Source organism: Centropristis striata, chromosome 2, assembly GCF_030273125.1.
Source record: "Centropristis striata isolate RG_2023a ecotype Rhode Island chromosome 2, C.striata_1.0, whole genome shotgun sequence".
NCBI classification, from domain to species: domain Eukaryota; kingdom Metazoa; phylum Chordata; class Actinopteri; order Perciformes; family Serranidae; genus Centropristis; species Centropristis striata.
In genome coordinates, this window is record NC_081518.1 from 32,346,637 (window position 1) to 32,402,814 (window position 56,178).

A 56,178-nucleotide genomic window follows, 5' to 3' on the forward strand; every position below is an offset into this window, starting at 1 on the left:
TCCCTCTAAAACTCTGCAGAGTGTCACTGTTTATCTGTGTGTGAAGCAAGCTGATTTCATAACTTCTTGGTTAATAACTAATTTTTGTTTTACACAATAAAACACAAACAGTAGTACAAATACAACACATAAACTGCCTTTCTTAAAATGAATGAACCCACGCCATTTTGATTAATTTTCCCTTGATTGCTTTTTTTTTTTTTAAGTTTTTTTGATGTATCTTACTTAAATAAACCAACAGCAATTTGATAGATATTCCCCAGAGTGCACCACAAATAAAATATTTTGTAAAATGAATCAAAGTGATAGAAAAAACAGAAAATAACTACATTTCGGTGCATTCATCATATTGCTGTCATGTGCTAGCAGTTGACCCAACTGTGTGGTGACAGTGATGTCAGACAGGCCTTAAGCAGCAGTCCAGCAACGGGGACCCTCTCAGATTTCCTCCCAAGTACTCCATTCCCAGAACACACTTGCTGATAAATTTAGTCTAAAACATTAACTGTGTGTCACACGTTCATCAGCTACTCAGATTTTAGAGTCCGAGGACTCACCCAGAACCACCGAGAAGAGCTTCCGCACCCTCTTGAAGAGATTTAATTAGAATTAAGAGAGTAGGAACTTCAAAAAGCATCTGTCACGACATGGAGCCATGGCCCACATGGAACAACAAGATGCAGACAGAGAGGATGACAACCCCAACTACAGCTGGTTCTTGGGTAACAAAACAAAAATCATTATTTATACTGTATATATAATAGTTTTGTATTTAAAGGGACAGTCCACTCTTTTTATCTATAGTGCTATTTATGAATTATGATTATTTAGTTCAGTGTTGGAGATATTTAGAGTTGAGATGTCCCTGTTCCTCCATGAAACTTCTCACGATGGATAATCTTATGTTGCTGGGTCATGATTTCTGGAAAAGGCCTTTACTGTTGAATTTTTCAGATGGTTTGTTTGGCACTTTTAGCACAACAAGCAAAGTATATAGTGTCATTATAACAATAGAAGACAGACATCTCTATGTCAAATCTCATCAACACTTAGCATCTCCCTATAAAACAATCTAAAATGATAAATAGCACTAAGGAGAACAATGTATTTTAAATTTTTGGGGGTGAACTGTTTTAATTAAGGCCCGAGAAGGCAACGACCTGCGAGGTCCCTATTGTATTTCGAATGATTTTTTTTTCTTCTTCCCAAATGATCACATTTCTCACTGTCTGAACATACCCCAAAACTCATGAAACTTTAAATATAAGTCACACCGGGTGGTCATTTTTACTTCTTTAAATTTATTTTAATTTTTTAATTTTTTAATTTTTATTTTTGTATTACTTTTATTTTTTCATTTTGTATTATTTTTATTTATTTATTTATTTATTATTATTTTTATTATTTTATTAGTTTATTATTTTTATTTTTTTTAATTTAATTTAATTTAACATTTTACATTTTTTATTTATTTTCTGCGCAATGCGCATGCGCGGCCCAACTGCGCTTCCGCGCATGCGCGGTCCAAATACGCTTCTGCGCGTGTGCGCCCCAAATACGCTTCTGCGCATGTGCAAAAAACCCGCGCATGCGCAGAAGCGCGGAAAGACCGTGCATGCGCAGAAGCGCGGAAAGACCGTGCATGCGCAGAAGCGAAGTTAAGCCGCGCATGCGTAGAAGCGTGGAAAAGCCGTGCATGCGCAGAAGCGTATTTAGGTCGCGCATGCGCAGAAGCACAGTTGGGCCGCGCATGCGCAGAAGCGAAGTTGAGCCGCACATGCGCAGTAGCGCAGTTGCACCGCGCATGCGCATTGCGCAGAAAATAAAATAATAAATAATAAATAAATAAAAATAATAATAAAAAATGAAAAAATTAAAATAATACAAAAATTAAAAAAATTAAAAAAAAAAAAATTTTTTAAAGAAGTAAAAATGACAGTGGTGGAAAAAGTATTCAGATCCTTTACTTCAGTAAAAGTACCAATACCACACTGTGAAATGACTCCACTCATTTTAACTACCTAATAAACTTTTAAGTTGATTAATTTATTAAATGGGTAATAATTTTAAATGTATCATGTTTTTCATTTTAAATCTTGACCTTAAATGTAATTCAAGCTGTCAGCTAAATGTAGAGGAGTAAAAAGTACAATATTTGCCTCAAAATGTAGTGGAGTAGAAGTATAAAGTTACATAAAATGTACATAAAAGTACCTCAAAATTGTACTTTAAGTCCAGTACTTGAGTAAATGTACATAGTTACTGTATCTGTGTTTCTACTAAATGTAGAAAAGAAATAGCTATACTGGTAAGACAGGAGGGTTTGTTGAAAAAATGCCAAATTAAACTGAGCTAATTTAGAGCTAAAAAAAAAAAAAGAGATGAAGGGAAATGGTGAAATTACCTTCTATGGAGAGGATAATTGTTCCAGGAAGTGCACTGTAACAAAAACATCTCACTAAGAATAATAATATCTTAGTAAGACTTTGGAGCATAAAGGACAAAATGGATGTGAGCAGGGAACACCTGACCTCAGAGGGTCTTCAGTTACTTTCCCAGAAAATTGTGCCGTGTCCTTAAAAACACTGTGATCCAATAACATGTTGTGTGTGTTTATATTTGTGAGAAAAAGTGCGTGTCCTTCTGCTGTACTTTACAGCCAGTTCTCAGTGTGTATGCTGGTCCATATAGTGTGTGAGCTTTTGTTCGTGTGCTGTATAACCATGTGCTAGATCAACAGCTCATATCTCCCCACATGACCTCAAGCCCACATGGCTACTTATAAAGGCATATTACACCACAGCTAGGCAAGCTATTACCTAACAGTCCCACCATGCAGAGGCCCATGAGTGGCTCTGTGGGCTCATGCAGCACCTCCACATTTCCTCCTCTGCTTTTAGATTCTATCAGCCTGGACTTAATCTTTAACTGGAGTTTGTTGTTGCCATTATTTTGTCTCCCTGGTTTTCCTCGAACTAAGACATTAGTTTATATTATATATAATAAAGACTTTTTTGGAGGGTCACATTTACTTTGGATTCCTCCATGTGCATTTGGCTACATTTTTTTATGAGCAATGCAAACAGATCATGTGAACACTCAAATGTCAAACACTTTTTAAAAAAAACCTTCCTGGTGTCAGGAAGTGCATCATATAATGAGTTTTATGCTCTAATTGGAATGATGCATGTACAATACACATATGGACACCTTTGTTGTTCACAGCATCTGGTTAAATGCAAAGCCAAAGAAAACACAATGAAATATGCACATATACAGGGTGCAGAGCTATTAAGACTCCTCTGATCATCATGGATCATGCACAAAATCAGGCTTTTATTGATGTATGATTCATGCATGAGGGTGTTCATCACTAATTAACTTTAATAAAGATACCAGCAAGCATGCTGTTCTTACAATAATTCTGCTCATCTGTATGTAATGGATGACTTTAACTGTTATTAATGTGGGCCTGATCACTGTAGGCAGACTGCCTTTTAACTGAATGCTCATACATTTGTGTTTTTATAGCCTGAGGTAAAGAGAAGTCATGCTTTATTTTGCACGCTGACTGTATGGACATGTATGTATGACTTATTTAAGAAGCTAATAAACCTTGTAATCTGACAACTGCTCCACATTATATAATAGGATTTGTTACTGCAGTTAGAACACAGACAGCATGTGCTTTTCTCTCTGTAGGTGTAAAGTAATGTTTGTTTTAAGGGTCAGTTTTTAGCAGCGAGAGAAAGACAGCTCTGTTGTTCTTTTTACTGATAAATCAGAAAGTGGATGTTTGTTCCAGTATGATTTATTTAGGGAATAACAAGATTGGTGGCAGTGGTGAGAAAGCTTTGAGCAGCCATGTCTGGCCCTGGAAACCAAGCAAATTAGGTTTTTCTAAAGCCCTGAAGCATGCCTGTTAGGACTCCACATTGGGGGCGGGTTCAGTAGTTCAGTTGTGATGTGTGTTACATGCAGCATTCTGATTGGCTCATGTAGCCCATCCCCCAAAAACACCCCCGTCTCCGTGGTGATGAAATGAATGCATTCTTGACCTCAGAGAGAGTTCCTGGGACAGATCAGGCCCCACAGTCTCAGGACACCACCTTCTTCCTCCATCTCACGTGTCTGGCAGGAGGTGACACTGCAGGGCGGTAGCTGGAGCAATAGAGATCATATCAGCCAGAACACACAAACAAACACACACACATAATGTAAACAACGGACATGCACATGAACACAGGCACATGCTCATACATGCACAGAGCAACCACAGAAACAAACAGAGCACATGGTATGAATGAAATTCCTGAAATTCCATAAAAGTCAAGTATACTTTTGTTTAATTCTGTGATATCACTTTGAGTTCAAGACAAGCAGCCCATATAATGATTAAAGAAAAATTAACATTTTGATAATATTAGGGGTGTCAGGATGTAATGGCACTGACCATAACTGTGATATTTAAAAAATAAATAAATAAATAATAAACAATGTTCTATATTTTCTATAGATATCATGATAATATTAATATTGAAATTTCTTTGGGCCCTGATAATATTGTAGCGAACATCTGATTTTGTGACAATCCTAGAATATTTACATTGTGATTTTCTTTCTCATTCTGATTTACATGAGAAGATTATAGCCAATTAGCTTAGCTTAGCAATTACTTAAACTGGAAACAGGGGGAAACAGCTAGCCTGACTTTATTTTTTATATAGATTAAATAAATAAGATCTAATTTGTGAACAATAGAGATGCTGTTATGGTAGATTCCATTACCCTTGGACAGAGCCAAGCTAGCTCTTTCCCTCAGTTTCCAGACTTTCGGCTAAGCTAAGCTAACAGCTGCAGCTTCATATGTTTAACACAAACCATACAGTATTATCCATCTCCTCATTTTTCAAAATGTCAAAAAAATTCTAAAAATGTTAATTTTTTCAAGAATGACAGAGATAAAAACAGTGAAGCAGGGGACACAAGAAAGAGATAGAAGGTTATTATGCCTATAATTACATCTCCATTTTTGTGTTATAATGAGAGGCTTTGAAAATAGTTTTTTGTTACTTTTCCTGAAAAACAGCATTTGTGCACCAAAGCCTTAGTAAAAACACCTGGCCCACTGATCACCTTGCACAATGGAGTAAATAATCCAGTTCTTCTCTCTGTCACACCTCTACAACTTTTTCTTCCTGTCACACATTCACACAAACATTAACATACTGCAAATTCTCTCCCTCGCCTACTCTCCTCCTAGCTCCATATTCTCTGGGTCTGTCCCCCCTCCTCTCCCTCTCCCTCTCCTCTCCTCTTCTAGTTGGCTACTTGTTGCTCCCAGATGAATGAGTCAGTTCTTAGAAAACCCCACACGTGTTTCCTTGTTCCCTCTCCGGCTGCCTGGTGCTGAGTGTGTGTGTGTGTGTGTGTGTGTGTACATCAGCGACTCTGACAAGGTGAATAGTCACATGTTCAACTTTACACACAGTACAAATGTGTATATACTGTGTGCTGGATGAAAGCAGAAATTGAGCCAGTTGTGAACTGCATTACATGTTTGGACTGGACTTTCATGCACACACACACACACACACACACACACACACACACACCAAACCTATTCTCTCGCATTCCTCGAAAGTTGTTCCACCCACTTCTCTTGTAGTTTACACACGTTGAGAAAGTTACTGTGCGGTGTGTGTGTGTGTAAAATGTTGTAACACCACTTTCTAGAATAACAAAGCAAGAAAGGCGGGAGAAGTTGGATGTGTGTGTAATTCAGTTGCTTGGCAGGGGCTGGACTGGTTCTCAGAATGATTGAGCAACAACAGAAAAGCACCATGAGACTCAGCCAGTGGAGACAAACTTTTGTGTTTGTTTCTCTAAACTCGACTGTGAGGTCCGAGAAAAGTACCTTACGTAACCTTCCTATTTGATTACTAAAGTCAGAAACGTACTGTATATAATAGCAATTAAAAAGAGCACTAAAATAGATATCATTTAATACACTTTCCTGTCAGCATCTAGTTGTGTTTTTGTGTGTGTTGTGTTTCTTTAACGTTAATGTGATCCTGAAAGAACTTTAGCTTGAAGCCATGCATTAAACCTGTACCTGGAGCGTATTTTGTTCTTAGCTACATAGCTGTTAAATGAACATGTGCATGTTTATTGGAACAGATTGAAGCATGTCTGGAAGTGCATGCCTGCTGTTATCACCATCTCAATCTGCTGCACTCTGTTAAATCAGCTTCTGTCTCTACATCTGTCTTTTTTCTTTACCCAAACACACATATTCATTATCTCTCTTTTTTTAACCTCTATTATCATCTGTCAGTCTGCTGCCTTCTTCTGCAAAGGCTATACCTGCTTCTTGCATTGGCTTCTCATCCATACATTTTGAATCAGTCTGCACAATGAGAAGACTTAACTACTGACTGAGTAAACAGGGGGAAAATCACATACATTACATATGATAGGTCAGGGTCCCTCATCTTTATTTGCAAACATTAATTATTAGGGCAGCACAATTGAAAAAGAAAATTGCAATCAAATTACAATTATTTTGACAGATATTGCATTATGACTCATGATATTGAAGGTAATGTTAAATTATGCATCATTATTAATACTTTTGTTGAAAAATATATTAAGATGTTTATGGTGAGAGGATCAGTACCAAACAAAGATTTTTTTCTTTGCCTGTAGAATATGATTTGTAGTCCGGAACATCTCTGTAGCGCTACAGTACTTCATTCAGAACGGTATTTTGACACAATTAACAAATATTTAAAGGTGATTTGCTTATTACCTATTAGCCCTATTAATTTATCAGGTAAATTAATTAAGGCCTATACTGCAGTGCTCCACAGCTCAGGGGTATTTTCAAGCTCTATTTTGTTACTTTTTATTAAGTCTGGCACATTATTTACATTCAAAAATGGTGTATGTGTATACAAGCATATCCATACAAGCACATCTGATGTCAAATAACATTGATTTATCTGCCTTTATTTCAATCTGCCAGCCAGGTTACTGGCCTTTACAGTGAGGTCATCATTGCATGCTAACCTCACTGTAAAGACTGTAAAAAGCATCAATAAATAGTCCCACACATAAAAATAAAAAACTGGCATTTTTACACTCAACACAAAATCAAACAAGCATGAATCCCAAAATATTGAAATTTTATTTTTAATGGTGGCTAATAAAACCTTTTTCCAGACAACTGTATTCTCACTTTGAAAATATTAGAGCCTTCATAATATTGTAAATAAACTGGAACTTCCTGAAAGAGCATATTATTCCATAATGATAGCTTACAATGTTGCAGTTGCAGAGCTGTGGTTAATGTGTTTTCTAAATGAGAATGGTTAAAACAAGTCTAACCTAGTACATCTGTCACATTTAGTTGTGTGTATGCTTTACAGTACAATCTTAATTTGCTGAAATCTTGGTCTGGCCTCAATGTGCCGAGGAAGGTGGGTAGATTTTGAAAACTGAGACACAGTGTGTTGCACAACTTCAGATGCCTGCAAGTCTTCTGAATGTCACTGCTATTCTTGTCTCTTTTGCTCCACATACTACACTTGTATTTCTTTAAAATAAAAACAAGATACTGTTTTCTATTGCTCTTCTCCCCTACTGACACACAGGAAGAAATGTTTACCTAAACATACACTGTTCTGCATGTGCTTTGTAACATGTATTCTTATATTTGTCTTATGTAGGGTCATTAAAGAGACAGTTTACACTCAAACACATATTTTCCTCTTACCCGTGATGCTATTTATCATATAGAACTGTTGGAGATATCAGCTGTAGACATGTCTGCCTTCTCTACAACAACAATGTATTTTTTCAGAAATCATGATGCAGGTAATCAAGATTATCCACAGATCTTGTTGTGAGCACTTTCATAGGAACTTTTTTCTTTCTACTGAAATACACTCACTCATGGACAAGAGGCTTGTGCTCATGACAGCATGAAGTTTAATGGTATCCTCCTTGGCTAAGCAGTAATGTTAGCAAGAACAGTGCTAGGTCAGTTAGAGTATTGGTAGGCTATACACTAATCTCCACTAAGTAGCCTCGCATACATGACTAGATGCTATGGGTGTGTTGGAGAACTGATATTTTACCAGTGGCCACTCATGGTATGGCAGCTAAAAATACCCCTGTGGTCCAAAAAGCATTTTCACCATCAGAAAAGAGATGACTGTAGAGCTGTTGACTCTTTGTATTATGAATTTTGAATCCATGAAAACCAAGAAAGTCCAGTATCCAGTTCTTATAATGTATAGATGGTAGATGGGTGGGTGGTGGGTGTAGTTTGGTAGAAATAAAATAGTTCCTACATTAAATGCTCACAAGAAGATCTGTGGATTATCTTGATTTAGTTTCACTTTATTGTCCGCTGCATGAAATAGACATTTGTCTTCAGAAGGCATACAAAGCAACACACACAACACGCAACAACTACAACAAAACAAACTATTCATTACATCACAACAGTTGTGCATCCTAAAGAAGTGACAGTAGTAAAATTTATGAGTGGATTTTTTCCCCACTCTCATGTGAGTACATCCAAAATCGCACAATGCATGAGACTTTGCAGTTTTTAACAAGACATATATACATTTAAAAAAGTGTCTTGAGTGCAAAATGTCTTAAAAAGTAGTGTTGGTGCCTGGGAGGGGGGCTAGATGTCTTTTTTGGTGATTTGAGTACCACAAGCACAATCTAGAGTAATAAACCTGAACTACAGATAAGAGGAATAATGTGTACTTTTGATTTTGGGGTAAACTGTTTGAACCCTTTGAATAAGTAGAAACCAAGTGTGACAGTTAAATACAGAAATACTATAAAATCACATTTTATCATAATGAATCCCAATATCATAATAGCAGTAATTAATTTTAAGAGGAAAATTTCGTCACACTGTTAAAATAATCGCCAAAGTCATTTTTTTTCAAAATTTTTTTTTTTTTGCCTAAATCATCTCCTCATGACGCCGGCCACCTATGGTAAAAATCGTCTACATCCTCAGTTGATCAGATCATTTGATTTTACCCCTTTAAGATAATCACTTCTTTGACAGTTTGCCACATTCATAGGCATCAAATAAGAACCCAGCAAAGAACAGCTAGAGGGAGAGTGTTTAGTTATCAGTTTAGTTTATCAGTGTTTTTATTGTTGACACTAATATTGGTAACACTTTACTCTAAGGTGTCTACATAAGAGTGACATGAGCGTGTCATAAACATGACATGGGATGTGTCATGAACATTAATGACACTTTGAAGTAACATTAATGCTCATGTTTCTGACAAGCTTGTGTGACTCTTATGTAGACACCTTCAAAATAAAGTGTTACCATATCTTGTTTAAGTCACAAAGGCATGTTCAAAAAATTGCCTAAGTAATTTATTTATCTTAAGTTACATAATTTACACATTGTGTTATTACTATGCCAATAGCCATCCTTTGTTACATCCTTTTTTAGTGAAATTATCAATAAATGTCTCACGTTCTCTTTTGGTGAAGTTTTTTGTGTTTCCAGCAAAACTTGAAAAAAAAAATGAGTTAGGCGATTGTTTTAACCATAGACTGTATATAAAAATATAAAAAAAATAAAAATAACAATTTTTTAACAGGGTGACAATTTTTAAGTCAACATTGTGTGACGTCAGCGCTGCCTCAGCCAATCGGATCGCTGTTCTTTTGCACTCCGGTGGCGGGGGGAGGAATATTTTAACTGCGGTTTAAATAGCGAAGCAGCTTCGAGCAGAGAAGTCAAGATCAGATATCAGGAACGCGTTACAAACCATGTCTGATCTAAGGACTAACACGTAGCGGACTCACACTGTAGAGGAGACGTTTTTAGTTCACTATTTGGATGGCGGATAAAGATTCCGGAGCGTAGAGCGACATCAATAAATAATGTAAGTAGGATTGCTGCAGGACTGTACAGTAACCTTTCGTTCGGGGAATATAAAACATCATATCAGCCTTTTTTATTTACTATGTGCTCAGTGGAGGCTTGATGGTCGGTTTTGCGTGTTATAATGTGTAATCTGTTTGAATGAAGCTCCGGTGTGGACCACAGAGCCTCACCCCGTGTGCAGATGTTTACATGTCGCCTCACAGGCCACACATGATACTACAATCACAGTATGAGCTCATGTTTATGGCGTTTATTCAGCTGCAAAATGCTCGTGGCAGCAGTTATTGCCTATTTATAGAGTAGGACAGACATGATTTAAAATATATACAATGGTAATATAATACAGTGATCTCTGTTTGTCCTTGAGGTCACTAGGTTGTAACGGTCAGTAATCCAGACTGCATCTCCAGTCACATTAAATGATGTAATTGGATAATCCTTCATATCATCATCTGTCTGTAAATCCCTCAGCCTCTCTGTCACCTCTGATGGCCCCTCTGTGCTGTAGTGAGAGTCGCACTGAGTTTCATATTAACTATTAACTATACAAGTCTTGTTGTCAGAAATAATAGCAGTTATTTAGAGGTTCCTTTACTGTTGTGTTCTTTCTTTAGTAAAAACAATACAGAAATTGCATTGCATATTATAGCATTAAATGAGCTTGTCTCGTGATTGGCTATTACATAATGGAGAAGCATTGTGATTGGCTGTTTAAGAGAGGTTTCCCAGAAGAGTGGGCAAGGCTTTGTGTGTGTGTGTGTGTGTGTGTGTGTGTGTGTGTGTGTGTGGAATAATGGCCCCATCTGTATGCACGTGGTGTATGTTGACAGTGATATCAGGTCTGTGGCATGTGAGTGAATGAGTGCATGTGCATGTGTGTGTTTGTGAGACAAACAAATTATAGGCGGAGGGGTCAAATAATTATGTAATCACTGTCAAACAGTCCAACTCCCATTGCATGAGCAATAAGTCACACTAAGAGATTAAAGGACCATTCACACAAATGACAAAAATCATACACATAGACATATTCACTCGTGGTTATTAGACATGACTGTAGTTTTGCCTTTTTGCATTCACAGAATAAAAAAAAACTTTGATTTTAAAAAATAGTGTCTTGTTACTGTTGATTGTTTGTCTGGCCTGCCAAAAACATATTCAGGAGGTACCACTGTTATTTGTAAATTACATTGGATTATTTTTAAGTATGAATACGGCTACATTTAAGTTGAAGTGATTTAAGCAGAAGTGCCATCAGGCTTAATTGGTTTAATAACAGTGTTGTAGCGGGCTGGTCGGAACAAGTCTATGATGAGTGTGTGATGTACAACAGAATAATGTTGGGTCATCAGAGCAGAAGAGCCTCATTCTGGGAGACACGGTAATTGATGGGTGTTAACAAACCGTGCTTGTCATAAAAAGGTTCTCACACGGTCTGCCAAGATATTGAGCCATCTGTCCAATAGGCACGCTGTAATAATGTGTGAATGTATGTGTGTGTGTGCCAGAGAGATAGAGGATGCCAGTATCTGAGTCAGCACAAGCAGGTGGGACACTTTGTTATCCATATAAGACAGTGATGTCACATACTGTATATGTGTGTGTGTGTGTGTGTGTGTGTGTGTGTGTTTCTGTGTTTGGTTTTATTTTTCTTAACCTAATTTCTTCTTTACATTCACGTTACCTGTTTCTCGAGAGTCTTCCTTCTTCCTCTCCTTTTCCTTTGAATGGGTTTCTATCCAAGTCATTTAAAATGATTCATTCATTCATAATCCTTAATCAAAACTTGGGGCCTGGAGCCAATCCCAGCAACAGGTACACCCTGGACAGGTCTCCAGACTATCACAGGGCTTACACATAGAGACAGACAACCCCTCACGCTCTCATTCACTCCTACGGGCATTCTAGAGTCACTAATTAAACCTGAGCTGCATGTTTTTAAACTGTGGGAGGAAGCCGGAGGACCCGGAGAGAACCCAGGCTGACATGGGAAAAACATGCAAACTCCGCCTCATTTAAAATCAGATATGTCAAATTATGCCTTCACACCTAGTGACAGCTAAAGTTAGGCTAAAGAAAGACTGTTTGCTGAATAAATAATGATAATGTGTGGTGTGACCAGGCAATAATTGATTATATTGCATTGCTCACAGATGAAAAGTGGCATCAGACAATTTGCAATGCACTCTATCAAATCTGTTAACCACATACTCTCATTTCGGTTACTGGCATTTGTTCCCATAGTACCATTAGCTGGTGTATCAATTGAAAATACACTGATGATTCATTTTTAGGTGGTTCTATAAAAGCTTGATATATATTTTTTATATATTATATATATATTTATTTTTAAGTATAAAGGCTGCTATTGTTTTTGAATGTACTGTCTTGCGCTTCTATTCTTCTCTCTTTATCGGCCTCTCTGCCCTCCAAATCAACAACCACCCATCTCACTGCCAAGTGAATGCATTTTCCTGTCTGTGTCTCTCTGCAGAGCCTTGTTTGGCATTCTACACAGAGAGCATTAGAGGCTGTGGATCAGAGAGACTGGCACAACAACCTGATTACTCTGCTCCCTCTTTGTGTATTTGCATTAAAAAAAGAAAAAGTCAGATTTGGATTTTTATCATTTTTTGATTCAACTGACAAAAAAAAAACTTTTTTTTTTTTTTAAAGCTGAATGTTTTCACATCGATGCACCCACACATACCAACACCAGTCACAACCACAAACATACCCCATGCTCAGAATCACCACGAGAATACTGTCATTGTTTATGGTTTCAACAGAGACAGTGAGGTTGTCTGACGTGTGTGGGCAGCAATTGGACTCAGGGTATTAATAATGTATTCTAATGTGGCATGGAAGCCTTGTGGTTACACAGACCATCTCATCTGGTTAGTGTTTGTTCCCCGGCAGCCAGACTAGGTCCATTAAAGGTCATTTGTCCTGCCAGTGTGTGATGCTATGCATATGCTAAAGCCCTCAAATGTAAACAAAACCTCATTTAATGGACAAAAAGAGTCTGAAGTAGGGACATCTTTGTGAGAAAGTAATAAACAAGAACTCTCCCCCTCTATCTTTCCCTCCCTGTCTGTCTCCAGTTACAGACCATGAACTATGTGGGTCAGTTGGCGGGCCAGGTGTTTGTGCAGGTCAAGGAGCTGTACAGGGGACTCAACCCTGCAACACTGTCTGGATGTATCGATGTCATCGTGGTCCGGCAGCCCGATGGGTCCTTGCAGTGCTCCCCCTTCCACGTCCGCTTCGGCAAGATGGGTGTGCTGCGGTCCCGTGAGAAAGTGGTGAGATTATAGGCTGCTGTCTCCCTCACGCTTTCACTCTCTCTTTCTTTCTTTTTTATCTGCATGTGCAGTGTAGTTTTGTGTATGGGTTATTTGAGAGTTCGGAGACTGTTGCTCACAATTATATTCTGACAACAGTTTCACAAGTTTTTATCGGTGTTGAAATAAGTATTCGGGCCTTTTGCTGAAGTAAGAAATACCTTCTCACCTTACAAAATTAAAATACATTCAAAATCAGAGTTGCTTTTCATGATAAATTCACACTTTACTACAAAATTCTGGTAACATTTTCTGCATAATGCAGTCATGTATTTCAGCACACCAGACACCATATTGCACTCACTGAAAATCAAACAATATAGTGCATTGCATTACTGCATTAAAATACAACACTGTGTGTATACATTTCTCTTGTGGGTGAAATTAAAAGTGACGGATCAAACACACAAAAATACAATATTGATATCTGTAAGATGACATATGTAGATATTTATTTACAAAACTAACAGCTACTGAATATGTCTACACAAAATCCCAATCCTCTTAACACATTATTACTGTGTCTTGCAGGTGGACATAGAAATTAATGGAGAGCCTGTGAGTTTGCACATGAAGCTGGGAGAGAATGGAGAGGCCTTCTTCGTTAAAGAGACTGAGAACACAATGGTGAGTAATGATTGACAGAGTAGGAACAACACACATAAATATAGTACAGAACATAACTTACTGGCGTGAAGGTCACACAGGCTGAACCAAAATAAACTAAATAAATACTTGAGTTGCACTCATAAAGGATACATTTGACTATTGCACATTTGCATTGTGGAACTTAACTAATTTTACCACCTGATGAAGAATTTTTAAACGCATGTTGCTGTCATTGAAATAATCTGATTTAGATTGCTAGTTACAGTAAACTGCTCAGATGAGATCATTGTCCTCTCCAGTAGTCTGAGATGCAACATGACACTGAGTTCTGGCAGCCAGCTGGTGGAGGCTTCAAAATCTTTTAATAGTGACCGGCCTATCATCATCATACATTACCAGCGTGAAAAAATCCAAACAGAATGGTTTAAAGTTCATTGTTCTGTGACCTCAATCATTTCAAAAGTGTGTCCTGGCATTGATAACACAAAATATGCGACTAAATCAGACTTAAAATGCAGTATTATGATTGTGAAAGATGTTTATAATACATTTCTTTTTAATTTTTCATAGTAAAAAAAGTGTATATTTAAAATTACTTAATTAAAACCTCTTATCATATGGCCCCCTTTTATAGAGAATTGGGGGTTGGGGGCAGTGGATTTTTAGGGAGAGATAGCAGGTCAGCAATAAATGCCACATAAAAGTGGTGTAAGATGGTGAAAGATGAGGATTAATTTGAGATGCGGTTTAGCTCTGTGTGTCATGTTGTTCTGGTCAAAAATATCTAATAAACATGACTAAATCATCTAATTAATGAATGAAACATATTAAGGTGTATAAGGGTTCATAACATTAATATACTGTATGTCCCTTTGAAGTCCATTTTCATGTTCAACTATGTCCCATAAGTTGTTGCAGCATTTTTTGGGTTGATACCATTTGTTATACACATTTGGTGCAGAATTATGCAATTTTTCATTTTCTCATCCTCTGAATACTCTAGGTCTATTGTTTATGGTTATGAAGTTTCATGAGGCTGTGATTATCCTAGAGGTCACAACAGCTCATTTTATACAGTGAGGTCGAGAGTCAAGAAATGCCCTCACTGCTGGGGTGGTCGGTAGCGTAGTGGGTTACGCAGGCGCCCCATGTGTAGAGGCTACAGTCCTCGCTGCAGCTGGCTCCGGTTCGAGTCCCGCATCGGACGGCCCTTTACTGCATGTCATTCCCCTCTCTCTGCCCCCTGTTTCCTGTCTCTCTTCAACTATCCTGTCCATTAAAGGCATGAAAAAGCCCAAAAAAATACATTTAAAAAAAAAGAAATGCCCTCACTGCAATGAACTGGCTACTACTGATGACTAACATCATCCCACTTGAAGAAAAACTGGGCTCATCCAGTCTCTCTACATATCCATTTTTTCATGCATTTTTGTTGAATAAACTTACACAGATAAAGTGGTTGTGCCTACTGAATGAGATGCAATATAAACAAGCAAGTCCCGTTTGAAGTATGATGTCTCTAATAGACCACACATCTGTTTATACGGCTACGAGTCTGGATTTTACCGCTTCGGAAAGTCGGTCAAGGCAGCACTAATATTTTACTTCATCAAGATGCCACAAGGTTCATGCATTCGGACTTTCCTAATGCATTTACTGTCAACTAAGCCTGATCCATTAAAACCGTGCAGTGCTAGGACAGGTTCTGATCACCAACACCATTATACTTGAAGTAATGTAGTACAGTAAGACAAACAAACAGAAGAGAACAAGAGAAGATAGGAACACATACAAAAATAGGAATAAAGGAACATAGAAAATCTGAAAGAGAAATGGATAACCTTACCAGTGAAATGATGCATGGAAAATGACATCTGTCTATCTAAATTTGGAAAATAATCTGCTGATCTGAGATTCTGTTTGTTCAAAAGCAGATATCGCTTTTAGCAAATCAGCTGAAATATAAGACGAACAACAAGAGGGAACAGGAGCTTCCGTCCTCTTGTGGCATCCTGTAGGCCAGCAGGACTTTAGTTTCCTGGAAACGTGTCAACAGGACAGACAGGACAAACAAAAACCGTTTAGTCAGCTTGTTTATACAAAGCACTGGACAGTTTGTAACATTTTGCTTCAGGATTCTGGAAAAATAAGTATGATTGCCCTTTATCGCTATCAGATAACAACTGAGCTGCACCTTGTCCTGCTGTTTCCCTATGCATTGCCAATAGTAACTCAGTAGCCACTGAGGTTATTTTTTTCAAATGCAAACCAGCTCTCCTCATCTCCTGATTTATTTATGTGTATGTGACTTGCTAGTATCAGTGCCAGAGTTCAGTCATCAATTGGGAAGCACAAACCAAAAATGTATGCACTTTCAGTACCATAATGCACTTTGAATGAAACATCCTCCATTTAGGGATATATAAGATATGAACCCAGATAACTCAGTTCTCTCTCCCTCTCTCTCTCTCTCTCTCTCTCTCTCTCTCTCTCTCTCTCTCCATTCTGGAGTCCTATGACAACGCGACAGTGTCACTGGTCATGTGAATAGACTGACAGGATTAGGAAAACAAACTTCAAAATAATTTAGCAACTGTTTTGCTATTATCTTCCTACGTAGAAATTATCTGTCAAACTACAATTGTACAGATTTTGGATAACTCTTCCAAACAATTCAAAAGTCCAGAATCTGACCTGGAAACATTTTGCTTTGACAACTGAGTATGTGAAATGGTAGGCAAGGATTAATGGGAGTTTAGAGGGTCAGGGGCATGACGGGGAGTACTCTTCTGAAGGAAACAAGGAGGAGGGGTGAGCGTGATGAGAGCTGGCTGACGTTTCCAAGTTCGTAATTACTAAGAGGAATATAATTAATCGGAAAATATCTAATTCTTAATCTAATGGATTACATTGGTCTGATTCAGCTTTCATTATTTACTCTGTCAAATATGGGGAACCTTTCTCCAAAAGTCAATTAACCTGTAGGTGCCAGGGGTGCTCTTTAGAGTAGCTCTTGCCACAATCTGAATGGATGGGAGATTAAAGTATTTGAATTTTAATGCTTTAGTTGCAGATTTTCTCTGGCCATGCACATGTCACTGTTTGGGCCTTGTGTCAGAATCTCTCCATGCCATAACTTTTCCTTCGCAGAGTGGAAAACCACCAGAGGGCTATTTATAGCATTCCTTCTCCCATAGTCGGGTGCACACAGACTGCTCTCAGGAACTGGCTGTCACTGATCTGTGTGCTGTCCAGCAAGACAAGACAACAGACAGGCAGATAGTGAAAAAGGACACATACTGTACAGTATTAAAGCACAGATAAACATGCATAAAAGTCAGATAAGTCAGCATAAGCACTGCCAGTGTGGTCTTTGTCAGTTTCAAATGACCTATTTTCCAAGTGTTTTTGTTCTGTGTGCCATTAAGTTATTATCCTATTATTTTCAATGGAGAAAAACATCAACGACATTCTTAAGAAATGGTTTGGCATTGAGCCAGATCTTCTGTGCCTCCTCTACCCAGCCCTCCTCCGCTCTGTTCCTCAGGGGGTAAAGTTAGATTTAAGGATGTGTTCAGGCTTGTGTACGGGCAAATAGATCCAGCACTGGAAACATTAACAAAATGCTCGAACAGAAATTCATCTTCAGGCTAGAACATGAGGAACACCTGTGGTAATAAAACCCATATGGTGTCATTTATCTTGATGTGGTTAACATGAATTGCCTTGCAGTTGAAAACATTAATTAAAGGGTAATTGTTTTTGTGTTTATCTAACCTATTTACTGTATGAGAAGCTTTAATTCCATCTATACAATGCTGCATGGAGCTTTCTAATAATCTCAGTCTTGAAATGATGTCGTTTAGTTTTTGTGGCTCTGCTCTTTAGGTTTGTAATGTTTTTCCTTGAGAGAAGGTTAATAGATTACTTCATAGATTGAGAATGAAATAAAAGATAATAAATAAATAAAAACACTTAAATGATTGAACAGTGCTTAGGGCTTCATGTTTCCAGAAAGGTTGAAGCTCTTAGCAGATGAGCTGTGACCTGGCATACTGCACATTCTGAGCTTTGTCCCTTTATCTCTCCCATCGCAATGAATTGGGCTGTTTTGGACTGTGTCATGACACGTGCACTGCAAGGCATGTGTCAGTCTGCACTCTTTGGATCATCTCTTTATCCCTGTCTGTCTCTGTGTGTCTCTCTGTTTCTCTGTCTGGAATGGACAGTGTTGTGAGACTGTGATGAGCATATCTGTGTAATTTTACTAATCCTAGCTCAAACCTAAATTACCACAAGATTATTTCGACTCACTTGCATGAGGAAAAAAATCTGTCCCATCAATCAGCAACACACTTTTTAGTCAAGCTAGTTGCATGGCTCCAAGGATGGGGATATCTGTTGGTCAGTCTACCAACTATCACATGGCTAAAATAAAGATTAAGATTCAGTTTTGCACACATTCCCACATTCCCGATTCCTAACCTGTAGCCATGGACTGCCCATACTATTACATGATATTACTGTATATAAAGATGGAAAAGATGGCTGCACGTCCTACCACTGTAGAAAACTTAAGCTAAAGATATGGGGACTGCCATCTTGAGCATTAGGAGCCAGAGTTTGCACAGTGTCTGGTGGAGCCACAGTATGTCCCACACATACATAGCATCAAAGAACTAAATAAAACCAAACTTGAAAATACATCAGAATGATAAAACCAAATTAAAATTCCAGAAACCAACCTATGGGAAAATGTATTTGACATATACTTTGATTGTTTTTATTTTGGCCTATCCACTAATTTGTAGGGGGAGGGATTTATGACCTATACTGAAGCCTACCACCAGGGGGCGATCACGATTTAGCACCATCATCAGGTCAAAACTAACCAAATACCTAAAACTAATGACAGGCTCATCAGCCTCAGTTGAACATTGTGTTTAGTGGTCATTAGCAGTTAGCATGCTAATACACCTCACTAAGATGGAGAATATTGTGTCAACATTAAACATGCTTAGAATCAGGATATAAGCATTGTCGTAGGGATGTTAGCATGACATTAGCATTTAGCTCAAACTTCAGCCTTACTGAGCATGGCCATATAGACTCTTTATCTTCTATCCCTTCGCACTTACTTGCCCACATCATACCATTCTGCAGTTTGTGATTATATCCATGACCTTATTTGATAAATCCTATTTCTGTGTCGACAGGAAAGAGTTCCATCATATCTTGCAACATCACCCATAATGTCAGTGGGGGCGGAGTTAATGGAGTCCCAGCTTGGCAGGGGCAGTTCTCGTCACCATGGTAAGCCCTGTTGAAAAAAGACAGTTTGGGATAAGGTGTGTGGTTTTTCAATGGTTATAATGTTACTCTCTCACATCACATAGACACCATCCCCTGCAGCTCACTTCCTGTCCAGAGCCTGGGACTGCAGCAAAGTGATGGTGGCATAACCAAGAAGAGGAGGAAGAGGAGGAGGAAGCCAAGGTCAGAGGCAGGAGGAGGGGGGAGGAGAGAGGAGAGTGAGGAAGAGTTCTCGGAGGACCAGGACATGTTTACTATTGACCTGAGCTCTGACGAGGAGAGAGAGAGTGACAACAGGTGTGTACATGATAGATTTTTGATTTTGTGTTTCAGTTAATTCAATACTACAACAGCTACAGTTTTTTTTCTCAGTCTGTTTTGAATTGTTTTAGTTGAAGGAGTTTGAAAAGTCCTCCCTCCCTGTATATTTGTGTGATTGTGTAGAGAGTGAGAGAGAGCAAGAGAGCGAGCGAGAGGCAGAGAGAGAGAGAGAGAGAGAGGTTATTAAATGCCAGTCTGTTCCAATCCTGGGGTAAACAACCTCCGTCAGCAGTCACAATGTTGTTTGTGAAGAAGATGAACCACTGCCAACAGCATCTCTAACTTCGTTAAGGGGATAGACTGTGTATGCGTGTGTGCCATGCTTGAATGATTACGTAAGTGGTTGTTCCAGCAACCTAAAAAAAGGCCATGTGCATTTCTACCACATGAATCAGAAATAGAAAAAAAAGACCTGTAAACTGAGGACATCCTGTTAATGTTCAAATTGGAATTTGTCCATGTATAGCAGTGTGGCTCTGTGTCCAACTCTTTGGTCCAGTGGTCCAGACTGAAATGGGCTATCTCTTAGAGGGATGCCTTAAAACAATCATGTCCCCCTTAGGATGAGTTGCATTGACTTTGGGGATGACTTCAGTAATGATCTAGCACCATCATCAGGTGCAAAATGTCTGTTTATAACACATTAATGGCACCTGCGGAACTTATGTTATTCCAGCTGTAGCGTCAGCTGTACTTAGTGTTATGTGCCAATAATCAAAAGAGATTTGTAATATTATACCTGCTGAACATGTTAACATTGTACTGTAATTGTGCGCGTGCTAGCATGCTAACATCACAGTGCCAATGGCATTGCTGTAGACGATTGGTCTTGTCAGTATTTGTACCTTAATTATAATTAAAAGGTTTTAAAGCCCCATGAAACCTGGTTTTAAACAAGTGTTTCTCAGTAACATTTAATATTTACAACTGAAAAGTTATTCTTTGAACATCAACAAGTGTTTGATGCTCAAGAACTCAGCCAACCTGCTTCATTGGGACTGTGTGGGTGTGTTTTTTCAGATAATATTGACAGTGACCAAGCAACTACAACTGGTGCATGAGCCCCACCTGCCTTAAACAACTGAGGAGAACAAAAGAAATGCAGATATATCTCCTGTGATAGTCAGAAACTGATTGAGAAAATGTGTTTTCAGAGCCCTTAAATCAATTTCATGTCACTTACTGTCTTCATTCAGTAAAATCCTTTCAGTGGCTCAGATTAAATGCTCAGGATCAGTTTAGGGAGATTAAAATAAATGGGCTAGTGTGCATGAGTGGGCATGTTTGTGTTAAGATATGTGTGTGTGTGTGTGTGTGTGTGTGTGTGTGTGTGTGTGTGAAAACCAGCTCAGTTTTTGGGACACGCTCCAGGGATTTGCCCTGTTCCCACAGTGCTCTTTCTCCTCGGAATAATGTGGTTTTTTTAGGAAGTTAACCACATGTAAGGCTGCGAAAATTCCTGTCTACCTTAAAGACATGAAAGAATGTGCGTCTGCCTCATGCCATGCTTAATGCTGTACTATGTGTGGTTACAGTCAAACAATCTGCAGCAGTAGTAGTAGGGATAAGATAAACAGACTTTTATTGGTGTTTGAAAGCATTTTTATGAGCATAAACAGATCACTTGTTTTACTTTATTTGGACTTGCAGAGACACTGTGTATTCATATAAAGTTATGTGTACACAGGTTGTGAAATAGTGTGTGTGTGTGTGCGCACATGACTGACTTCTCCCTATGTGTGTGTTTTTGTTCAGAATCGTGTACGGTGATCAAAGGTCTACAGCCAACACACACACCGATTGGATCCGTTCACAGAGGTATGGCTTGGACACAAAACACACACAGATACACACTTTATGATCTCTTTTTAACCTCTACTCAGTTCTTTTTTTTGTTTATAGTGTATCAAGCCTTTTTAATGTGCTTCCTGAGTACACAATGATCATGATTCACTCTCTCATGATTCGCTCCCTCACTTTGTATTTCCCTGACTTTGTCTTCTTTTTCTATTTTTGTCTGTCTTTCTGTGTCTTGGTATCTTCCTGTAGTCATCTGATTAAAGAGACTCTCTCCATCCCTCCACCGTGTGGTCTGTCCATCTCTTGTCCTCAGCAGACTTCTCACTTTTCCTGCACTGTTAGGTATCACTCTCATATTTACCCTTGATGAATGTCAGAAATGAAATAATGCACTCAAAAATGAAAAACTCACATTTTTGCTGTATTTTATTCTAGTATTTTGAAGTTTATGATGCATTCAAAAGGTAATGTATCTTGTCAAATATGGAGCACAAACTTGAATAAGTCTTTCACTTTCCTAGCAGCCAGGATGACTCTGGGTCATCAACACCAAAGAGCGACTCGGAGCTAACCAATCAAAACAAAGACAACCCTGAGATGTTGTGGACCTGGGGCGAGCTGCCGCAGGCTGCACAAGTATGTAAACACACACGCACACACTTTAGATATGCTGGTGGGTGGATTTTGTTACTTTTGGATGGAAAACATTGCAGTTCCTCCCCATTTCCTATAGAGACAGTCTCGCCACAGGTCATACCCTACCCCTTGTGAGTTGGGAAACCATCGATGCCACAATACACAACCATGGCCTGAAACGCCAACAGGATTGTATGTTTCTAGCTAAAACTATTAGATTTAAGCATATCATATGATTATTTTAGCACTCTGTGTACCAGAAAAGGTCAAATTGGCAGTTAGCAAGTTAATGTTATCTAAGTGTTAGCAAGCTAATGTTAGCTATATGTTAGCAAGCTAATGTTAGCTATATGTTAGCAAGCTAATGTCAACTATAACATTAGCAAGCTAATGTTAGCTATATGTTAGCAAGCTAATGTCAGCTATATGTTAGCAAGCTAATGTTAGCTATATGTTAGCAAGCTATTGTCAGCTATATGTTAGCAAGCTAAGGCACTTTCTGAATTATCCACATTCTACTACAACATGAGTTACATTGTGTCAAACACTTTAGCTTAACTTACAGGAATGTATTTAGCCTAAAACTGACTTTAGATATATGACTTTGTGAAAAAAAAAGCACAGCATACAGCTTTCTCCAACTGCTGATGTCTTACGTCTGTATACGTCACTTTTGTCCTCTTAAAAGTTCAGTTTTCCGGTTCTCCAGCTTATAAAAACTAAGTTCTGGGTTCTTTACACTGTTGGTAGTGTATTGAACCACAGAGCAGCTTTAAGACTTTTTTTCTTTGCTTGCTAACAGACAGAATTGTCAAGAAAGCTCTTTCTTTCAATACAAAGACAATAATGGGGAACGATGGATTGCCTTTCTCTCCATTGGGGGCGGGGCTTAAGTGTGCTCTATCTCTATAACATTATGCTAAGCTAAGCTAACAGGCTGCTTAAAGAAAGTGAAGCAGCATAAGGTATTTTCCAAACATGGAGAAAAAATGGAAATAAAATACACAAAAATATTGTGTATAAACTTTGTTCTTTTCTCTTTCATAGCCGTCCTTCCTAACTTCCCACCAGAAGCAGGATCCTGTCACAGTGTCCATCCCAATGTCTGCCAGCACCCACTTCAGAGCCATCAATGACACGGGACCCCCCTCCCTCACTCTCTATGCTCCCCAGCCAGGGGAGAGCACTGCTCATGGTGGGGACAAGGACACTGAAGAAAGCAAAAATGTAGCCAGGCACGGACTAACCACTGGGGACATGGCTGGAGATGGACATGGTAGTTTTTTGAAAGACACAATTACTGTTGATGCAATTAAATGGAATGCATCATTCTTGTTTAGTCAGTGGAAGCAATTTGGCTTCGTATTATCAGCTGATAATTCATCCCATAAAATGTATTGGAATAATACTTAATAATAACAATATAAATTTACCATTATAAGTTCCCCTCATGTTTCAGCATACCTTTACTGTGTTGTTTTCTTTAGGGAGAGAGGTGGAAAGTGTTGGGCCGTTATGTGCAGAGATGGAGGGTTTAACAGCCTGCTCAGTGTCTCCCAGGGTTCTCCTCGATCATCTTGAAGAAGGTGGCAATAGAGGAAGTCCAATCAAAAGAACTGACTCACCATCCAAGAGGAAAGGTATCAGTGCTCTTTCTTAAACAATACAATTTAGAACTCAAAGTGTCTATATTTGTTTCATTATGATCCTACTGCTACTGATGCTGTGTGATATTGTCTCTTATTAGAAAAGAGAAGCCAACACCTTGGTGCTGATGGCATATACCTGGATGATATTACAGAGCTGGAGCCTGAAGTAGCTGCTCTCTACTTCCCTAAAAGGTTCAGTAACTAGCGTATGTCTTCATATGAGTAAAGAACATACAAACATCTACTGTACAGAGGGCTTTAATGTGGTGTAATTCACCCTCTGGTGGCCATTGTGGAGGTCTTCAGCAAGATTCAAAAGACTTACTTGTATCCTGTTTTGCAGAAATAATCAATGACCTTTTTTAATTTATAGCTATCCTTCCTTGCATTTACTTAGCTGATGCATTTATCCAAAGTGAATTACAATAGGTGCATTCAACCATATGGGTACAACCCAAAAAAGTGCAAAAATCATGCAGTCAGTTGTTTTGGCCAAAGTGCAGTCTTATACTTTGTGACTTATTGTAAATACTTGCAGAAATTAATTATTAGAGTTAAAATATTGTGGTGGCTATAGTTGGCTAACGTTTGCTGCTTACTTTAGGTTAGTGTTTATTTGACCAACACCATCACAACAATATTTTAGAGGTGTGTTAGAGCATGTGTGTTTCTCTATCTCCTCAGTGATGGAGGCAGCAGCTCAATTAGAGGCGACTCCGAGATGATGATGGGAGTGCGCAGTGACAATCAGTCCCCACAGTCAGTGGGCAGCAGCGGGATGGACAGTGGTGTAGACAGTCTGCCCGATCAAACAGCAGACCTGCCTCATGTTGCCATCTCTTTGTGTGGAGGCCTCACTGACAACAGGGAGATCACAAGAGGTAGGATGAAGGGATGTGCAAGAAGGCAGTGACAGTGTTCAGTTTAACTTATTTTCTTTTTAAATCACGTTTGTCAATCTGTGTGTGTCCTTGCCTCTGTATTTACTGTGTGTTTCATACCACAGAGCAGTTCCAGGAGAGGGCAATTTCCTATCAGCAGTTCTCTGAAAACCCAACTATCATCGATGACCCCAACCTGGTGGTCAAGATAGGCAACAAGTATGTACTGTTGTACTATGATACCAAAGCCTGATACACATTTCAACTGTGAGCTGTCTTTGAGGTGTAAAGAAGTGCTTACACGCCCTCTGTTGTCGTTGGTAGGTACTACAACTGGAACACAGCAGCTCCTGTCATGTTGGCCATGCAGGTCTATCAGAAACCACTGCCGCAGGTAAGACCACCACAATGATACTCATATGTACTGTGTGCTCTCACTTTTTTCCAGGTGACTGTATGCTTTAAGTTATGAGTGTATGGCATCATGGTGGTAAAAGAAGTATACAATTTTATGTAAGCTAAAGTACCCAGTATTATCACCAAAATGTATGGAACAGAATTGACCCTCTCAGTTTTATATTATATATTACTTAATAGTATTATATTGTAATATTATATTGTTTTATATCCATATACAGTTTGGGTTTAATCTATAAAATGTATCTTATTTGTACTGGTTTGTATGTAAGTAGTTACACCAGAAACAGTAAGTAACATTTGAAATAAGGTGGAAGATTTTATAGTCATCATGTCAGTCTGAGACAAACTGAACTCTGTAAACCAAGAGTGTTGGCCTCCCCTCAGACAAAGCTTGTAATAAGGTGCCATCCACACTTTGTTTGCTTGCTTAGTTTTTCTGGATTCGATATACTACCAGTTACTGGATACTATGGGATCATGATTTTTATTTGATCCTATAGACAGTTAGCAATGGAGCCACAATAGCCTTACATTACTGTTAGACATAACTTGACAGACTACACCCCTTAAAAGGTCACTTTGTACTAACACTTTATTAGTTACTGACTTGGAATGAACTCTGAAGTGTCTGAATCCCCCTTTTCCTATAAACATGCATGTAGGCTATTTTATGTGATCTTTTAATATTTTTTCACTTACATTCACTGAGCCTTTGCTCAAACACCTCTTTGCTCAGACCCTCTGAAGAGGCCCACCTCACACTTTGAAAACCTCATTTTATAAGTGGATGATTATTATAAACTATTTATTTTTCTTTATTTGTCATGCATAATTGAACTCTAGTCTAAAACAATGTTGTGTCACTAGGGCAAATAAGCTACTGAACCACAGCTGGGTGATGGTTTCAGCGCATAAAAAAAAAGTATAGGCCTGAAAATCAACTGTAGGCTATCAATGTCCAACAGGTAGCACTGTTAAAGTAAAGATAAAACAAGTAATTTTTTCCCATACGTTGTCATGAAAAGATCCATAAACACACCAAGGGGGGTAGTTGATGACTTTAAGCAAGTTAAATAAACATTGGAAGATAGGAATGATTCTGTCCTGATGTTCTCTAATTCATACGTGGTTGATCACTGAAATCATATAATGTTTTGAGATCGATTTAATTTGATTATATTATCGTTGTATTTGTTAGGTGGTGTTTAGTGTCTTTGAGTGTTCTGCACCTCCCTGCATCACTTTCTCTTGTGCACTCCCAGCATCTTGCAATTATTAATTATCGTTATTCCTGCCTAATCTGATGTGTCACTTCAGTGTTGCCAGTGCCATTATTTTATGAAAAAGTTCACCAAATGCTACCAGATAATGTGTGGCTCTCACAGTAATCACCTTTCAACCATTTCAGTTATTATGTGATATTTGATAATTTACACAAACTAACAAAGGACAAAGCTGGCAGCACTGATATGGACACTCAGTCTGAAATGGCAGTAATTGTTATTGGTTCATGAAGACACATGGGGAAGCTCACATCAAAGCTGCTCGTCTTATACCACAGTGACATATTGCTTTAACTGTGTTTTCCTAACACTTTAATAATGTCATGTCTTTATCCCCCTCCTTATTTTTTCCCTATTATTTACACATATTTTCCCACCATCCATCTGATGTTTGTGTGTTCTAAGTGTTGGTGTTTGAGTTACGTGTTTTCTGCCTTTGGCCTCTTCTCATACTGCCTGCCTGGTCTGTTTGGCTCCAGCACCTCCCAACCCGTATGATGTTTCCTTGCTTTGCTCGAGTGTTGGTCGGGGCATGTCTTTGTCTGTCTGCCCGTCTGTTTATTTGTTTTTATTTTCAATCATTTCCCACCACGATTAGATACGTCTTTCTATCTTCTCCCTGTCTTTTTGGGATTTTCCCCCACTGCTACCAGTCACAATCTTCACAAGTCTCTTCCTTCAGGTTTTACTTTGCATCCTTTGGTTTGTGTGCCATTAAATTTCACCTGTAACTACCATCATTGTGGTGGTAGTGGTTTGAAATGTGCTGTGTTTTTTTTACTTTTGTATTTCTGTGCTCTCTGTCCATTTCATTTGTCTATCATTGTTTTACCAATGTTTTTTGCTTCACTTTGTTTTGAGTTTTTCGGTCAGTTTTGAGTTACATTTTCGTCAATTTTGAGTTGTATGTGCATGGTTGTCTCCAGGCCTCAGTGGAGAACATCATGAAGGAAAAGATGCCAAAGAAAGGAGGACGCTGGTGGTTCTCATGGAGGAGCCGGAACAGCGACTCCAAATCAGTGAGTACAAAGACGGACACATTATTGATGATATTTTATTAAAATATAACTAGCCTTTCGCCTTTACAATCATGGAAAAAAAAATATTAGACCATTGTTTTCTTCAATTTCTTGTTCATTTTAATGCCTGGTACAACTAAAGGTACATTTGTTTGGACAAATATAATGATAACAACAAAAATAGCTCATAAGAGTTTAATTTAAGAGCTGATATCTAGCCATTTTCCATGGTTTCTTGATAATAACCAAAATCATTATAGGGTCATATTTATTCCTTACATCAACACATGCAACAGTGTTTCAGTTATATACTGGAAAAAAGAAGTGGATGTAGCCTTTGGGTCTAAAAGGTGAAGCCAAGTGTGTTGAACCTGCATCGTTTCTAATGGCCAGCAGGAGGCAGCTCCTCTCCGATTGTATAGAAGTCTGTCACTAGTTTAAGTCTTCTTTAATACAGCATGATATTAATTTGTAAATTATAAACCCTTTTAGAGTAAGCATCACATGCATCTACCTTTCAATCAGGATAAAGTTGTAGCAGTGTGCATTTATTGCACTGTGTTTAATATTAGTTATAGCTGTGAACTTTGTTAGCAGTGGCTTTGCACTTTTGTCCTTCTCAGTCAAATCCACCCTCTTGTCCAGATATGGTCACTTCTGACTTCAAAAGCAACAGCCAGTCTTCAGGCCTCATAGATGCTTCAAAGTAGTCGTCCACAAACCAAAGGGTTACGGTGGCTACATCCATTTCTTTTATGTAGTCTATGCTTTCAGTTGATTGAGCCAGTTGTGACCTTTGACCTTTGTGCCCTTCAGGAATCAGTGACTGATACAGGAGACAGTGGAGAAAGCTCACTCACGATGCCCTCAGTGAACAGGTGATTTCAGACGAACATTTATTTTTCTTTCTTTGTCTTTTTACCCACTTCTCTCTCAACGCCATTTCCTCCAGTTACCATAGTTTCACCAATCTAAGCTGTCTCTGATTTTTCAGAATGAAGGATGAGTCATCCTCGAGTGATGAAGACCACACATCACACAATCAGGCGCCAGGATCCTGCCAGTCAGAGCTCCTGATGAGCTCCGGCAACGTCTGTTATACGAAGACTCTTCGACTCACCTCAGAACAACTAGTATGTACTACTACAATAGTTTTTTATCTCCTAAATGGGGAGAAAACATCCACACGAGTTAGTTTATGGCAGCTCTTAAGTGACTTATTACATATTGCATAATGTGATAAAGCAGGATGTGGATAAAGTACATACATTACTTATATAACATCTCATTATGGTCACCAAGAATGGAAACACGTGTCTTACAGATGGATTACAGGTTATCTCTGCAAACACTGGAATTGAGGACAGTTGGCAACACTAAGTGTATATTTAAATGAAGGATTTTTTTCACATAGTGTTGTTTTGAGGAGTACCCCACAGTGTTATGTTATTACATGTGTTCCTTACCTGGCTAGAGTATATAACAAGCCTCACACTGTGTCTCTCTCTTTGTGCGTATGTGTTTACAGGCCGGCCTGCAGCTGCAGGAGGGTCCTAATGAAGTGGTGTTCAGCGTCACCACTCAGTATCAGGGCACATGTCGCTGCCATGGCACGATCTATCTTTGGAGCTGGGATGACAAGATAGTCATCTCCGATATAGATGGAACCATCACCAGGTAAGAGAAAGCAAGATAGTGTCACTGTCACTGTTGTAAAATTCACAAACCAGCCTATAGCAGAAGGCAGTTCAGTTTCAGCTTTTCACCAGTAGATGTCAGGCTTTGTACAGGTTTGGGTGTTAGTGGTTTGGCTCTATTTGCAGTAATTAAAGGACCAATAGAAGGATTTGTCTGTTTTCAAATTTCAATTTGTCAGAACTCTTAACACTCAGAACTCTCAACACCCACACAGGATAAATTAATTAAAAGATGCAATAAAACGGACATGTGCAATACAATTGATATGTGCAAAACACTCAATTTACCTCATGTATGTCCTTGTTTAGCTCTGTATTTTTTAAAATGTTTTTACTCATGTTGTTTTGTGTTATGATTGTCATAACTATGCACCTTATGCAGTGGCACTTTCAATTTTGTTGTATAGTGAACTATATAATGACAATAAAGACTATTTGATTTGATTTGGTTTGTAAACACAACATTCTCAACAACACCGGAGATCTCCAGAATACAGCAAAATGAAATTGAAAAGAGAACATACAGGCAGGGGGCTGGGTCATACACACACTTCTACTGTGATAGTAATGATTTTGAGGGATTATTATTTTATTTTTTTGTCTATACTCTATATTCTTTTTCATTGTTTTTTTAGGAGAATCATTCTCATTGTGCCTTTAAGTGTATCTGTATTGATTATGTTATGTTGTGTGCTTCAATAAAGGTCGGACACCCTGGGCCACATCCTCCCCACACTGGGCAAAGACTGGACCCACCAGGGTATCGCACGGCTCTACCACAAAGTCAGCCAGTGAGTGCTATCTTACTTCTTGCACACAATGTACAGAATGCAGTGGTAAATCTGGCTAAATTAGCAGTTATAATACAAATATCACACATATTTAGTTAATTGTGCTCAGCTGTCTCTCTCTCTCTGTCACAGGAATGGATATAAATTCATGTACTGCTCAGCGAGGGCCATTGGCATGGCTGATATGACGCGAGGCTACTTGCACTGGGTCAATGAGAGGGGAACCATGCTGCCAATGGGCCCAGTGCTGCTCAGCCCCAGCAGCCTGTTTTCTGCCTTGCACAGGTCAGACATACACCACATGTACAAAAATGCTACATTGGAGCAAAATGGTACAACAGCATATAAGAGTCATAGGAGAAAAAATAACTGCAAATTTCCAAAATTAAAGTCGAAAATTTAAGGGAAAAAACCCTCAAAAGTCAAAGTTACAAATTTACAAATAAAAGTTGTGGAAAAAATGTTTTTTTTTTTTCTTTTTCTGTCAAGACACAACATAATTTCACTTAAATCCCACCACACCAAAGATGCCGCTGGTTGCTGTGTGTAATCCCTGCGGTGAATGACCTAAACAGATTTTAGTTTGCAATCGGATTTAGCAATAAGCCTTGATTCACCAAATTATCATAAGCATCTGGACATTGCCGTGAATTTGGTCTATTCAAAAGAAAACTACATACTTCTTTATTTTTTTTTAACCTACAATGGCCTTAATATACCATCGTAGAATTAAAAACCCAGCTCTAAACCCAGCTGCATGTGAAACTCTTTACACTGGAGGAATGGAATGTGTTTGATGTCATGCTGTGTTGTGCAGGGAGGTGATTGAGAAGAAACCAGAGAAGTTTAAGATTGAGTGTCTCACAGACATAAAGCACCTGTTCTACCCCAACACTGAACCTTTCTACGCTGCTTTTGGCAACAGAGCTACGGTGAGACTGCTGCACACACAAGCATGTATTCTACCTGTAACAGGGAACATTAAGTCATTTTTGTGATTATTTCTGTGTATTATGTGGAATCATTGTTTATGTATGTGTGATTTCAGGATGTGTATTCCTATAAGGAGGTGGGTGTTCCTCTAAACAGGATTTTCACTGTCAACCCCAAGGGAGAGCTGATACAGGAGCATGCCAAAACCAATATCTCCTCGTAAGTGATATTCTCTGCTTCGCTTGATTTTTATCCATGTGATCTGGCACTGGACACACACAGGTGATTGACCGTCTCAACTCTGGCTAAAGTCCGTAAACGTCTCCCTCTGTCTCCCTCTCAGTTTTGGGCGTCTGTGCGAGATGGTCGACCACGTCTTCCCGGTCCTAGCTCGAAATGAGGGAGCAGACTTCCCCCACCCTGACACCTTTGACCAGTGCAACTACTGGAGCAAACAACTCCCTGATGACACTAACCAGGAAGAAGACCCACAGCCACTTGAGACAAGCTGAGGAAACCCCATCAAATTCAGCATTCAGGACCCTGCGTTGCAGCTTGTCTTCACGAAGTGTTAAGCCTGCAGCCAAGAATCAAAGTTAAAGTGTTGAGTATTTTAGAACTCATCCAAGAACTGTACATGATGAATGGATGAAGCTCTGTCGCTCCTTCAAGGATCAAATACTTCACTTCAGTAACTATGACTACTGATTCAAAGTAAATGAATGTGTTTTCAATATTCCACATATTAAAAAAACATCTTGCCATCATTCAACATTAAACAGTGAGAACACAAGCAGACCTAAAGGTTCATTACAAAAATGACTACTATGTCAGAAAAGGGGAAAGTAAAAAAAATCCCTGATGAATTTTACCAGCTGCTTGAATGAACTGATGGCTCAGAGTCAGGACTCACATATCACACATATGCAAGTGCACCAACTCACAGACACACACACAAGACACACACTTAAGTAAAACTTGTAAAGCCATTACGTAGACAATGCACGACATTGCAGAGCAAAAGTACAATATCGCTCATTACATGTTTTTCAGATACCTTATGCAGTGCATCCACTGCACGGTACGACTCAACTCACTTTTTGTACCATTCTGTATTTAATTTTCCACTACAGATAGTACCCCCCTCAGTGTAGGCGGAAGAGTAGAGTATCATCTGCACTTCATTGATCATACTTTTGTTAAACAGAAAAATACAAGTGTAAACTTTCTGAATCCAAGGTTCTCTCTTTCAATTAATTAAGATTATCTAAATTGTGTTGGCAGCTCATACAATACACACTTCATTCAAACTCAAAAGACACAAAATAAAACTTCCCAAACCTCTTAGTCTTTCCACTGTTCCAACAACAACCAACTCTCCTTTGGACGAAATAAATCCTTAATTCACAGAGTATAATGTAAAATATCCTGCTTGGCTACATGCAGTTTTCTGCCCCTCTCTCTCTACTGTGTCCTGGCTGACAGCAGCAGCTCTCTGTCAGTTTTTGGAGACAGTCCATTAAATTTGTAATATAAAATGATAAAGAAGAAAGCAGCTTGTCATACAGGAACACTCATTTTAGTTTTAACAGTCTTGTAAGTCACCATGTTTCTCAGGCCGGTAACGTGATATACCATAATACCACCCAACCCTACTTGGAACTGAGGTGGTACCAACCAAAGATTTTGTTAATTAAAAAACAAAAAAGAGCAAGATGAGTTGAAAGCCACACCATGCAGTGGAGAAATTGGCAAAAGCCACACCACTCTTCATTTAAAGCTGCCACACAAATTCATTATTATTTTTGCACCAATATGGTTCATACGGTTAACTCCAAGATCTAGGAGGATAGGATAATTCCTTTTTTTTTTTTTACAGAATTCTATGCAAAAAAAACCCCCAACTCTTATCTTAGAAAAATCAAAAGTTGACCAATCATTGGGTGACGTTTTCTAAAATGTAAGCACTTACCCTGTAAAATACATAAGAAATTATTTTGCTGAAATTCTGCTGCAGAGAATCCTGAGAAGCAGCCCTTCCAGATTGCCTACACAGCTGGCTTCTACAATTGATTAATAAAATATAAATTACATATACAATTCAGCTTTTCAAATCTGGCACATCACTCCTTATTTACATATATATATATATATATATATATATATATATATATATATATATATATATATATATATATATATATATATATATATAAAATCTTGTTTAGAAAAGATTACTGGCTTTTAAAAAAATCCATCCTAACAGCGTATTTAGCCTACCAAATACTAAGAAGAGGCTCAGAATCTTGTTTGAAGTTTGATACCTGGTCCAGGTATGTGGCTGTCATCAGCTTTTCTGACCTCAAGTGCAATAGATACAGTACAACACCACACTACGTTACAGGAAAAACCACTCAAGATGCAAAAATAGCATAGGTAGTGTATTCAGTCATATTTCTGTGCCAAACTCCTTTGCAGGTCCAGTTAAATGTGTGTGGTCTTCTGACCGTGCTACTGTGAAAGATGTGGCTCTGGCACATTTTCTAACTTGTGTTTAGTGACAATTCTCAAGACAAATGCAGTACAATGCAAATAACTTCAGTCTGTGTTCTTTCTGTCTGTTTTTATACGTACGTTAACACCAGTGATATGCTAGAATGTAGTTTATAAATCACTCAGAGTGTATGTTATTATAACAACTAATGCTCATCAATGCAATTACTGTAGAAGCCCTTACAGGGCTCTATGGTCATATATTTTATTTTTATTTTTTAAGTTGTTACTGAACAGATCAGCATACCTTATGTACAGAACTCATCTGTAAAGGAGAATTACTGAAGTACATATATGTAACGTAAGGTTTTTTCTTCACAAACACATGTATGTTTTTGTCATTTGTACATATTTGTTATCAGATGTTTATGTTTTCATCCATTGATCAAATAACATCTTCTGTAATACATTCATGCCAGATGGAAGAGTTTATTTTGTATTACATGTCTAACTTAAAATGGGAGAAACCACTGTAAATAATGAGTAACAGTAATTTTTGTGACCATATGAAGTGAACTCTAAAAAAGAAAAAGCTCTGATAATCTTTTTGAGAGCTGATATATTGTCTAAAATGCTTTGTTACTGGTGCTCATTGAAATTATTTTATGTTTTACTATGAATCGATTTTTTAATCAGTTTCAGCATCGGAGTACAAACCTGTACTTAAAGAAGGTACCACATAAAACCTCCTCTATCAAACATATTTAAAAAGCTGTAAGCAGCTTTGAATGCCTTCAAGAAATCAAGTTGCTACTTCCCTCCAGATTTTAAATCACCTGACAAACAAAAAACAACAAAACAAATTAATCCTCAAAGTAAATCACCAGACTTTAGTTAGACTTTAATTTCTAGTCTAATATTAATGTGTCCTATTTGAAAATCAAAATGCCTGAATCCTGTGATTGATTGTGAGTGTGTCATAGTGATCTGTACTCTGTGTGCATAGGATAGATATGTCTGATGCTATACTGTGATTGACTGCCTAAAGAAACTAATGAGGAATTAACCTTTAATCTAAAACACTTTGACGTTCACATGAGTTTGGGGAATCCAATGTAATTTGTGTAAGAAGAAGCGACGCAGAGGATGCATGCTGTTGTAATGCTAAAATGCATATTTATGTGGATGTAATGATCACTGTCTTGTCACCTGATCTAGGTAGGAAAGTACTTTAGTATTAGTATTGTAAACATGCACTGACATGTTAACTTGTAATTATTTAAGCCAAAAGCACACTCTGATCTGTGTGAGGTCACATTATTTGATACTCGAAAGATCCTTCTGCCTTGTAGTCTTGTAATTATCGTAAAGATCTCCTAATTGTATAATGAAATATGAAAATCAGAAGAAAGAGGGGATTTTTCTTCTTCATGAACATAATGCTCTTCCCATTTTTTTTGAAGTAAATCATCTGTTTGGTGATTATCACCTGATTCTTTCTGTGAAAGATCTATTAAAAGTCTTGATCAGTTCTGCAGTCTGCCTCTGTATTGACATGGATGTTGACCCAGTTTTCTGTCCCATATAAAGATTATGTTCAGGGCGCTATGAAGCAGCCCGCTGAGCAGTGTACAGTGCAAGCTATTGTTGACAGTGTGGGTTGAAAAAATCTGTGCAATGGACACATTTCAATAAACTCGAAGGTGATTGCTACTTGTGTAACACTTACTGTTTAGAATTGCATTTTGCTTAATGAGTATTTTTAACTTTTGATATTTTTTAACTTGAACCTATAATGAAGTATATTTACACTGTAATATTACTACTTAAGTACTTAAGTAAATAATCAGAATTTTCCCCCAACTGTAAGGACTACAGACACTAGGATGCAAATGATATGGGATTAAAAGAAACACTAAATATCTAATGGATGAAGCAACACAAACATACAGCTGTGTCAGATAAATAGGAAACCTCTCTCTCTCTCTCGCTCTCTCTCTCTCTCTCTTTTTCTCTCGAACTATTTCATCACATTCCTCCCACTTCTCCATTTCAGCTGGCCTCCCTCATGCCCCCATGTGAATGAACCTCTCTCTCTCTCTCTCTCTTATACACACACACACACACACACAGCTCTTCCTTCCTCACGCCCCATCCATTAGTAAAGGAAAGTTTGGCTCCTTTTTAGGAGTCAACCATCCTGTGCTCTCATGTGCTGCACTATGTAGAACATTATGTTACTGGCATAAACAATACACATATAACATATATCAACAAAACAGTCACAGTTATAATGTAGTCTGTTGTGAATGTGTGGAGGTTAATATCCTACAGTCCACCAATGCTCCTGACCGTGAGTTACACAAGCCCATGACAGAGTACTGATGTGTTCAAAATGAACCGATCGTTCGCTAACTCCCCCTCGCGCTGCTCCAGATGTGAACTTGATGTGAGCCTTTACAAGAGCAAACACAGAACTACAGCAGCGACCACAGCACTACACAAGGTCTGGCTCTCGTTTTGTTCTCTAATATCTCTTTTTGTTTGTAACAGGTTTGTTTGGGATTGGACACTTCTTTTCCATGTAATGCATTACTTGTATTACTATATACTAAAAGTCTTTGAAACTTCAAGAAGTGGAGGAAAAATGTTTTCCTTCTAGATAACTGTGACATTTCCTCAGGACATGGTTATCAGCTTTGCTTGATGTCAACATCAAGAAATAAATCAATGAGCGTTTACTGCTGTTATAGACCGTTCCATTGTGACACCTTAATATTTTTAAAGTGATTTTAAAGTAAAAACATGACTTATATTTTTTCTGCATTCAGCAACATGACTGGCCTGCTGTCTTAGCTTCACAGAGACCCTTGTTGTTGAAGGCTTTTTAAATTAGTAACATGTGTGAGTACTTTTTTGATGTTGACTTTGTAGTGTAAAATATATTGCACAAAAATACTGGGGATTTTTTTAAGCATTAAGAAATAAAAACACATTTAAAATTAAATAGGACAATTTATTTGTATAGAAATATGTACCAAATAGAAAAATAACTTTGTTTACTTAATAAATTGATTTTAGGCTGAGAACTGTTTATGCTACAAACGCGAAATACATTTTTTTTAAATATACATTTTTCAATTCATTAACAAACAAGCTTTTCTGTTGCAATTGATTACTGTAAATTACTTTTTATTCAAATTTAATTTATATTTATTTCTTGGATTCTTGGAATTAGGGCCATGCCTCAACCACACCTCTAATGATCTGGTCAACATATCCTGCTCTGTATGTCTCACATTTCTTGAGGACAGACTATTCTTCTGAATTTCCATTAGAATTACATATTGTCAGGGCATGGGAGTTGCTAGTGGATAGAGACTGAGCGCTCATGTCACCTTCTGAAGACCACGCCCATCATGGGTTAAAACAAATTATCTCTCTCCATTGACTTTGCATTGAAAGAAGGAGCCTCCTTGACAATTTTGTCTGCTAGCAAAATACAGAAAAATGATCAAAAGCTGTTGTGTGATAAAATGTACTACCAACAACTTAAAGAACCCAGACCTATTTTTTTTTTAATAATCAGACAAACCCCAAAACATTTTAATGAACTTTTAAGAGGACAAAAGTAGATATGAGCTAATTTTAGCTTGCTAACAGCCAACTTGTGCTTTCTGGTAGACAGTGATGACAAATTATTTAAATTATATGATATGTTTATGTTTAAATCTTACGGAGCCCCCCAGGGGACACGGGGGGAAAAAAAAGATGGGTGAAAAAAAAAAAAAATGATGGGTGAAAAAAAAAAAAGGACGGACTTTTGCGAGATCCCGAGTTACTTTTGCGAGATCCCGAGATAGTTTTGCGAGATCCCGAGTTAGTTTTGCGAGATCCCGAGATACTTTTGCGAGATCCCGAGTTACTTTTGCGAGATCCCGAGATACTTTTGCGAGATTCCGAGTTAGTTTTGCGAGATCCCGAGATACTGACGAAAGAAGAGGAGCAATGGAGGAGCGATATTCGCCTATTTTCCGGCCTTCTAACTGGAATAGCGTCACGAAAACCGCACCAATTTCCCCCAGGATGGTTTTATTTTGTACAGAAAACTAAGACTGACATTTCACAGGCTTGATCAACTCCCCAAAATCAGCGAGTCTGGCAAAAGATTAAAGTAACCGGGCCGAATATACGTCTTAGTGCCCAACGGCAGCCAGAGTGCTTAGGGACCGTCGCAAAAGTGCAACGTCTTTCTTTTCTATTTTTAATAACTCACTGGAAATTCATCTAATAAACACCAAACGACTTCTGATGTGTTCATGAACTCACTGTGGACTTCCCACACCCTTTATTTTCAATACACACCTTTTCAATTCCTTTTATTCAGTGTGTACAATATTTAAGCCTTTTATTTTGTAATAGCTCTCTTGTTTTTATAGATATCAACACCAAACCACTTCTGATGTGTTCATGAATTCATTGTGGATTCCCCACATCCTTTATTGTCGTAAAACAAACACTTTAAATTTCAGATATCATTCCTTCCAGTGTGTCACCAATCATAAGACATCTGTAAGACAATGAATAAAAATGTAATTTACGTATTTAATTACTGTGCAGCCCAATTTATATATGACTATGTTCAACAAAAGACAAAGACTGCTCTTAGTATTTTAACTCCTCACTATTGCTTGCTATAGTTGTTCTCGATTTTCTGTTTTGGAAAGCATCACGAGCTGATGGTCAAGTACAGATGCATACTTGTGGCTGTAGTAATCATATTTTTGTTTATTCACTTTGCTTTAACAGCTTGCAATTAATGCTAAACTACCTGAAAGGTTGTATGTGTCATGCTTGAATGACAATTTGCATGCTTGACCTGAATTAACAGCAGCAATTTTGAAGAAAAAGAACAGTGAAGTCAAAATAAAAAATGAGAAATGTAAAGAAATGAATGATGTCTAAGAATCTTGTAAGGGTTTTAAAGGAAAGCAAGAAGCTGTGGAAGCTTCATAGTGACTTCATGAACACATCAGAAGTGTTTTGAAGTCGATATGTAGAAAAACAAGTGAGTTATTAAAAAATAAAAGCCTTAAGTATGAATAGAATATACACGCTTATTGCTCCTTATATCTAAACAACTTGTAAAGGTTTTGCTTGAAACTAAAGGGTTGTGACTGATTCAAACAGCTATCAAATAAGAAAGGCCTTATATATGAAAGAACTATACACACATATTACTTGTGCCTTTAAAAAAGGGGGTTTATTGAAAATAAAGGGTTGTGGGAAATCCACAATGAGTTCATGAACACATCAGAAGTGGTTTAGTGTTGATATCTATAAAAATCAATTGAGCTATTACAAAATAAAAGCCTAAGATGTGAAATAATTATATATACTGATTACTTATGCCTTTTAAAAAAATTGAAAGAGTTTTTAATGACAATAAAGGGTTGTGGGAAATCCACAATGAGTTCATGAACACATCAGAAGTGGTTTGGTGTTGATAGGCTATCTATAAAAACAAGAGAGCTATTACAAAATAAAAGGCTTAAATATTGTACACACTGAATAAAAGGAATTGAAAAGGTGTGTATTGAAAATAAAGGGTGTGGGAAGTCCACAGTGAGTTCATGAACACATCAGAAGTCGTTTGGTGTTTATTAGATGAATTTCCAGTGAGTTATTAAAAATAGAAAAGAAAGACGTTGCACTTTTGCGACAATCCCTAAGCACTCTGGCTGCCGTTGGGCACTAGGACATATATTCGGCCCGGTTACTTTAATCTTTTGCCAGACTCGCTGATTTTGGGGAGTTGATCAAGCCTGTGAAATGTCAGTCTTAGTTTTCTGTACAAAATAAAACCATCCTGGGGGAAATTGGTGCGGTTTTTCGTGACGCTATTCCAGTTAGAAGGCCGGAAAATAGGCGAATATCGCTCCTCCATTGCTCCTCTTCTTTCGTCAGTATCTCGGGATCTCGCAAAACTAACTCGGGATCTCGCAAAAGTATCTCGGGATCTCGCAAAAGTAACTCGGGATCTCGCAAAAGTATCTCGGGATCTCGCAAAACTAACTCGGGATCTCGCAAAACTATCTCGGGATCTCGCAAAAGTAACTCGGGATCTCGCAAAAGTCCGTCCTTTTTTTTTTTTCACCCATCATTTTTTTTTTTTTTCACCCATCTTTTTTTTCCCCCCGTGTCCCCTGGGGGGCTCCGTAAAATCTCATAGTTTTAGCTTGCAACAAACATTTTGTGAGCGTTTCAGTCAGTTGTCTAAAAATGAACTCTAAATATGATGACTTTCTGGATTGCACAGTTTTCCCCATTGTACCTGCTGACGTCTCACTTCTGTATCAATCTTTGTTCTCTTAAAAGTTTTTTTTCTTTCAATACAAAGTCAATGTAGAGTGATATCTATTGCAAATGGGTACTGCAAAATACATGTATATTACAACTGAATTTAATCATTGTACAAAAATGCCAGGCATAGAGTTTCTATCATCTGCAAAAAAAAGCATTTTCTGTAAAAAAAAAAAAAAATAGAAAAAAAGAAGAAAAAAATCAAGATATCAATCAGACTTAATGACCTTTAGTGAAACATATCATCACACTGTTAAAATAATCACCTAAGTCATTTTTTGTTAAAATTGTTTTTTTTGCCTAAATCATCTCATGACGCTGACCACCTATGGTAAAATCGCCTACATCCTCAGTTGATCAGATCATGTGATTTTACCCCTTTAAGATAATGGCCTATGTCAAATATGTGACTTAAGCAGATGTATTATGCCTAAGTCAAAATAAAATGTGACTTAGGCAATTTTTTTTAACATGCCTTTGTGACTTAAGCAAGATATGGTAACACTTTATTTTGAAGGTGTCTTCAAGAGATTCTACCAGACTAACTGAATTTCCCCTTGGGGATGAATAAAGTAATTTTGATTTTGATTTGATTGATTTGATTGATAAGAGTGACATGAGCGTGTCATAAACATGACATGGGACGTGTCATGAACATTAATGACACTTTGAAGTAACATTAATGTTCATGATACTTGTCATGTCATGTTTCTGACAGGCTTGTGTGACATTTATGTAGACACCTTCAAAATAAAGTGTTACCATATCTTGCTTAAGTCACAAAGGCATGTTAAAAAAAAAGAGTCATTTATTTATCATAAGTTACATAATTTACACACAGTGTTATTACTATGCCAATAGCCATCCTTTGTTACATCCTTTTTTAGTGAAATGATCAATAAATGTCATATGTTACACTTTTGGTGAAGTTTTTTGTGTTTCCTGCAAAACTTGAAAAAATGAGTCAGGCGATTATTTTAACAGGGTGATGATATTTATTTTGAGTTTTTCTGTCCTGTGACTGTCCAGAAAATGTCTGCTGAGGTCTTCCTTGCAGGTCAACCAGGTGGAAATAATGCAAGTGTACAAGGCACCACAGTGGGGGGACACAAACCTTTACACCGCTTCCTTAAAGGGCAACCCAAGATTATTGGCGTGAGTAACACACACACACACACACACACACACACACACTCAATTACTTATTGGTTATGGCGTACCACTATATTTCCAAGATCACAAATTTGAGATTCATAACTAATGCTTTTATTGTTCGACAAAACAAATATTAAAATAAAACAGAGGTGAAGAGGTCATCCTTCAAGTTGTTTTTTTTTCCTCTTAGATCGTCAAGCTGATCATGGGCTCATCTTTGTTCATCGTTAACATTGCAGTCTCACCAGACAGCCATTCATTCGTTCAGTCAGCCATGGCTTCTGGCTTCTTGGTCGGAATACTGGTTGGTAACACAATAAAAGACCCCTCAGTGGATCATAGCAGCTTATGGATTCATGTATTTGCTAAACAGCCGAATTAAAAAAACAAGAAACCACCAATAGTCAAAATGTGTACAGGTCTGATCAACGGCTGATGGTGATTTGAGCTCACTTTGAGCTTGATTGCAGCACTGTGGTATCCAAGAACAATAAAGGGAAACATATTAAAACAGCCTCTTTTCCTCCTCCTAGTTCATCATATGTGGGATTCTGTATATTGTGACGGAGCACAACCCAACCAAGAAAACAGTAAGCTCTATCTATATATGTTTAAACAAAGTGTTCCAACAACAACAAAACAACACTAGACACGTTTTAAGATCCTTTAAAGTACAACTAGCTTGGAATAATGATTAATGTCTGATGTGGATTATTTTCTTTTTACTGACTGATTGAACATAACATAATTCCCTAATTTATGGCTGTTTGCAGGGCTCTCCATGTTGACCATAAACTGTACGAACTATTGTGTTTCTGCTTCATCTCTCTCTGTTGGTGTCTACATATAGGTTACCATATCAATGGCTCTGAGTATCGTGACCATACTGGCAGCATGTTGGACTGTGATGCACATAGTTCCATCAATAATTTATCACCTGGTCTACTCGAGAGATTATGCTGAAGACTATTTTGGACCGACTGATGAGCCACCTGTTTCATTTTATGAGGTGATTATTAATTGCATCATTATTTGTTGTTTTTGTCAGTGGTGCTGTCCAACATTATATTGATTACAAATGTAAACCAAGTTCTAGCAGTACATTTTTTGTTGAATAAAGTCTTTATTATAGGATATAGAACAACCTTGTTAAAAGCATACTGTTTGTGTATCTTGGTATCAATGGTTCAGCTTTTCCAGATTTGTGGCTCTAACAAAGAGACTAACGAACATCAAACAATATATTTTAAATATTACAGCACTAATATATAAAAGAGATGGGCTATATTTGTTGAGAAAACAACATATTAACTATTGCTTTAAAGATTTTCTTAACTTGGTAAAACATACTCCTATTGGTACCCAGATCAGGCATCATGTCTGTATTTCAATAAAGTATTAAATTGCATTGCAATTGTATTGCATTGTAGACCCAAGGTGTTCAGTATTAATACAAATGATAAGACGTTTCTAATTTACTGTTTTACTTCATCATACAGTTCTAGTTGGAGGCAGATATGGAACTGGCTCTTCTCTGTTTTTCTTGATTCACAGACTGTGAATAATAGTTGTGTGATTAAATAAAATCTAACTTTGTTTCAGTAAAAAGTCCTTAAATTAAATTTAAAAAGGAACTGAAATAAAGGAGTAGAAAAAAATCAAATAGTAATGGACACTCTAAGCCTCCATACATTATGACCAAAAGCTTTTATCCATCTTAAGATGTTATATGTTTCAGTTTGGTCCACTGCATGGATATCATGTGTGTTTCTCTATGTGTTTGTCCAGGCTATACGGTCTGCTGAACTGGTCTTCCTCTTATACACTGTTGTGGGTGGAATTATTGCAATTTTAATGACATTTCTGGCTGGGGCTGCCCTGCGTTCCTCAAACAGCCAGGTAAGAAAGACTTTCACACACATTACAGTCTGTGCTTTGCATGTCCCACACGCTAGAGAATGTCTCACAATATTTGCTTAACGTAAAGGATACAGTAACAGGAGCAAGGGCCAGTGAATCAAGCATTAGACTTCTCTTCTGTCTCTTCTCTTTAGGCCATTGTAGTGATGACTACTACTGCAGCTGAAACACCAGTTGAATAACGAGCACAAGAGGATGGGCAGTAAATGAGCAGAGAGAAGAAATATGAAGCGTACAAAGTCAAGTATTTCTCTTTGTGGGAACAACAAGATATGTAATTCCAAAGTTCTGACCACTTCTTAACAGTATTTATTGGTTGTTGTATACAACACAATACAGGTGATTTTTATTTAATTATATGTATTGCCTTGTGGTGTTTCTGTGATCTGTTACTACTGACGGCATTGAACTTTCCCCACTGTGTATGCAAAAACAGTTACTTATTCTGCAGTCTGGCACATCGTGTTTACACTAGTACACCAAAGGACAAAGGTCTGGTTGAATCCTGTGTGTGTGGTACAGTGTTTTGATAAGGTACCCTGTAGAGAAAGCTTATTGTAACTAATTTGTAAATGGTTTATAAACCATTGCTACAATTTTCTTTTTTTTTTAATTGCTCTAATTTTCATTAAGTTTAGTACACACAATGCTCCCATCATTTTGGATATGGTTCACATTTACTATCATGGGACCGCCCAAGTTGGCCATTTTGAATTTTGAGCAGTTTTTATGTTTTTTAATGCAACTTTTTTCAAGCTCCTTCTAGGATGCTTTTATTGGCTTGAAATGTGGGTGGTATAAACCTCTGACAAATGTCACTTAAAATTGCTCAGAAACTGTCAATACCTCAAGTGATGATGTCATCGAATAACCAGTCTGGTTTCCCCTCAAAAAAGTCAATATAGGGTGTTTGTACAGGAACCAGAAGTGATTGACAGCGATGCAGTGTGAAAATGGTGGATGCCACACTCAGGGCCATGGCTCGCGTTTTGTTAATCACATTTTTTTTCACGTAGCATACTTTTTTCTATGTAACTTCTGTTTTATATGAAACTTACGGTAGTCACATCACCTTCATACCTCACTTCCAGCATTTATGTACATTTGTTTACTGTTTAAACTGTATTTTATAACACCTAACCAAGAAGTGTTTTTGCCCTAAACCTAGGTCAGTGGTTTTTAGCATAAATTCACCGAAACTGCAGTCTTTTTTTTACACCTGCGAACCGTACGTGTATGTATAAGGACGTGTTCTTTTGACAAACGATCATATGTGTTGTTATGGGTGCTATTGAAAAACGGTCTGTTCTGTCATTTTGGTTGGAGATCTTGTTGCAAAAGACCCATCTCAAACTTGATCAATGGAATCTCAAGACCCAGAAAGTTGTTATAACTTGACTTTAAATTCTCCAATCTGCCTCACATTGCACATGCTTAATCAAAGGTCCAGGCCTGAAAACATCTACAGTCCCATATTGAGTGAAAGTCATAGGACCACCTAATGACAACAGGACTTTAGCCTTATGTGACAAATATTATCCAACTTTACATGGCATGGTCTACACACGATATACAGCAACCTGATGTATAATTAGAGTGTGTGCCCAATGCTAGTGTCATATAATGATGTGAAGAAGCCATATTTAACTGTCTAATGCAATGTCTAATATTGAAAATTCAGAATCAGCCAATGTCATATAACACCAACAATGGCTGCCACCTCCCCCTGAATCGGGAGTATGAGGAGCTGATCTCCACTGCTTGCAGCCTAAATGTGCTTTGTCTTTTTAATTTATGAATAATAACCACTCTACCTTACCTAGCTTGGTTACAGACCTCCGAATCACTGTCTGATATATTTTTAATTCTAATATTGTCTAACATTGTCATTTGTAAATTGTTTTTGTGTTAATTTTTTAAATAAAAGTCACTTAAGCATTAATTTAGTCTTGGAGGGAAATGACTGTAGCTGCTAAATGTGCCACAGGTCAACAACCAGCAGCTAAGATTTTTTTTAAACTTTTTATATCTTTGAAACTTCTTATAGCCTTCCAATTGATCTCCTAATCGTATAATGAAAAATGGAAGTAAGAGATGATTTTCTCCTTCATGAACACAATGCTCTTCACAAGTGTTTTAAGTAAATCATGTGTTTGATGATTGTCACCTGATTCTTTCTGTGAAAGATCTATTAAAAGTCTTGATCAGGTTTGCAGTCTGCCTCTGTGTTGATGTTGACCGTTTAATAGTACACTATTTAGAATATTTCCATCTTGCTGTCTGAAAGCCCTTACTGAAGCCTAGGGCTGCACCTAATATTTTTTTTTATTATTATTGATTAATCTATTGAGTATTTTTCAGATTAAATGACTAATCTGTCAATGATTATAACAAATTTACCAAAAATAAAATGTTAAAAACTGTCATTTATATTACAGTATTATATCAAGTAACCTTCAATTAAAACAAACAAATATGAAAAACAAAGTATGCACTGCAGGGCATTATTCCCCAACTGTATTTACTGGTAATCTGTGTTTTACATTCCAATATAAAGTCTCTCCAAAACAAAGTTAATGCAAGAGCGTGTTCCATTTAGCTAAAGGGAATGTAATGCAATCTACATTTAACAATACAACAGCATAACAAAATAACACAATGTACAAATCAAGTCACTTTTATTGCCACTAACAACAGAACAGAACATTTTACAGTAAAATAAAATTGTGAAAGTTGAATAACAATTAACTTTTCTCTTAATAGAAATTATTGTAACAATTACACTCTTTCTGCATCAAAAATATTATCTTATATTATCTTTAACTGGTTTCACAGTTCTGCATGAAATCTCTGAAAAAAAAAGAAAGAAATCAAAACAAACCTTATCTGAATATAAATAACTGTCTTAACTGGTTTCACAGTTCTGCATAAAATATCTGAAAAAATAAAAATAATCGTAATATGTATTAGGCTACGTTTGGGGGGAGTAAAAAAGTAAACAGGAAGTATGGAGCCGTCCGTCTGGCCACGACACTGTCTTGCAAAATTGCCCTGCAATGCTCCTGCATTGACAAATTTTGTAATTTTAACTTGTTGAACATGGGAGTTAATGGTCCTCTGATCCCTTGATAGGTTAGTTTGTTTGTATCATGTATCATAGCAACACTTTACAATAAGGTACACACATTTTCAGTAATTACCAGGGAACAAATAAGTAACAAATGAGGCACTAACTGCTTTTGAACCATTAGTTAATGAGTAACTTCACTTCAAAATAAATAGAGAAGTGACTAATTAGGTCATGATTAGAAGTAGTAAAATAATAAACTTTGTTTTTATAGCACCTTTCTTATCAATGTTACAAAGTGCTTTACAAAATATAAAATAAAATTAATTCAGACAAATAAAATCAACAAAGTAGATCAAATAAAATACACCCAAAAGACGTTGCCAATAGGCAGAAATAAAAACAGTATGTATAAAAATGAAACATTACCAAAATATTTCATAAAGAGAAATGTTTTAAGAAAAGATTTAAAAGAAGCTAGAGACTAAGTGTGTCTGAGTTCAGTAGGCAGCGCGTTCGGGGGTTATAATGGCGAAAGCCATTTTACCAGAAGGGCTCAGGTCAAGAGGGCACATACTGGGAGCCCTGGCTGATACCTGAGTAAAGTGCATTGCAATAACTGAGTCAAGAATTAATAAATGGATGTACAACTTTAGGTAGTTCATCAATTGATAAAAATGATCTATGACGTACTCCCCCAATAATTCCAAATGGAGGACTATTAATGAAGAGTTACCAAAGACTTAGAGATCCTATATTAATGCATCATTAAGTAATGAGTGGTTTATGAATGTCTGTGGTTCAAGATCATAGTGACCACTTTCTTCAATCGTCCCTGATGAACCATCTGCTGAGCCGCACATAACTAGTAACGACTCATTAATTACTAATTACTTAAGCATTACCCAGATGTGATACATAATACTGAGTATTTACTAGGTAGCCCCTCATTACTTCATCATTAGATCATGGTTACTTAAAATTTTTGGGTAACGCTTTATAATAAGGTCCTTAATAACCATTAATTAACAAGTAATAAGGCATTGTTCTTGCTGTAGATCCGGTAGTTGCAAAAAGCATAGTTAACTTATAGTTAACTTATAATAGATGAGCAATAAAGTATATTTTAATATCAATAAGCAAACAAAATAATATTAATAAAGGCATGGCAAAGACATAATGGGTGGGTCATGGTTGTTTGTAATGCCATTATTAACACTTACATAAGCTTATAAACACACAATAATGTTAATAAGCATCTTGTAAGGACTTACAAGTGCCTTATTACTTGTTAATTAATGGTTATTACAAGGACCTTAATATAAAGCGTTACCCATTTTTGTGCCACCTCAAATAAGCGATGCACAATACAGAATAGTTACTTAGTAGTCTTTCAATGCTGTGAAGAGAGCATAACAGCTTTGGTTTCCCCCACTTAAACTTAAACAGGGCTATATGATGGTGAGGTAAAGTGAAAAAAACATTCAAAGTGTACAGTCAAACTGTTATTTATTTATTTGTTTATTTCTATGTTTCTTTTTAGATGGACCTTTTTTTGTTGGCTAAGGCTCATACAACCCCAGTTCAACTACCCCTTTAAGTTAAGGATCTGAATCCTTTTTTTCATGGATGGAGTAACAGAAAAACACACAGCTGTGCCAGATTTGGAAATACAGGAAACATGCTTTTCCTTTTCCCTCTCTTAACTGTCTTGTCAAATTTCTTCTACTTCTCCATTTCAGCTCTGCCCCCCTCATAACCCCATGTGGATGTTACCAGAAAACATACACACTCAGCACTTCCTCCCGCCCTCTCCAAGAGTGAAGGAAAGTTTGGCTCTTTTTTAGGAGTCAACCATTTTGGACTGTTAAAATATGAGTTGCTATTAGCCTATTATTTCCAGTAAGTATGACTCTTCATCCACTGATCTGTTCTTTTACTGACCTGCCTTTGAACAAACAGCAATTGAAAAAGGGACTACATAAAATACTATCTGAAGTAATCCGAAATTCTACGGTATACATATATTATTATTTGTATATGTGATTGTCTAGAGCTATTGTTGACTTTAAATGGCACTAAATCTTGATGTTCAACCACTCAAAACACTATTTTGGTTCCTTTACCATCCCAACAGTGAATACAGGTCAGGAAATCTCACAGAATTGTTAAGGGTTAGCTTACTCGTGTAAAATGATCGGTGCTAATAAACTATGAAAATAATCAGGAAAAAAAATCTGGGCGATTCATATTCTTTGACAACTGTACCGCTCGCACTGCTGGGACCAGCAGCTGTCACTTTCTGCCACCAGTTAGGCTCCGCCCACTAAACATGTCATCATTGTTTTTAAACAGTACATTGCTCTATAGAGGCAACAAAGGGCTGAAAAGCTAAGAAATTGGTTGTTTCAAGCTAAAATTATTATGATTAAGCATATTATATTATTATTTTAGGTCTCTATGTCTACCGGAAAGGACAAGCTGGCTGTTAGCAAGCTAATGTTAGCAATATGTGAGCAAGCATGAATTATCCACAATATGCCTTGCATTGTTTCAAATGCTTTAGCTTAACTTATAGAAATGTGATTAGCCTAAAACTGACTTTGGATATGACTTAGTGACAAAATGCACTGCAAACATAAGTTAATGTTAGAGTTTCAGGATAACACAGTTTTCCCAATTGTAATTGCTGATGTTTCAAGTCTTTATAATATGTGTGTATTCACTTTTGTCGTCTTAAAATTTCAGTTTTTCGGTTTGTCAGATCTTAAAAACTAAGATATGGGTTCCTTTTAACCACACAGCAGCTATAAGACATTATTCTGTTGTTTGCTAACAGACGATATTGACAAAGACGCTCCTTCATTTAATATAAAGTCAAGGAGAGAGATGAACTGTTTTCCCCTACTGCACTGTAAAAAAACAAAACTGTTGTTTTTAATAAATACGGTAGAACTTTTTTTAATATTACCGTAAAAAGATGTTGGCATTGTTGATTTCACGTTTAAGTTTGCCACTTTATTCCATTTTTTTACTGTACTAAAAACAGTTTTTTCCATCAAAAGAAACGCTGTTCTGCCATATAATTGACAAGAAAATACTTTATAAATACTGCATAAATTAAAGATTTTCCATTAAATATTACAGTATATTTTTGTTAGAGATATGGTTTTTAGTACAGTGAGAAAAAGTATTTTTTACAAAAGAAAAATGCAAAAAACACAGTGATGAAAACCTACAGGCATTTTGTCTTCAAAGTGAGCGGATCGTTCACTAATCCCCCTTCACGCTGCTCCAGATGTGAACGAGGTTGGCGTGTTTACAAGAGAAAACTGAAGTACAGCGCCGATCAAAGTCAGGACTATAAGGTCTAGTTCACTCTCCCTTTCTTCTCATTTCTACACGTATTGTGCTTGTTACAGGTCTGTTTGGGATTTGACAAACCTGACAGAAAAATAAAACTGTTATCCACTGTGCACTATTATATAACGGCCTATGGCAGTAGAATTCACGCCACCAAAACATTAAAACTTTTTAACCTCTTCAACTTAAGCGAAGTGGAGGAAAACGCTCTTTTCTTCGAGACAAATGTGTGGCGTTTCTTTAGTGCATGGTTATTAGCTATTACTTGATGTCAACGTCAGTATTTGTCCGACATATGTTGGAGATATTTAACGTACACCCAGGCAGACTCCTTAAATCCCAAATATTTTCCACCAAAGATCAATTGTTTTTGCACGATCCAATTGGCCGTTTTCATCCTATTTTTAAAGTGCAAAGTTGTATTTTAAATGCTATATGGAATATTAAAGTTATTTTTAAGTTAAACTACTCCCCTAGACAACATGGGTCTCAGCCGTTGTCGTAATCAATAACATGTGTGAATACTTTTGTGATGTCGATGTTGTTGTGTGTATGTATTATGCACTAAATGTATTGACTTTTTTTGTGGAATTGCAATTTAAGGATTAAGAAATGAAAACTAACTTCAAAATGATCAGGTTTAAATATTTAATTTTCATTTATATTATAGACAGTGTATTATTATTATTATTATTATTATTATTATTATCATCATCATCATTATGTATAACATAACAACAGATTCCGTAAACTCAACATATCCAATTCCTAAATTTATTGCACCATCGGAATTTTAGGTTTCATGTGTCAACGGCCACATAAAAAAGGTAACACACTCAGGATTTACATCTGAACACTGATTCTGATCGCTGCACAAAAATTATTTTTAATGCCAGGGAGGAATTATTGATCATCTTATTTTAAAGCAACATGTCTTTCTCATAATTTAGCACCCATTCATAGTGTAATGCACTGTACAGAGCTGTACAAGCATCTGCTATGATTTCACTACTTGTGATTAAAATGTATCTAACACAGCCAAACATCAAGTAAGTGCTCAGCATTATTTTAGCAAGCCAACTAATATCACTTCAACAGCAAGAAGGCCAGCTTGGTGTCTGTCTGCCAGCCTTTTATTTTCAGAAGCCAGTCCAAGATTTTCTCTTATCCAGCAGGCTCTTGCTCGGTCACTCTTTAATTTTTCTTTTCTTATTTTCCTTTTCAACGTCTTCGCCTCTGCCATGCATGTCCATAGAAGCTGCTCAACCCAGGTCCATTGCCCCTCTTGTCCGGTGCCGGTTCTGGGAGCCTGAAAACCTCTTCCTCCCCGCGGTCCAAATCTCCTGTGCTGGTGGTGAAAACATCAAAACAGCTCCAGTGCCCCAGCAGTCCAGGCAGCATCACTGACTACTTTATCTACAGGTAAAGCTTTCTGTTCAAACAGGTTTAAATTTTCTCTACTAATTGATTTGTTTATTTAATAGACAAATCTGTAAAACTGAGTTTCTCCACAAAGATAAATCTTATCTTTATCAGAGATGTGCTCAGTTTCTTAGAAATAAATCATTCAGCATGAAAAATGTATTGCAAAAGATATCTAATCAAGTGTAACAATCCTAGTCGACTAAGACTGAAACATGTGATTATTCGACTGATTTGCCTGATATTTTTTGTTTATTTTTGTCCTGTGACTGTCCAGAAAATGTCCACTGAACTCTACCGTGCCAGTCAACCAGGTGGAAATGATGCAAGTGTTCAAGGCACCACAGTAGGGGGCAGCAAACCTTTACACCGCTTTCTTAAGGGGCAACCCAAGATTATTGGCGTGAGTCACAGACATCCACATAAACATTCAATGACTTATTGATTATGATGTACTACAGTATTTTCGAAGATCAAAGATTTGAGTCACAATTAATGTTTTTATTGTTCCACAAAAAAGTATTCAAGATTATGAAACAGAGGTCAAGTTGTTTTAGATTTTCTCTTAGATCATCAAGCTGGTCGTGGGCTCATCTATGTTCATCGATTCCATCGCAATGTCACTAGACTACCCTGTTCGAGGCATGATGATAATCATCCCCCCTGGCTTCTTGGTGGGAACATTGGTTGGTAATACAACATTGGGCAGTGGATCACAGCACATAATGGATTTGTGGGAAATGTGCTAAAACAGCTTTTTTCCCTCCTCCCTGTAGTTCATCATATGTGGGATTCTGTATATTCTGACAGAGCACAACCCAACCAAGAAAACGGTAAGCTCTCTTTATATATACGTAATTCAAAATCCAAATAGCTTGGAATAATGATTCAGGTCTGATTTGTTTTTTTTCTTTTTACTGAGTTATTGAACATAACTGATTTCATTGAGGGGGCTACACGGTGGTGTAGAGGTCAGCAGTCTTGCCTCACAGCAAGCTGGTTTGACTCCGGCCTGTGGCTCTTCTGTGTGGAGTTTGCATGTTCACCCCATGTCAGCGTGGGTTCATACGCACACCTCTTTCCAACCTGAACTGTGCTCTTTTCTGAAATACGTAGTTTCAAATGTTTAATATATATGATATTAAGAGAACACAGTCCAAAAACATGCAGTTTAATTGTTGACTCTAAATTTTCCGTAGGTGTGTATGAGAGCTCGAATGGTTGTCTGTCTCCATATGTCTGCCATGTGATAGTCCGGCGACCTGTCCAGGGTTTACCCCACCCCCCCATGACCCGAGTGCAGATAAGCGGTTAAGGATAATGAATGAATGAATGAATGAATGAATGATTTCACTGATACATGACTCTCCAGATTGACCATAAACTGTATGAACTATTGTGTTTCTGCTTCATCTCTCTGTTGGTGTCTACATTTAGGTGACCATATCATTGGCTCTGAGTATCGTGACCATACTGGCAGCACTTTGGACTGTGTTGCACATTGGGATCACAGTAGGTGAAGGCGACGACTTCCGAAGCTATGAGTTAATGGAAGACAATGTCACAGAAATTGATGATCCAAATTGGTCACCATTTGAGGTGATTAATATATGATCATTTTTTGTTGTCTTTGTCAGTGATGCTATCCATTTCTGCATTGATCAAATATCTAAAAAAAAAAAAGTCCACATTTCTTTGTTGTGTAAAGTACACGCTTTATCGTATGGTGTTAAATGACACAAACAACATACAATCTTTGAATCTTAGTATGAAATGAAAACATAACACATTTAAATTTTGAAAAGATTTATTGTTGCATCACAGCACTTTTTTAATATGAAAGAGTTATATTTAAAAAACAATTATCTACAGCACTGAGCAGTCCAGCTTGCTGTTAATGAGCATATTTTCTATGGCTCTAATTATGTTCTTCAGAAAAAACATACCATAAATGGCATCCAGATTAGGCAACTCATCTTTAACTCAACAATGTATTAAATTGCATGTATTAGATTTGTCCAATCTAGTGTTGGATATTGAAAGAAAAGACATAAAATAAATAAAACTATGAATTGTTTGAGTTCAAGATACCAATTTTTACCCCACAGTATTTGTCAGTCATTTAACTGGCTGGCCAGTTTTGTTTTTGTTTTTTTTGTAATTTTTATACAACCTGAATCCCATTTCTTCCATGTTTTTGTGTGTAAGTGACTAATAGAGACAACTATTTTTTAGCCTTATCCAGCACTGCAAAATGTGCTTCGCGGGCAATCTCTCACAGTCTATGTTTGTCCACTAAAAGTGTTGCAACTGAAAGGCTCATATTGTTTTAGTGCCTGACAACATTTTGGAATGGATCCTGCAGAAAAGGAGGAGAGAAGAAGTCTCATTCTGAAATCTTGTTGCCATAAGACAATGGTGGAAATGTGTGAACCTCAGCACATGTTCCTAACGCCATTAGCTAAAGGGAGTCATGACTAAATGTTTCCTTAAGATACAAAACAATATACTGACTTATCCTGCTGTCCAAGAAAATTTTTGTCCCTGTATGTTTGGCCTTCACGTAAAATGTCAAAACATGTACTTCTTACATTTGGACTTGTGAGCTTTTACTTCATTCACAAAACATTATATTCCGTCTACAGAAATGTGTTTTTTTACGGTCGCCCATAAAGTTGGATTAAAATATTTTTTTTTACCGCTTTCCATGACATTTTTGATTGTGACAATGAGATGTATTATTGACAGCTACAGTGTATATCTTCTCCAAACTTTATCAATCAATTTCTTACCAGCATATCACAATGAGAATAAAACCACAATTAACAGTGGATTGTGTCTGAAAACAAAAGGGAAAACAAGAGGGATGCAATTTAGCAAAGGGCTTTTTGCCCTTTTTACTGTTGCTGGACTGATATCAATATATCAATGTATATCAAATCGTATTGATAACTGTTCTCCACATTAGTCACTTGGAAAGAAAAATAGGTTGAAAAATACCAAAGTTTCTCTTTTAGCTGTGATACATTTCAGTTTGATGCACAACATTTTCTTTATGATTGTCTCCAGACCATGGTAATAGCTATGGAACTGGTCTTCCTATTCTACACTGTTGTGGGTGGAATTATAGTCATTGTAATGACATGTCTGGCTGTGGCTGCCCTGCGTTCCTCAAAGAGCGAGGTAAGAAAGACTTTCACACACATTACAGTCTGTGCTTTGCATGTCCCACACACTAAGACAATGCCTCACAATATTTGCTGAACATAAACTAAATTGTTTTCTTTGTCTTCTCTGTAGGCCATTATAGTGATGACTACTGCAGCATCTGAGACACCAGCGGACTAACGAGCACAAGAGGATGTTCTAAAGGTGCAAGAAGTTGAGCAGAGAAAGAAATATGAAGCGCACAGAGACAGTTAAACATTTTTCATTACTCACGATACTGACCTCACCAGCATTTTTGGGTTGTTGTATACAATTCAATACATATGTGTTGCAATGTGGTGTTTCTGTGAACAATTAATATTAACACTTCTAACTCCAGAAGAGTTACATTCTTGTACTTATATGCATGGGCGGTACATGGATTTTTTTTTTTTTTTACTGCAGTAGCTTAGTAGTTGGGTTCAAAATAATTAAACAAGTATGGGCTGTGCCCCAATGCAAGGTATGAGTGGTTTTAGAACAAGCAGCTCGGGCATAATGATTTATTGTCAACTCATGCCACTTTTTACTTCTCCTACACTACATTTCAGAGGAAAATATTGTGCTTTTTATTTCACTACAATTATCTGACAGCTTAAGTCACTTTATAAAGATTTTTGTACACAGGACATATTAAAATGTATAGGTAGAGCTGAGTGATTAATCAATAAATATAAAATTAACTGGCAACTATATTGATAATTGTTTGTTATTTTTTATGTAAAAGCATTTAATTGTTCCAGCTAATCAAATGTGAAGAATTGCTTCTTTTGATTTAATTCTCCTTTTTACTTTCCATATTTAAATGACATCTTGCAGAAAATGGAGTGACGCCTGCGAGCTAGTTCAGACAGGCAACTCCAGCTGTGCTGCCATACACATGACACGCCCCACTCCTCATACATCCTCCACCTAAACACACCCTTTATCCAATCTGGCGGTCTAGTTAAGAGTAAACCTCAGCTCTCCCTCTGCCTGCCAATGCAGCTGCTGCATCTGTATTGCCGCTTGCTTTCTCAGCCCCAGCATCCACCTGTAGGCTCTCACGGGGGATTTTACTACATCACTCCTCAATACCTCATGTAACTGTCTGAGGAGTGATGAGGTCGGATCCTAGACACAAAAATCTAATATGTTCTGTTGTTGCAATAAACATATACTGCGTAACATGAATTATTTGACTGAAATACTTCTACATATTCTACTGAAGTATTATTTTCAACGCAGGCCTTTGAAATTTCCAGCTATTGTAATGTTTCTGTGTTAGTACACTACATTAGCCAAGTTCATGACCCCTGACCCTGATCTTTTCCTGCGGGACTCACCACTTTTAGTAGTTTTAGTAAATATCTATATTTTCATTGTCTGTGAGTACAATCATAAAAACCTTGTTATTAAAAGAAACACGTTTTAGGGAACAATTTAAAAAATATATAATCTTTTTAGTTTCATAATGCATGATTTAAGGTTGCCTTATAGTTTCTTGGCAAAGTCTTGTTAATGCCTTTTTATAACCCCAATCATGGTACAATATAAGTTCATTATGAATTCATATGTTCTTAACGAATAAAATAATTAATAATTTCTGAAACATTGGATGAATATTCAAAGACAGAGTGAGAACATCTGAACATATTACCTCAACTACAAATATGTCACCTTTTATGAACTGTGTTTTATTATCTTAGTGTTGGATACAGAATGATGTGAACTTTTTCACCTTGCAGAAGAAGCACGGCATAAACAGGACACAACATGCACAGGGCCACGTAGCTGCCCTTGACTCTGTTTTTAATTTTGTCAGCTCATGTTTCAGCAACAACATTGTTAAGTACAAACACGATGACACCCAGCACACTGTCCTCACTTACAGAGGACAGCATGTGAGACGCATTACTAATACATTTTGTGAACATAGAGTGAGATGTCTGTTGTCTGTACTCTTCCTGTGTAACTCAACTTACATTTAGAAAAAAGCATGGATCCCCTTATAAGATAAGAAAGGTCAATATTTCACATTTTTGCTTTGAATACAGAAACCATAAATCAAACACACATGCATGTATACATCCATAAAGGGTTCATTATGTTGCAGTGGGCTCAGACTGTGTTGTTTTTTGTAGAAACAGAATCATATTGAAATAGTATTATTTAACAGTGTTGTGAAAAATGGAAAACTGTAAAAACAACATTAAAAAACATCCCACAATTCATAACATCATATAGACAAATCAGAATTTGAACATCCCTACACACCATCCCATGAACAAAGAAACAAAATGACATGCATGAATAAAGGAATGAAAATTCTTTAAAATAATGTTATTTTCATTTCACATAGGACATATGAGTCAATTAATGACATGGCAACATGCAATACAGGAAGCATAACTTATATTCTATAGGCTGAAAACATCATGCTTAATAACAGTGTAGCTTCTACTGCCCATTAAGCTCTGAATCAAATTAAGTCAAAATAAAAATCTGGAGCTACTAAATAAGATATAACTGATTTTTTTGGCCACTTGGATGGTGCAGCAGCTCTG

The 56,178-nt window shown here is 37.3% G+C and overlaps 3 protein-coding genes across 8 annotated transcripts; all 3 read left to right on the plus strand.

Annotated features, from left to right (window-relative positions):
• The first annotated feature begins 9,791 nt into the window (after positions 1 to 9,791).
• lpin1a (lipin 1a) lies at positions 9,792 to 34,848 on the plus strand. Of its 5 annotated transcripts, none has more exons than XM_059354448.1 (24): positions 9,792 to 9,944; positions 13,051 to 13,251; positions 13,822 to 13,917; positions 19,116 to 19,212; positions 19,296 to 19,509; positions 21,289 to 21,351; positions 21,583 to 21,675; positions 21,855 to 21,969; positions 23,017 to 23,245; positions 23,457 to 23,609; positions 23,717 to 23,810; positions 24,303 to 24,499; positions 24,625 to 24,718; positions 24,824 to 24,893; positions 26,608 to 26,694; positions 27,129 to 27,221; positions 28,038 to 28,099; positions 28,216 to 28,354; positions 28,750 to 28,898; positions 29,623 to 29,709; positions 29,842 to 29,994; positions 30,527 to 30,641; positions 30,758 to 30,861; positions 30,986 to 34,848. In XM_059354448.1, exons 2-24 carry the CDS (start codon positions 13,060 to 13,062, stop codon positions 31,152 to 31,154), a joined length of 2,865 nt encoding a protein of 954 aa, XP_059210431.1. In that variant the 5' UTR covers positions 9,792 to 9,944; positions 13,051 to 13,059; the 3' UTR covers positions 31,155 to 34,848. The 5 variants fall into 5 exon arrangements, with proteins under 5 accessions (XP_059210431.1, XP_059210438.1, XP_059210446.1 ...); XM_059354455.1 differs by having other exon boundaries at positions 21,858 to 21,969; XM_059354463.1 differs by lacking the exon at positions 26,608 to 26,694.
• A 751-nt stretch (positions 34,849 to 35,599) lies between these two features.
• LOC131992165 (membrane-spanning 4-domains subfamily A member 4D-like) lies at positions 35,600 to 44,515 on the plus strand. The gene is made up of 7 exons (XM_059357643.1): positions 35,600 to 35,641; positions 40,528 to 40,653; positions 40,844 to 40,957; positions 41,187 to 41,243; positions 41,504 to 41,662; positions 42,442 to 42,552; positions 42,708 to 44,515. The coding sequence occupies exons 2-7, from the start codon at positions 40,531 to 40,533 to the stop codon at positions 42,753 to 42,755; spliced, it is 612 nt and encodes a 203-aa protein (XP_059213626.1). The 5' UTR covers positions 35,600 to 35,641; positions 40,528 to 40,530; the 3' UTR covers positions 42,756 to 44,515.
• Positions 44,516 to 48,902: 4,387 nt separating this feature from the next.
• Positions 48,903 to 54,836, plus strand: LOC131982366 (uncharacterized). 2 transcript variants are annotated; one of them, XM_059347003.1, is made up of 8 exons: positions 48,903 to 49,008; positions 50,259 to 50,425; positions 50,703 to 50,828; positions 50,995 to 51,111; positions 51,202 to 51,258; positions 51,863 to 52,024; positions 53,495 to 53,608; positions 53,726 to 54,836. In XM_059347003.1, the coding sequence occupies exons 3-8, from the start codon at positions 50,706 to 50,708 to the stop codon at positions 53,771 to 53,773; spliced, it is 621 nt and encodes a 206-aa protein (XP_059202986.1). In that variant the 5' UTR covers positions 48,903 to 49,008; positions 50,259 to 50,425; positions 50,703 to 50,705; the 3' UTR covers positions 53,774 to 54,836. The 2 variants fall into 2 exon arrangements, with proteins under 2 accessions (XP_059202986.1, XP_059202980.1); XM_059346997.1 differs by lacking the exon at positions 53,726 to 54,836 and having other exon boundaries at positions 53,495 to 53,712.
• Positions 54,837 to 56,178: the final 1,342 nt, after the last annotated feature.

Excerpts from the sequence above, each read along its gene's own strand:
- LOC131982366 (XM_059346997.1), top strand. The coding sequence starts at position 50,706 with ATGTCCACTGAACTCTACCGTGCCAGTCAACCAGGTGGAAATGATGCA. Across the intron at positions 50,829-50,994 it reads GGCAACCCAAGATTATTGGC|ATCATCAAGCTGGTCGTGGG; the intron begins GTGAGTCACAGA and ends ATTTTCTCTTAG. Across the intron at positions 51,112-51,201 it reads GCTTCTTGGTGGGAACATTG|TTCATCATATGTGGGATTCT; the intron begins GTTGGTAATACA and ends TCCTCCCTGTAG.
- LOC131992165 (XM_059357643.1), top strand. The coding sequence starts at position 40,531 with ATGTCTGCTGAGGTCTTCCTTGCAGGTCAACCAGGTGGAAATAATGCA. Across the intron at positions 41,244-41,503 it reads ACAACCCAACCAAGAAAACA|GTTACCATATCAATGGCTCT; the intron begins GTAAGCTCTATC and ends GTCTACATATAG. Across the intron at positions 42,553-42,707 it reads TGCGTTCCTCAAACAGCCAG|GCCATTGTAGTGATGACTAC; the intron begins GTAAGAAAGACT and ends TCTTCTCTTTAG.
- lpin1a (XM_059354448.1), top strand. The coding sequence starts at position 13,060 with ATGAACTATGTGGGTCAGTTGGCGGGCCAGGTGTTTGTGCAGGTCAAG. Across the intron at positions 21,352-21,582 it reads GATTGGATCCGTTCACAGAG|TCATCTGATTAAAGAGACTC; the intron begins GTATGGCTTGGA and ends ATCTTCCTGTAG. Across the intron at positions 29,710-29,841 it reads CTCTACCACAAAGTCAGCCA|GAATGGATATAAATTCATGT; the intron begins GTGAGTGCTATC and ends TCTCTGTCACAG.